Source organism: Papaver somniferum, chromosome 9 (assembly GCF_003573695.1).
Source record: "Papaver somniferum cultivar HN1 chromosome 9, ASM357369v1, whole genome shotgun sequence".
In the NCBI taxonomy this organism is placed as follows: Eukaryota; Viridiplantae; Streptophyta; class Magnoliopsida; order Ranunculales; family Papaveraceae; genus Papaver; species Papaver somniferum.
Window position 1 is genome coordinate 119085290 of NC_039366.1, and position 72089 is coordinate 119157378.

The 72089-nt window shown below is 36.6% G+C and overlaps 4 protein-coding genes and 1 long non-coding RNA gene across 5 annotated transcripts; 4 read left to right on the forward strand and 1 right to left on the reverse strand.

Annotated features, from left to right (window-relative positions):
* Positions 1-1802: 1802 nt before the first annotated feature.
* LOC113312492 lies at positions 1803-3281 on the reverse strand. The gene has a single exon (XM_026561242.1). The coding sequence runs from the start codon at positions 3279-3281 to the stop codon at positions 1803-1805; it is 1479 nt and encodes a 492-aa protein (XP_026417027.1).
* Positions 3282-13972: 10691 nt separating this feature from the next.
* On the forward strand, positions 13973-19027 carry LOC113308733. The gene is made up of 6 exons (XR_003340028.1): positions 13973-14070; positions 14783-15179; positions 15895-16033; positions 17882-17939; positions 18209-18412; positions 18777-19027. It is a non-coding gene; the product is annotated as an uncharacterized LOC113308733 (long non-coding RNA).
* Positions 19028-25377: 6350 nt separating this feature from the next.
* LOC113312493 (F-box protein CPR1-like) lies at positions 25378-26691 on the forward strand. Its single transcript, XM_026561244.1, has one exon. The coding sequence runs from the start codon at positions 25378-25380 to the stop codon at positions 26689-26691; it is 1314 nt and encodes a 437-aa protein (XP_026417029.1).
* Positions 26692-46838: 20147 nt separating this feature from the next.
* Positions 46839-49316, forward strand: LOC113313553 (protein TIC110, chloroplastic-like). Its single transcript, XM_026562341.1, has 8 exons — positions 46839-47165; positions 47241-47412; positions 47598-47662; positions 47797-47891; positions 48117-48244; positions 48348-48448; positions 48753-48969; positions 49168-49316. The coding sequence occupies exons 1-8, from the start codon at positions 47052-47054 to the stop codon at positions 49230-49232; spliced, it is 957 nt and encodes a 318-aa protein (XP_026418126.1). The 5' UTR covers positions 46839-47051; the 3' UTR covers positions 49233-49316.
* Positions 49317-49641: 325 nt separating this feature from the next.
* Positions 49642-53464, forward strand: LOC113313552 (protein TIC110, chloroplastic-like). Its single transcript, XM_026562340.1, has 9 exons — positions 49642-49833; positions 50151-50215; positions 50444-50508; positions 50643-50737; positions 50946-51073; positions 51169-51269; positions 51778-51994; positions 52327-52481; positions 52568-53464. Exons 4-9 carry the CDS (start codon positions 50655-50657, stop codon positions 53207-53209), a joined length of 1326 nt encoding a protein of 441 aa, XP_026418125.1. The 5' UTR covers positions 49642-49833; positions 50151-50215; positions 50444-50508; positions 50643-50654; the 3' UTR covers positions 53210-53464.
* The last annotated feature ends 18625 nt before the right edge of the window (positions 53465-72089 follow it).

Genomic DNA, 72089 nt, shown 5'->3' on the forward strand with positions numbered 1-72089 from the left:
AGTTACATAAGATTTCCTTGCAATTGAACAACTCTCTAACTAGTTCATTTGAGTCATTTGAACTAGTTATGGTGAATAAGAACATGGTTGATATGAAAGTGATCATATGGCTAACCATTTGGTTGACTATTGTTGAACCAACAAATGTACAAGTTTGGGTACGGTTACACAAGCCTAGAAACGTGCATTTCATTTGTGTGTAACAAGCTAGTTTTCGATCTAACAGTTGAAAGATATTAGCTTGAATCTAATCAAGTTTTCATCTAACGGTGAATATTGAATGCTTTGTTACCAAGCTAACATTGATTGCAAACCCTGATTTGAAAGACTATATAAGGGAGAACTCTAGCAACTGGGAAACATAATCCCCACACCTTCCGTGTGATACTAGTTGTATAAGCTAGAGTCGATTCTCCTTTAACCTTAGGTTTTCTTCTTAAACCAGGTTAACGACTTAAAGACTTCATTGGGATTGTGAAGCCAGACCAATACTACTTTCTCGTAGTTGTGTGATCTGATCTTGTTGATTCTATCGTTTTGAGTACAATCGTAACGATTGGCTTGAGATCTTTATCTCCGATAGGCAAGATATAAAAGTAGTCACAAACATCTTCGTCTCATCGTTTGTGATTCCACAATATCTTCTTTCGCCGCGTCGATTAAGATTATTGTGAGGTGATTGATAATACTAGGTTGTTCTTCGGGAATATAAGTATAGTTTATCAATTAGTTCATGTTCACCTTGATTTATCAAAAGACGGAACAAAAACTTGTAGGTTTATCTGTGGGAGATAAATTTATCTATTCTGTAGACTTTTCTGTGTGATACAGATTTATTTATTAAAGTCTTCGACTTTGGGTCGTAGCAACTCTTAGTTGTCTAATAGAATCAAGTGCGTAGTATCCTGCTGGGATCAGAGACGTAAGGAGAAAAATTGTACCTTGAATCAGTGTGATATTGATCGGGGTTCAACTACAGTCCAGACCGAAGTTAGTTTGTAGTAGGCTAGTGTCTGTGGCGGCTTAATACAGTGTGGTGTTCAATCTGGACTAGGTCCCGGGGTTTTTCTGCATTTGCAGTTTCCTCATTAACAAAATTCTGGTGTCTGTGTTATTTCTATTCTGCATTATAACTTTTTATATAATTGCAATATCACAGGTTGTGTGTTTGAATCAATCAATTGGAAATCCGACCTTTGGTTGTTGATTGATCCTTGAACATTGGTCTTTGGTACCGTTCAAGTGATTTCTCTTGTATTCAATTAGACTCGCAGATTTCTATTTGCTTGAGTAAGAATTGAATCGAGAAAGAGAGATATAACTTTTTGATATACTTTATTAAGATTGAGTCTAGTTGATTCTCTTGAAAGTATATTGGATTTTGTCCATACAGATTGCTAAGAGAAATATTGGGTGAGGTTGTTGTACCCACGCTTTTTCACCATATAATGTACAAAGAAATTCCGCGGATATGCATACATATCCATATACTATACAAGGAGATTTAAATGATATAAACGTATTCATTTGCATACATAAATAAAGCCCAAAAATAATTTAAAGTCTGGTATTACATATGCATGTAACATTCGAAATCTTAAAACACAACAGTGAAATACATCCTATGCCTCAACATCAACATCATCATCATCATACATACCCACGTCAGAATCCTCATCATCATCGTCACCGTCAGAATCCTCATCATCATCGTCCTCCTCATCATCATCGTCCTCGTCATCGTCATAATCCTCCTCATCACCAGAATCCTCATCGTCATCTCCATCACGTTCATATTCGTCTCACACATGTCTGTCTCCATATACATGTTCAACTGCATGTTTAAAGTAATCTGGGATTTGATCATTGTAATCTCCAAAATAATCAAATATTCCATCCTCGTTTTGACCAGGAACTACTTCTTCTTCTAAGTCTGTATCATCATAATTTCCTTCTAATGATGGAAGTACCACGTATTCCATATCTGAACCCTTCAAACTAGACAAGTCTGCTGCATGGCTTCCTCTACTAGGACGCGCAACAATGTGCTTGACAAGATCATTTCTTAGTTGTAGGTGCATTTCTAGGTTTTTCAGAGGTGACATAAATACACGACCATTATTCGTAGGTTCCGGAATCGGAACAACTCTGCCCCAATTCGTATCCCGACGTTCATGCTCGATAATCATGTTGTTTTTAATTAGACAACATTTCATAATTAGGTTCATGTCAGATTGTTGCCAATACTTACATGGAGATCCGAAAATTCTGAATTTACCCAGAAGCACTCCAAAAGCACGCTCGACATCCTTTATTTTAGCCATTTGATACTTGTTGAATCTCACATAGTCGGGAATGTCCAATGTCTGAGAGAAAGCTTGTATAATTGTAGTCAACTTTGGATAGATATCATCGGCTAAGAAATAACCCATATTGTAGTGGTGACCATTGATGACATAATTGCATGGAGGTGCTACACCCTTTAGCATGTTATCAAAAAGGGGTGAGTGTGCCAACACATTCAAATCGTTGTTTGATCCAGGCATTCCAAAAAAAACATGCCAAAACCATAAATCGTATGATGCCACCGCCTTTAATACCAAACTACTATGTTTATCTTTACCCCGGTAAGTTCCTTGCCAAGCTACCAGACAATTCTTCCATGACCATTGCATACAATCAACACTACCAAGCATTCCAGGAAAACCTCGTTCCGCATTCTCAACTAGAAACCTCTGAAAATATTCAGGAGTGGGTTCACGCAAATATATTTCTCCAAAAGTCATGCAAATGGTGTGGCAAAATCTTTTTAGATACTTGTATATTGTAGTTGCCCCCGTACGAGTGTAATCATCAACATTATCAGCTGCCGTACTTTTGCATAAACATTTCATCACCGCAACTAATTTCATATGTGGAGAATGCCCCATAGTACCGGTTGTATCTGGACATTGGTGCCATTCTGGATCCACTTCAAGCAATTTTCCTAACAATTTCTCGAATAAGTCTTCCCTCATGCCTAGACGTTGTTTGAATTTTCTTGAGGTATAACCAGTTCCAGGCGTAAAATAATCATTTATCATTTTGGCATCATGCCACACTCGATCACGCGTTATTACATTACGTGTCTGTACCTTCGTAGGTACCGGTTGTCTAATAATACATAATCGTTCATCCAAATATAGTTTTGTAAACATTAACAAAGCTTTCTCTTCTTCATCACTAGAGCTATCCAAATAAATTTCATATTTAACTCTCACATAAGCACGCATTAGACTCATTATGCACCTTTGCAAACAACAAACACAGTACCAATTTGTGTATAGCATACATAAATACAGGTCAATCAATGTTATATATCGATATGGTAGTTTACAAACATTTCATTCAACATAAATCAAGACACACAACAATTAATCATGGATTTTTCACTAAATATATGTTTTAATTACATTATTGAGTTGCATACTACATACGTAACCAACCTAATATCAACAATTTCATCAAAATCAAAATCAAATTAATTTGAAACCCTAACATTAGAATCACTCACCTTAGATGATTTTTTTGATGAAATTCGAAATTGAAAAATGGATTTGTTTTACCTTGGAGTAACGATCAAACCCTTTTAATATAAGCCATCGAATCGCAATGAATCAGTATGAAAATCAAAAGGGGTTTGAAAGTGTTTTGAGAGGATGAAAAATTAGAGACGAAGAAGAAGTGGGATGCCCGAGCTCGCTTCTGAAGACTTAAACCTATGATACGTTGACTTGACCAATACGGCTACTGAGTAGCCGTTTGACACTATTCATACGGCTACTGGGTAGCCGTTTCGTGTAGGGAAGGGATAAGAGGGCACCATAGTGAGGTTGCCTTGCTTGTGTTATCCCTTCCCTACATTTGAGGGATAGGGAAGGGATAGAAGGCACCATAATGCTAGCCCTTAAGATCGTTGTTAAAGGAGTGAGACTTTTAGTTCAATACACATGAACAAAAGAAAAATAAGTATAACGGATATTATGAGTCTTTGCTTATTCTTTGAGACAATTCATCGAACAGTTAAGTTATTGACAACCGAGCTGAACAAAGTACAGAAAGAGGGATACAAATTGATCAAATACTTAACCTAAGAATAATGAAATTTGAGAAAAACAATTCTGGGTTCAGTAGCACAATTCATCAAATACTAAAACCTAAAATTAGTGAGTGTTCATAATAAAAGGAGTAGTATGCTTATAGAGATTGAGCAGTGCAGGCAATACTTGAGCTTTCAACTTGCGCAACTCAAGGGAATACATCAACAACCTAAAAACTCAATACCATCCCTCACTCCAGAATAAAAGTATCACTGGTGTAGCTTACCCTCTCTCCTATTGGTTGGTGAGCGTAACCTCACACTCTCATTGGTTAATTGAGAAACCATTCGTATTCGTCGAATGAAATTTCGTTAGATATGGTGCGTTGATCTGACAATGTGCGGTGTAGATTAAGTGGATTATTGGGACACACGCGACGGACGGCCCTCATTATTTAGAAAAATTGCTATATTAATTTCGTGCATTTATCGTGAAAATCCAGAAAATAAAGAAAACTACTTGTTTATGGGTGAAAACTGTTTCTGCTGATTTTGGTAATTTTGGGTGTGTGGATGAGAAACGAATCTAAACCCTAAATAATGCACTGCACGGGAGTACTTTTGATTCGAGAGATCAATCTGTACAATCCTGGCTTAAACCAAGAAATGGCCGTTCCAGGATTGCTTCGGTCACAAAGTGAATGAGAAGGGTTGGTCTTAGGGAGGGAAGCGAAGAGAGTGTTGAGACCAGAATAGTTGATTCTGAAGGTGTGGTTGTTTATGACTTGTATCTGAAAGTAGAACTGGCTAGCAGAATGGAAAGATACCAGGTGATTTCTAGATACTGTGTTGTTGCCGACCAAAACTTGTTTTTTGGTGAAAATAGGTGAAGCCTATTTATACAAGTCATATTGAAACGTACCTTGGTCTCGTAGGAAGCGGAAACGATTGAGTGGTGGAATAATAGAGTAACGTGTAACCGTCGGTCATTATGCTTCCATGATGAACGGAGTGAATTCGTTTACACCGTTACTTTTTACCACCAGTAATTGTCCTGCTTCATGACACTTTCTTGTAACGGGTGCATTGCACGCCGCACGCTGTAAACCGCCAGACCAATACCCTGATGAGCATCCCCCAGTTTGTGCCATGTTTGATGTCTCGAGTTTTTCGTGGAAAACATGTAGCACTTTGCTACGTGTGGCAAGTCAAATTCAAGGGACTTATCGCAGGAAAATAACATGTAATGCTATTAGGCTCGTTTTGGATAGTATCCTAAAACTTGCCACAGGTTTGTCAGTTCGGTGGCGAACTTCGATGGATGAGATCGCATCTCATGAAGGAGGGTAGATGTTGATTATGGCTACCTTGTGTTGGCGCCTGATAATGGCGCGGTGGCGTTTTGGTGTACGCCAGTGGAAATGTGGCATGGCTGGCATGGCTCGTGCATGCCAGTGGCACGGTGGTGCAAGTGGCGCCTGGCGTATCCATGGCCACTAGATTTAGGCAGCTGGTCGCCTGAAAATTGCCACAAGTCTGTCAGTTCGGTGGCGAACTTGGATGGTTGAGATTGTAATTCAGGAGAGAGGGTGGTCGTTGATTATGGCCACATTCTGTTGGCACCTGTTAATGGAATAATGGCATAGCCGCGCCTATGACGTTGTGGCATGGCCAAAGCTAGGATTTGGCTCTGTGGCCAAAATTAGGGCTTGGTGGCGTGGCCAAGGCTAGGATTTGGCGTCGTGGCCAAAGTTAGGTCTTGGCGACGTGGCCAAGGCTAGGATTTGGCGCCGTGGCCAAAGTTAGGGCTTGGCGACGTGGCCAAGGCTAGGATTTGGCGTCGTGGCCAAGGCTAGGATTTGGCGTCGTGGCCAAAGTTAGGGCTTGCCGGCGTGGACAAGGCTAGGATTTGGCACCATGGCCAAAGTTATGGCTTGACGGGGTGGCCAAGGCTAGGATTTGGCGCTGTGGCCAAAGTTAGGGCTTGGCGGCGTGCCAAGGCTAGGATTTAGCGTCGTGACCAAAGTTAGGGCTTGGCGGCGTGTCCAAGGCTAGGATTTGGCACCGTGGACAAAATTAGGGCTTGGCGGCATGGCCAAGAATAGGATTTGGCGTCGTGGACAAAATTAGGGCTTGGCGGCGTGGCCAAGGCTAGGATTCGGCGTCGTGGACAAAATTAAGGCTTGGCGGCGTGGCCAAGGCTAGGATTTGGCGCCGTGGCCAAAGTTAGGGCTTGGCGACATGGCCAAGGCTAAAGTGGCTTGTGGCATGTTACTGCGACAGAGTGGCATGTTGGCATGCCGATTAATATGTTGTTGTGGCAGGGCGCGTTTGGCTTGCCAGTTAGTATGGTGGCGCGGCAGGGCGCGTTTGGCCTTTAATGTATGGTGGTGAATTTAGAGAGACTTGATTGGTCAAGAAAAGGGGTCGGGCAAACATAAGGCGCGGCCACATCTCTAGTGCTTGTGGCGCATTTTAAAGTGACCTGATTGGTCGGTAGGAAGGAGAGTGGCCGGCCAAGCATGGGAGTGGCTACACTTCTGGTGTGAGTGTGGCGGCTTTAGAGCGACCTGATTGGTCGATGGAAATGGAGCCAGCAAGTATGGGCCCATCCACAACTGATGTGCGTGTGGCGAGTTTAAAGCGACCTGATTGGTCGAGGGAAATAGGGCAGGTTTAGGATGAGGCGTGGCCAATGGCAAGTGGCGCCAGCTGGCCTAAGCCATGGCCACGCCTCCCTTTGCTGCTGCGGCTCCCTGTTTTCTGATTCTGGTCGAGATTTTGCACCTACTAATCCATGACAGATTAATTTCCTAGTTTTACTATGCTTACTTTCGACAAGCAAGGTTTGGTATACTGCGTAAGGCGCAAAAGTAATTGATTGAATTTTATGTGTTGACACAGAGTTCTTTAAGTTCATTGCCAGATAGCAGCATGCTTTCTGATTGAATACTTTATGCAAAGACCTTATCCTTGATATTTGGAAATTCGTGCTACTCTGCTGCGAGTGAACACAAATTGTCATGCCATATCAATATTAAGAGTTCAGCCGGAGAACATAGCATAGAAAGCATTCGAAGAAACTTATATTAAGCGAATATAGGCAAGGCGCCGAAATTTACAGAACATCTGGGATGGTTGCTACATGCGCCAGTCTGGATAAATTTCATCTAAATATATTGAATGGCTCAATAAATATGCCAGTGGAGAGGTTAACACTCATGGCTCCTTTTCCTTACATAGTGACGTCACATCAGATGCAAGGTTTTACAATTTTAACCCTAAGCTAAAAAACCCCATCAACACTACTATATTAATTTCGGACATTTATGATTAAAAAAAAATCAATTCAACATATTTATGGAATAAATAAAATAATTTACATTTTTTGAATTTTTTATAATTTCATGTATTTATTGTAGAAAATCCAGAAAATAAAAAAATACTATATTAATTCCTACATTTATGATTTAAATAAAAAAAATCAATTCAACATATTTATATAATAAAATAATAAGATTTATATTTTTTGAATCTTTTGTATGGAAAAAAATGTAGAAATGACAAAGAAAACTACTATTTTAATTTTGGACATTTATGATTAAAATAAAAAAAATCAATTCAACATATTTATGGAATAAAATAACAAGATTTATATTTTTTAATCTTTTATACGGAAAAAATATAAAAATGACAAAGAAAACTACTATATTAATTTCGGAAATTTATGATTAAAATAAATTCAATTATTTATTTATTTATTTATTTATTATCATAAAAAATCCAGAAAAAAAAGAAAAAACCACTATATTAATTTCGTTCATATATGACTGAAATAAAAAAAATCAATTTAATGTATTTATGAAATAAAATAATAAGATTTATGTTTTTGAATCTTTTATAAGGAAAAAAAATCTAGAAATGTCTATATTAATTTTTATTATTAATAATAAATATCTAGAAAATCCGGACATGTTTATGCGTTAAAAACTGACAAAAAACCAAGCGTATTCATAAATCTGATACAAAAAATAATTTCAAAGATGTTATCCATTTCAATAAGGTAAAAAAATATTTAAATTAATATTAATATGGTCTTAAAAATGGTATGCCTTTGATATACACACGGTTATTTGGGGAACAAAATATCAATACGCGGGTAATTTATTTAGTAATACTACTATCAAGTTGTCGCTACTATTATTAGTTAAAATCTTTTAATTAATACTAATATGTTGTTAATAAATAATGAAAATAATTTGCCTAATTTTCTTCCTTTAATATATTTATTGATATTGTTTATTAATAAAAGTAATTTCTTATCGAATTTAGTTTTGGTGACAGAATATAAATAATTCAAGCGAAAGCCAAACCTCATTGTTTGCACGTTATTCTCTTTTCGGGTTTTTTTCTTCCTTTTTTTCGGTTTCTTACAATCTAGGATTTTGTTGTCTAATCTATTTTTACTGTTTGATTTGCATGTAATCAATAGGTTGCGGTGATGGGAGGTCAATATTAAGCTTTTACTGGTGCTATGTTTCTTACCCATTTTCAATATAGTCCATGATGTTTGTGGGTTTGATCTTTTCAGAAAAATCAAAATATTTAGTTTGGAAAGGTGGTTTAGGAAGTCGGCATCTCATCAAAAGTGTCTGTTTGAAAAGGTGAAATTTAAGTACCAATTTCTATTTAGGTATCAATTCGGTTTCTGATAAAGTTATGGTTTGTTTGTTGATTATCTTTGTGTTTCAAGTGCGAGAGCAATTCCAGAATAATTTCATTAGAATGGGGTAAGTATGATTATTTGCGGGTGCATTTTACACATAATTCGGTCTCAATTCGGTTTAAGTATGTAATTGCATTTTAAGTACCAATTTCTATGTAGGTCTCAATTTGGTTTCTGATAAAGTTATGGTTTTTTTGTTGACTATCTCCGTGTTTCAAGTGCGAGAGCAATTCCAGAATAATTTCATTAGAATGGAGTAAGTATGATTATTAGCTATTTTCTACGGGGTTGAGGAGATGTCTACTAACAATTATGATGAGAGCAGTTAACTGATATGGTGGAGTAATTTTTATTAAAATTTTTGGAGGAAAATGGTGGTGTGTAGTAGTGGGGTTTAGCTTATGAAGATGCGATGTAAGGTTGTTTATTTTGTTTTCTTCATTTTCTGTTTTATTATGATGATTTTGTCAAAATAAAATATGTATAGCCAAAGTAAGTGTTTAATCGTGTTGTTATTATTTTTTTTGTAATGTTGTTCACGGTATGATATTTTGAGTTACACAACTGTTTATTTCATTGAGATTATTTGTTCATAATGGTTACTGCAGTTCACGTGTTCATCATCTAAATATGATAAATTTTGGGAAGGAGGGACACACCTATTCATTATAATGATAGTTGTATTTTTGTGTTGTTGGTATCATTTGCTTAACACAAATTCCAGGTTTTGGCCTATCGCAGGGTGCTGTGCGGGTTAACTAAATGGTGCTTATAATTTGTATTCTGCGAATCAGGTGTGTTATGCCGATGAAGACACCGACAGGACATTCCAAACATGTGGTGTTAGTCAAAATCTCAATTTCGTAAATCCATTTACTTCTATGTTTGGTATATCCCTGTGATTCACATGTCTTTGTGCAAGCACCTACTGGGAAAGGATACTTTGATGTCGGTTTTCTTATGGAGGTGTCTCATTTACCGTCTCAGATACTGGTGTTGTTCCACTTTAGTGTATAGATATTCATCCAGAAGTATGGCAGGCTCTTTGAATCCTACAAGGGAATTGAGGAGTGTCCTGGATGAGCAATCAAGGAATAATGGTTTGGATCATGGTGGAGAAGAAACACAACCAATTTCATCCATCGCTTCTTGATGTAGGGGCAATCCATCAATCCATCACTTCTCTACTTGGGTTCGGCAATATTTTTATTTTTATTAAGAACACCCTATTACTAATTTTTCATCTGGATTTTTTTTGTGAATTGACATTACCTAAGTTTTATATGCACGCTGCAAATGGATTCCTAATAATTTGATACTTTCCGGCATAAATTTGCTTAAATTTACTCCATTAGGTATAAAAAAAAATCTCATGTTAGAGGAGGGAGGATGGAAATGTGAGTAGGTTTAAATTAGATAACTCTCTATTAGAATCAACATAGTTAACCAAAATGTTGGCGACTTTAAACTTTATGTAACTGTTAGCTTAATTTCTTTAAAATTAGTAATTTACACCTATTATATTTATGGAAAGATTTATTTTTGAAGCATTTATGGAACGATGCATACATATTAATGACGTAATCTTTTTCAACAGTTGTAATTATATATGAAAAGAAAATTTTAAATAAGTGTTTATAAAACTCAAATATCTAAAAAACCTTAGGGCAAAAAATCTTTAGAGGTCTACTTATGGTAAAAGAATCCCAAACGGATATCTTAAATATTTAGTATGTTAAAAAAAATCTTTTTCTTATCCTGTATTTTCGAATTAATTAAGGGAAGAAAAATCATTCCATTACTTTGTTATATTTTGTTGCCACACAAAGCAATTTAATTCCATTTCATTTCTCAATTCTCATTGTTTTCTTTGCAGCCGAGTCTCAAAGGTCTATATTAAGGACACTGGCATGGACATTTGTAAAACGATTAATTCTCTTTGTCATCTTAGATATATTCTCTATACATGTATAAGTCTTTTCGATGATGTCGTAGTGAATATATAATTATAAACCAGGATGATACTGGCCCCGTCCATCATTTTCAATTCTATGTAGGGTCAAAAGGATAAATGTTAATATGAAATAGGGAAATATGAATAAGGATGGATGTGAATCCCAAACAACATTGTTAAGTTATTGTCCTAAGAACATTCTACTCTCTCTTGGCTTTCCTTTATAAATTTTTCTGATATTTTTAATGGCATTCTACCAGATTATTGAATTATAGTTTTTTGTGAAACCTATTCTTATTATTCTTTTTCTTTCTCGAACATGATATACGCATGAAATTGCTTTGTTTAATAGACCATGCTGTAACGGTACTTCATTAACTCGACCTACAGTTGATGTAAAAAAAAGGACCCTTTAATTGTTCAATTCCAAGAGAGTTGTATGGTTTGTTTCAAGCCACATGCATAATAAAATTAGTTATATGCATCACTAAAAACCAGCAACCAAATTATTTAATTAACCAATACAATTTAGATTCTCCTTGCCAATAAAGGTACTCTAGTCATTAATTAGTGGACAATCCTTGCGGTTAAAGTAACAATCACGAATATTCAAACAGAGTCTTAGTGGGATGTTAGTTCATTGCTTGATTACAACTTCTTTGACGGGAAGCATTTCATTTGTTTTGTACTATATAGAATTGGAAACTATTTTATGTTATATCGTGTGTTCTTTTGATGTCTCTAATATCATATATTAGTATTTGAGTGTAATTTTTCGTTTAACTATAAGGAGTTGGTGCCTAGGTTGGGTTGACCGCTTGATTCTTAACACAAGTATATGATTTCTGAAGAAAGATATATCAATGCATTTTCTTGATTACATCATCTTCGACGGGAAACATTTTATATTCTTTTCACTATTTAGGGTTGAAAATCTATTTTATATTAATATCGATCGGTGAATTTCCTTGATTACATCATCTTCGACGGGAAGCAATTCATGTATATGCTTTGCAATATTTAGACTTGAAAACCTATTTTATATTAACAATAAATACAATTCTGACCAGTAGGAGTCATAAATAGGAAAAGAAAAAAAATGATGAGAATTCATGGCCAATATAATTCAGATTCCATTTGCCAATAAAAAAACTCCAATTATTAATAGGCGATCCTTACGGTTAAAGCAACAATCACGGGTATTCAAACGGGGTCATAGTAGGATATTAGTGTATTTCCTTGATTACAACTTGTTTGACTAGAAGCACTTCATCTGTTTTGCACTATTTAGAATTTGCAAGCTATTTTTATGTTATATATCGTGTGTTCTTTTAATGTCTCTAATATCATGTATTGATACAACCATATAATGAGTGTGATTTTTCATTTAACTATACAAACTTGGAGCCTGGAAGAGAACTTGAGTTGGATGCTTGATTCCTAATGCAAGCTTATGATTCTTAAGAAAGATATATCAGTGCATTTTCTTGATTACTTCTTTGACGGGAAGCACTCTACATGCTTTGCGATATTTAGGATTAGCAATTTATTTTATATTAAGATCGTGTTATTTTTAGTGTCTCTAATGTCAGATATCAGCATAACTATATAATATGTGTGATTTTTCATTCAACTACAAGAAGTTGGAGACATGAAAAACAATTGAGTTACCCGCTTGATTTTTTACGCAGGTATATGATTTCTGAAGAAAAATATATGTGTGTTTCCTTAATTACATTTTCTTTGACGGGAAGCACTTCATATGCTTTGCGTTATTTAGAGCTGGCAATTTATTTTATATTAATATCATGAATTTTTTAATGTCTCTACTATCACATATCGATGCCTATGTAATGACTAATGACATTTCTTTGATGACGGGAAGCACTTTGTATGCTTTGGACTATTTAGTGTTGGCAATCTGTTTTATATTAATATCGTGTTATTTTTAGTGTCTTAAATGTCAGATATCAACACAACTACATAATATGTGTGATTTTTCATTCAACTACAAGAAGTTGGAGCCTAGAAAAACAGTTGAGTCAGCCGCTTTATTTTTAACGCAAGTATATGATTTTTGAGGAAAAATATATATGTGTGTTTCCTTAATTACATTTTCTTTGACGAGAAACACTTCATATGCTTTGCCCTATTTAGAGTTGACAATCTATTTTATATTAATATCACGGTTTTTAGTGTCTCTACCTTCAGATATCGATGCCTATATAATGGCTAATGAGTGTGATTTTTCATTTAACTATAAGAAGTTGGATCCTGGAAGAGCAGTTGAGGTGGTCCCTTAATTCTTAACACAAATATATAATTTTCGAAGAAAGATATATCAATGCATTTCCTTGATAACATTTTCTTTGACGGGAAGCAATTCATATGTTGTGCACCATTTAGAGTTTTCAATCTATTTTATATTAATATTGTGTTTTTTTTAGTGTTTCCAATATCAGATATTGATATAACTGTATGGAAAGTATGATGTTTCAGTTAACTACCAATAATACCGATACATGTAATGTAATGAACTACTGATTGATTTCAAAGGTCGGTATAATTTTACAAAAGTATTTTATTTAAGAGGATTTCTTAATCTACTGCAGTTGTTAATTGAGATCCCTTCTTGAGCGGGTGCGGGGCTTCGCCCAACTGAGGATCAATTCTGTCGTACCCGGTTCGAAACATGGGTTAAATACTAAAAAAAAATAATTAATTATGTATTTATAGCTTAAAATATTTTAGTTTATTTATAAAATTTATTATTAGTTTATATTGCATGAAATTAGTTTTCAAAACCATGTTCGATCCTCAAATCATAATAATATTATATTTGATTATTATAAATTTTTAACTGTTAATTGTTAATCTGTTGGATAATTCTATAAGCTTATTATAACTCTTATTAGGACGGGTGCGGGGCGAAGCCCCACCTCAATGAACATAAACTGACGACGTAAGAAATTTCAGCATTTCCGGTGCGTAGCACGGGTTTCAAGCTAGTTGTATATATAATTTGAGGCCGAAATACCGGTTCCAGAATGAAAGTAAGGCCAAAAACTTGAATTCTAAAATTCCTGACCTCCAACCAATAGGAATCGAGGATTTACATAGCAAAATAGAATGGGTGGGTAAATGAGTACCAAATCACGTTCACAAATAAAGAACATCTTTTTACACAAAACCCTAACTTTTTATCTTTCCTTCCGCCTCCTTCACATCTTTTTACTCATGTTTCATCATCATCTTCTTTCGCCTCCTTCACCACCACCATCTTCGTCTGACGAGGCAAAGAGAATCAATGAGGTAACAAAACCTATTTCCTACTCTTCGATATGCTTTTTCTTATATGGGTTGATTTTTTTATGTCATCTGTTATCTATCAGTCGAGGTTATTTATGAATCTAAAATTCATTTTTCCACTGCATAATTTTTGTAAATGGTATATACATATGATTTTTTTTTCCTCTCTTTGCTTTGCTAGCTCATAAAAATACGAGTTTGAATACCATTTATTATTTCCCAGTGTATGGAAACAACATAAAAACTATGACTAGCATATAACCTAATGCACCAGTTCACAAAATCAGAAAATAGGGTCGCCACTTCCGAATAGGTGTGGATGAAATCTATTGCTGATTATAATGGTCCCTTATTGATTGAGGTAATCAAAATGAACTATTGATTTACATTGTTGATTTACTCAAAAAGAATACTTGGTCCCTTAACTGATATGAGTTATTGGCTGTCAGTATCGTAAAATTGATTATAATGGTTTGACCAGAAAATAACAGCAGTTAGGACCTTTTAATCAAAATGAAAAATTAGGACTCAAGCTGGCACCTAATCCTGGAATTATTGATTTTGCGGGAGTAGTTTCAATTGCGTATTCCATTTGAAGTATTAGTGTATGATAAATATTCTGATTTTGGAAATGTGGCGATTTCGTACCTTTTTTTTTTTTTAAAAGTTGTTCTTAGGAGGTCGTTGATAGAATTTATGTATTTTAAAATGGTAGGTATCGACGAGTAAATCAAACAGCGTATACTATCCAGGATATTCAGTTATAAACAAGTTGGTGTTAGGGAGAACAGGAAGCTTCGCAAAAAATATCTGGATACTAGGAGAGCAGCAAAGTGGTATTTGTTTCCTGGCAAAGAAATACCATTAGAATCCAGCTCTGATGGTGATAGTTCTGATGACAACCCAAGTGAAGATGATATACCCGAGAGTATAGATGTTGAGCATTCTATAGTCTCACTAACACTTGCATCAAGTATGTATGGCTCTGACAAAACTTTTGCTTGGATGGGGATGGTGGTGATAGTGATGATTTACCAACTACTATTGTTTCAAAATTTTTTTTTTACCAACTACTACTACTTCAAATGATGAGCCTGTGGAGATCCAAAAAGGTATGTTGATTTTACTGTTCTGTTTAAGATTGGGTTTGTTGTTTTATCAGTTAAATAGTAAAAATAACGGAAGCAAATCATGGGTATTGGTGGATGGGTGGTGGTGGAGGGTTTTGCTTGCAAGTTTAGGTTTTTTCACTTTATCAATTGAATTGTCAAAATTGGAATCAAATCATAGGTATGGGTAGTGATGGGTGGTATTAGGTAGTGATGGGTGGTGGTGGTGGTGGTGGTGGTGGATGTTCAGTTTATCAATCGTAACAATCTATGGGTTTGTTGTAATTGATCTTAAATTTTCATATCTAGGAGATGCTCTTGGTCAAGAACATGGTGGTACCTACATAAAACATGAATTTCACTACAAATTAGACTTAATAAATACAAATTGATCCAACAGCATGTTGCATAACACATACCTTTAAAATTGGGGCATCAAGATATCAACCACTTCCAAGGCCGGCTAATAAGCATCAGAATGAGATTTTGTAGGCTTCCTGTGAGTTCTAAGAACACAAAAACAACCTAAAATTCATAACTTGTATGACCAAGAGGAATTAGTAATGGTACAGACGACCTATAGTGCCATCCTAACTCAAATCCACCGGAAGTAGGTTATGTTTTGGTTTGGTACCTTTCTGTTAGTTGTATTAACTTTTTGAACAATTCAGTTTACCTCTTTAGTCAATTCTGCTCACTTTGTAGTCAAATATTGCAGAAGTTCGTAATCGAAGAAGCCCCAAAGCACAGCTTGGCATCCCATAGCACATCCTGCAACTGAATAAGAATCTTCTGGGAGCTGCAAAGAAGCAAAGTGCATTGGGAGATCAACTGAATATTTATTGTTGATCTCCAAGGTTAGTAAACTAAATCATCTAATATTTTCCTTCAATTATGGGACCTTCCGAGCAATAAATATTTAATTTAACTTGCATGTTTAGAAAGTTGATCTTGGATCCAGTTTGGACCTTTTTAAATAAATTAGCTTAAAGAATTTAAGGAGTTGACCATTAGTTAACCAAGAGGGACTTTATAATCCAAGAGATAAATTATAAGACAGAGAACAGATTAATTATTTTTAAGATCATCTAGGAACAATAGAGGATACTGGAAAGGATATAGCTTTGAAAATACAAGTTTGTCTGTGAATGAACTGTAAACATAAATCAAATAAACATGAGTAATTTACAATAGAACTTCAGGATAGATGATGTTAGTTGTTTCGAGATTATCCGTTCCATCTTCCAGTAGTACTGTTATTCTATTTGCAGCTGTGCACCTCGACAAAGCAACATATAGTTGGCCATGGCTGAACACAGGGGTCTGTAAATCAATTCCCACATACTTATTGATTGTCATTGCATAAGCCACTCTTACTGGAAACTGACGCCTTGTCATGTTTACGTTTGATTCTGACACCGATGGTTTAAATGAAATTCTTGGTAGCATCACCTTTTCACCTGCTTTGTCTCCAGTTAAAATTGTTCCCTGGATCACATGTTTATCGCATTTGGTAACCAATAGCCTAGTACCATTGCAAAGTCCCTCTGAAGGGGCAAGATTTCTCATCAAAATAATTGGACAACCAACTTTTAGTTCTAACTTGAATGGAGGCGTCCCTGGTGGGTTTAGATCTTGAAGATTTTCATTAGAATAATCTGGATTTCTTCCGCTTCATCCGGATTTAATTTATCAGCAGCTAAATATGTGAACGTCTTTCCTTCCAAATATTCAGTGCTTCCATGTTAATCTTGTGAACATCATCATTGTGCGCTGAGAGAATGATTCTCTCAGTTAGTTGTTCAGGCGATACCTGTTGAGATGATCCCAAACATGGATACAATTTGGATATTATCTCTTTTATGTTTCCGCATCTTTGCACCGATGATGGCAGTACCACTCTTTCTTCTTGCTTTGTCCCAACCTGCCAAATTTTTTTAGCTGAATATAAATATATTTTTGGCTATACAGTTTGTATGATTATTTACTTGGTATAATTGGAATTTAAAAAATTATTACCTCGAGCAAGAACTCAACGAAATCTATGTTTTCCGGCTGACATTGATCAAGACGCATGTTCTGGTCAAGCGTCAATACCTGCATATTATCCCATAGCGACGATTTTTGTTCACATGCTCCAACAACTTGTGCACGACCTCCATTTGGTACAATTGGCAAAGTTTGCTGGAAGTCTCCTCCCATAACAACTGTAATACCTCCAAAGGGTAAATTGTTCTCAAATATATTTTGGAGTGTCTTATCAACTGATTCTATACAAAATTTATGCTGCATAGGCACTTCGTCTCATATAATCAACTTTGCTTGCTTAAAAAATTTAGCTTCTTCCTTCTGTTTTGAAATTGAATAAACGCTGATTTCATTAATCTCTGGAGGAATGTTAAACGTTGAATGTGCAGTTCGCCCACCTGCTAATAGTAGCGAATCCCTGATGAGGCAACAGTTACTACTATATGTCCATTCAATCTACAGCTTGTTGCTATGGTATTATACAGGAATGTCTTTCCTGATCTTGCCATCTCTATCATTCACAGACTTTGTTATTGCATTGTACGCAGCCCTTTGCTTAGCATTTAGTATTTCAATATTGCGTTGAATTGTAGGTTCTTGAATTGCAAATTGAAGTTGTTTATGTTGGAATATTAATCTGTTGCTGACAATCTTACCCCAGTTTTGTTTTGGTGTAGGCATTGGTGAAAAATCTTCTAGCTTCTTCCCGGATTCACACAGTAATTTATCCACCAGGTACAATCCATAATCCAAAGTTTGTTCGTTTGTTGGATTTTGAATGTTGAACAATCTTTTCATTGTATGAGGAAGATCATGACATATATTCATTCCGAATTTCGCCCACAGAACTTCTGGTTTAGTTGGGTTACATTCTGATAAAATAATCTTAAAAAGCTTTCTCATCTGACTACCTGTTTGGATCACTGCGGCTTCTGTAAGGCACTTTAAATATTCTCCATCATTTTCTAATATCCCAAGTGCTATGCATGCTCTTTTAAATGTAGGATGTTCTTCGTTGTCCACAGTTTTCAAACTCCGAAATGAATCTGCACCTGCTACAACAGTCAGCAATAATCGAAGATAGTACAATTCTCATGCGTTAGGGCTATCAAAATGGATTCTCGCAATGGCAAAGCCTTGTTGCCTGATATATGTAAAGCTGGGAGTACACGGGAGCAACTCCTTCCTTTGGCATCAGAGATCCACTTGTATGTCGCATGATGATATATGTAAACTTATGCTCTGGATTAATAAAGTATTGTTACTCTAGATGGCTCGGTGTTTGGCTCTCCGCATGATTCTTTTCAGCGCCTCTCTTGTTGAGCTAATCGAAGCCTTTCCTGTAAATTTATGGTTAAGGGTTTCATAAATTATGATTGTACGGTTATGGTTTTGTTGTTCACCCTTGTTTTGTTGATCATCGCTGATTGAATCCTCAATTATCTGCCTAGAATTCTTCTTATGAAAACCATTCTAATACAAAGACTGATATAAAATTTAGAGTATTCAACTCCAGTATGTATGAGTATTCACTTACATGATAATAACTTGGTTTTGATATTTGATATACAGGTTGAAGAAGAGATTGCGGGAGCTTTCTACCAATAGTTCCAGATGGAGTGCGTGGTGGCCTGAAATCAAGAGAGATTAGAAAACGTACCAATAACATACATGTCTACTAGACCAAACTGAAATATTGTAAAATCTAATGTCTGTAGCGGGAGTGGAGAAAACTAATGAAAACCTGTTTTGTTATCTCAACATCAATGAAACTCTGTAGCGGGAGTGGAGAAAACTAATGAAAACCTGTTTTGTTATCTCAACATCAATGAAACTCAATGTTTTTTATCAATCGTGAAAAGGATAGTAGGTTATAGGATTCTGTTTATTAGGAAACAGTTTCAACTTCAATGCAACTCAATCGTATAATTTGTATTTAATAATTGCAAAAAGGTTAACTGCAATCTGCTCGTAACCTGGGAGCTTATATGAGTTGGGAGATTAAAGGTTTTGATGCAGTTTCCTTATCTGCAACGGTTCCCTATTTACGAGAAAAGTAATAAAAAAATATTTAAAATTTCTTTTTTAAACATGGGGAAGGATCCGTTAACATGGTTATAATGACATAATCCGTTGACATGATTATCATTTTTTCTACCAAACCCAACCATCAATGAATTTAAAGCTAATATTTTGGCAACATGTTCCTCGTATAAAACTTTACATTCCTACTAAAAATGAGAGAATTCCGAAATACGAAATTTCACCATCCATAAATTTTAATTTCAACCGTTAATCTTCAACGGCTGATATTCAAAAGAATGCGAAATTGGGGATAAAAAAAACAATTGGGGGATATAAGAAAATGACAAAAACTGGATCCAGATATCAATTCGTGGTCACCCCTTATCTAAGTATTTTACGTATTACCTAATCTACTCCTCACTAATCAGGATTAGTGATTAATAATAATTAGTAAAATCATAAGATTTTTGATAAATGATTACTGTGTGTTTTATTTGAATTTGGGTGAGTGAGGTGAGAGTAGAAGGAGGGAAAAATATTTTTGAGTGGAAATTTTTTTGTGAAAATGGAAGATGATTGTGAGGAGAGAATTGCAGCTGCTGAATCTTTAGCTCAACTACAACAAGGAGCATATCTTGAATCTTCAGCTAACGACAACAACTCTCAATTGCAACTCTTTGTTGAGCCAACACCCTTGAATGATAATTTTGACGAGTATGGAGAGTTTTTCGAAGAAGCTACACAAGAAAGTAAACTTGCACAACATGCAAGCATCCCCAATACACAGGTAAAGCTGCTAGGAGGTTCAAAAATTGATTTTTTTTCTTTAAACCCGCCATTCTTTCAACTGTAAAACCTTGGTGCCGGCATGGAAATGGTATGAATACCATGCCGGCAGACTCATTACCGACATAGTATTCATACTACGACCATGCCGGTAGAGCGATATCCCCCATTTTGAATATTGATCCGGCATAGTATTCTACCAAAAAAACTATGCCGGTACGCAGTTAACTTTTTTACCTACCAAGGAATATACTACGGAATAATCAACCGGCATGGTTTCATTGATAGGTTACCATACCGGAACTGCATGAAAAACATACAGGAAACATTTTCATTTAAAACCAAATACCGGCATGGGAAATTAATAAACATCAACGCCGGAACTCCGTACCGGCGTGGTACCATCAATATCGAGAATGCCGGCAGCGCAACCGGCATTGTTAAGTTTCAAATTTACAATGCCGGTACCTACCAAAAAACATACAGGAATAAATGTTTTCCAAAGCTAAATACCGGCATTACATATGAATTATTTTTAATGCCGGAAGCGTGTACCGGCTTGGGACAATAAATTACGAGAATGTCGGCACCTTTGCTTCCGGCGTTGCTGTCTAATGAATCTTTTATGCCGGAATATGTTTCAAATTTGGTCTTCAGTTTTGGTTAAGTTCGACTATGCCGGAACATTGGTCGAGCATGCAGGTACGGGTTTCCATCATAGTGTTTTAATTTCGTTTGGAACTAATTTTCATTCGATTTTTAGGTGGTGACATATATTGGTCCAACAAATGCAAAGCCGCTTCATCGGCATACGTCGGAATACTATAAAATACCTCCGGTATGTGACCAAACAATACTTTTGACCTAGTATCTTGAACTTTACTAATGGATTGCTAGTAATGAACCTTCTAATGAACGTGGAATTGATCTTATGTAGGGAATAATAGATTGAAATGAAGCAATCTCTTGGTATGTGACATATAATGGATTGCTAGGGAATATTATTGTTTGGTATGTGACCAAACAATAATAGACGGCTTTTAAGAACATGTGTGTGCTGGTGAGGAATACCGAAGGTTCAAATAGGCGTTTTGAGATGGCTTGCGAGAGAAGTGGGAAATACAAGGAGAAGAATAGCCACAAGAGAAAGGATTATGTATATCCAAGAAAACTAATAGGGTATACAAGACTCGTACGAGGAAGAATAATTGCCCGTTTAAGCTTGTATTCCGTTTAAATGACATGAACAATTGGGATTGTGAGGTTTTGTGTGGCTGTCATAACCACCGGGATCCGAAAGATTTTGTTGGTCACTCCCTAGTTGCGAAGCTAAAACCTCATGAGTTCGAGGATGTAAAGAGATTGACCAAAGCACTTATCAAACCGAGACAAATTCTCAGAGGCTTCAAGGAAAAGGATGAGTCTAACGTGTCTTCTCTACGTATAATTTATATCGCACAAGAAACTATTAGAAGGGTGGAATGGGAAGGGAGGTCCGTTATGCAAGAATTTGAGAAGATATCTTGGGATTAAAACTACACGCGTATCATTAAAAGAGGGCCGAACGAGAAGCCCCTTAAAATATTCATTTCGCATCCTTTGCTTTCACAATTGGAAAATACATGTTGTGGTGTTCTTTTGATGGATTGTACCTACAAGAAAAACAAATACAATATGTCGTTGTTCAACATCGTGGGGCAAACCTCGGACAAGGTAACATTCAGATTGGCTTGGTGTTTAATGGAAAACGAGAGGGACTATAATTATCATTGGGCATTACGACAATTGAAATTATTCTTCCGGGAAAATCAACTTCCGAGGGTCATCGTAACCGATCAAGATGACGCATTAATGAAAGCAATATGCGACGTCTTCCCGGACGCACAAAATTTCCTATGTACGTATCATATATGTGAAAATGTCAAAAAAAACTTTCCATGCCTTGTTTGAACCCACTAAGGCGGATATTAAGAAGAGAATGATTGTTCAACTAGAGGAAGATGTTCGAAAGAACAAACTATCCCCTGAAGAAGAAGAAGAAGATGAGAGAGGCAAGATAAAGGAGCGAGTGGACAAAGAACATGCGGAAAATCATAAAAAGTGGTTGGAATTTCTAAGAGATTGGGAGAAAGTTTATTGGTCTCTTACCGAGGTTATGTACGAAAAGAGATTGGAGAAGTTTATTGACGATTGGAACGAAGTTTATCCGACTGTCGTACAACGGAGTCCGCTCATGGGAGATTGAAAGATCTCATCCAGTCCAGTCAAGAAAATGTGGTTACGCTCACCGAGGCAATGGAGCAATACTTTAAGGCTGATATCAATAGGATCAAGGAGGCTTTTGAGAAAAGCTCAATAGAAAGGATGACTCAATTTCTTCGTTATGGTAAGTTGCTCCAAGGAATAGAATTCAACGTCTCTCATTGGGCAATAAAACATATGATGAGACAAATGGAATATGAGAAAAATTACGGAAAACCGGGTGATGTGTGTATTTGTCCCGACATGTCTTCATTGGGGCTTCCGTGTCGTCATATGCTTGTGAAGTATGAAGAAGTGATACCTGTTGAGGCTATTGATCCGTTTTGGAAGCAACTATCTTTCGACCCTCCCCCTTCGGAAGCTCCTGGACAATCACCATGGGATACAAAGGATGCCAAGGAATTCTATGAAGCTTACTCACGTGGAAACTCGGCTAGCCGACAAGTATTGTTGAGCCAACTAAGGCTAATTACACACCCATGGATATCACAAAGTGAAGAGCCAAGAAAGGGAGATCCAATAGGTAGACCACAAACTAAAACGTCAAGGAGAAAACAAAGGGTAGAATTGAAAGAAATGACTCAACGTGAAGAAGAACTCGCGGCAAGTAAGAAACGAGATCTAACCGCATGTGAGATTTCGGAACAAAGGTTTGTGGAAGCGCAGGTTCCAAACAAAAGAGGTAGGCCGAGGAAGGAACCGTTATCAAGTCAACAACAAACGAAGGATTCCGTATCCACACCAAAAGACAACTCATCGGAGGTTCCAATGAAGAGGGGTAGGCCGCCAAAGGTATCAACATCAAGTTACAAAGAACAACAAGGTGAGCATTCTGAAGCCATACCCATAGTCGATCTAGCGGAGGTTTCAAGGAAAAGGGGTAGGCCGCCAAAGGTATCAACATCAAGTGACAAAGAACAACAAGGTGAGCATTCCGAAGCCATACCCATAGTCGATCTAGCGGAGGTTCCAAGGAAAAGGGGTAGGCCTCCAAAGGTATCAACATCAAGTGACATAGAACAACAAGGTGAACATTCCGAATCCATACCCATAGTCGATCTAGCGGAGGTTCAAAGGAAAAGAGGTAGGCCTCCAAAGGTATCAACATCAAGTGACATAGAACAACAAGGTGGGAACCTTTAACTTTCACTTTGCCTTTGCCCTTCTTGCCATTGCCCTGTGTTGGTTGTTGACTTGGCCCACCAACTTCGCTTTGGCTTGATAATTGACTTGGAGGAACCACATTATCTTCATTCTCACTTTCCTCTTCATCTTGCTCATCTTGATCATCGTGCTCACGTATTACAACTCGACTACGGTCACCACCACTCTCCCAAATTATCCCTCTTATCTCAGCCCCCAAACGCTTTTTGCAACCTTCATCTTTCCCTCGAGGAGGGAGAGATTGAGGAGTATCAAGTCCGTCTTTCCTTCTTCTCTTAGTGACCGCATCTTTAGTTTTTCTTTTATTAGCTTCCTTGGCTTTTGACCTATATCATAAGCACAAGAAATGAATGTGAGACAACTCACTTTCAGTTTATGTACCGACATTGACTTACTTAAACTAACCACGCCGGTTAAATCTTCCGGCAGTGAACATTCACTATCGAGAATGCTGGTAGTCATATGTAATTCTCCTGGATATCAAAAGACTACTACCGGCACTCTCGAAATAAATCAATTCCATGCCGTAACGTAACTTTGTATCGGCAAACAAATCAACCTAAAAGCTATGCCGGTATAGGTGACAAATTCTTAAGTTTTCCTATATGTTTTAAGTCCACTACCGGCATGTTCGACTTATAACAAAAGAATGTCGGTACCCAAAACCGGCATACAATGCAACCCAAAATCTATGCCGGTATCGGTGACAAATTCATAAACTCTCCTGTATGTTTTTAGTCTACTACAGGCATACACAAGTTATTATTAAAGACTGCCGGTACTAAAAAAGGGCATAGACTTCGACCCAAATTTTATGTCGGTAGGGAAAATTCAGTTTCAGGTGAATCTGGGGTTGGAAACGGCATTGCATTCATCCAAGATTGAATGCTGGAACACAAAACCGGCATTGTATTCATACATATTTCAGTGCCGGTACTCACTGAAACTCAACTGTTTCAGTTAGGGTTCGCGATTCTAACCTAAACCCATTGATATAAATCGATTTAAACACTCATAAAGTAGTTTAAAATCACTTACCTTCTCACAGAATCCATGGTTGCGAGAAGTTGATTGTCCGAATCCGCTGCTTCTTCTTCTTCTTTCTCTTGAGCAATCTTAGCAATTCTTTGTTCGTGTTTTTGTTGACCTATCGATTTTGACGATTGGGCATTTGTTTTCTTTCGTGGAGGCATTGTTTATGATTTGGGTAGGTTAATCGACGAAGAAATTTTTGAATCGACGATTAATCGACGAAGAACGGATGAAGAACGATGAAGAAAAAAAATATTCAAAACCTAACCCTAAGAGTGCCGGTACTGTTTTTAGAGAATGGGGGATATATGAATTTGGTTTTTGATTTTAAGTTTTAGTAGAAAGGATATAATGGTCTTTTCATAATGTTTTTTAATTAATCAAAGCGTATTTTAGTATTTTCATACCAAAAAATCACCCCTTAGCACACACCATGGGTTGGGGGAAGTAATCAATATCCCCCAATTACATTTTTTATCCCCCAATTGCGCGTTCATTCAAAATGGTAGATGGTGGTCTTACACATCTCGGAATGTTCTCATTTTTGGTGGGAGTGTAGAGATTTATAAGAAGAACATATCATCAAAAAATTATCCTCAAATTCATTGCCGTTGGGTTTGGTAGAAAAAATGGCACTAAAATGTCAAGATTATATCAGTATAACCATGTCAACGGATCCTTCTCCATTAAACATATATAGAAGTTCTGATTTGCTCGACAATCATACCCTTTCCTTTTTATAGAAGTTCTGATTTGCTCGACAATCACGTAGATGTTTGTCCCACATCGCAAGTCACAAGCTCAAGCTATCGAGCTATCTCTATAAATAAACACTTCCTCTTGCTTCCGATTTCAAGCAAAGCCTTTTGTCCTTGACGCTTAAATAGTATCACAATACCAAAAGATGTCGAGTATTCCAGAAGACATCTTCCATGACATCCTTTTAAGATTACCTACGAAGTCGTTACTTGTTTGTAAGTGTGTTTGCAAGAATTGGTTTGAACTCATCTCCAATCCTAGTTTTATTCATACACACCTTAATCTTGTTACCCAAAGAAACAACTTTAGTGTAACGATTAATCTTTATGGCAAAACTAGATTCACATACGCAGTGCACTCCATAGGTTACGAATCATTATTATACTCGAGTGAAAGTGATCAAGATGATGCTGACGACATGTTGTTTAAAGGTGGTTATATTTTTTCATCCACCCCTAGAACCTTTCTTGACTTGTTGTGTTCTTGTAATGGTTTGGTTTGTTTAGATTTTTGGACTAATGATAATCGAGGAAAAAAGAAAGATAAACGAAGGATTTGCATTTGGAACCCAGCCACAAGAGAATACAAGAAACTGCCCAAAGCACCAACTAATCGAACTAGTCGAGGTTTCGTTGATTTTCTTGGATGTGCTTTGGGTTACGATTATAAGATTAATGATTACAAGTTTGTAACTTTAGTAGAATTGGATCACCGGACTTATCAAATCCTAGTCTACACGTTAGGATCAAACTTGTGGAAAAAAATTCAGAATATCTCGTGTACGAGAATTGAGCAACAGTCTGGGGTGTTATCCAACGGAGCTTTTCATTGGTTAGGTACCCGAAACGAAGATCGCTGCTCCAGTTTTGTAATCTCTTTTAATATCAGCAACAACAGATCCGATGAGATACAACTCCCTAAGGAAGCTTTGGATGAAGGTTGCTGTGTTTCTATAGGGGTGTTGGAAGAGTGCCTTTGTGCAGTTGTTCATTATTTGATTGACGAGAAACGTGTACGTCGAGGTCAAGTTATACTATGGGTAATGCTAGAGTATGGAGTTCGTGAATCTTGGACTAAACGTTATGTCATCGACCATGAGAGGATTCTGAAGAACTGTTATAATTTGAGGCTCATGTGGTATTTTAAGAATGGTGAGATTCTTTTTGCGCTTTCTTGTGATGAGATTAATCTAGTTATATACGACCCGAAGCATGGAAGTGTTAGAGAACCAAATCTTCATGGTTTGCGCATAACTGATGGTGCAAGTTACTTTGAAACCTTAGTTTCACTAAAATCTGGTATGTACTTCGCGGGAAATGAACTAATGGAGTTATCAATAGAAGATGAAGGAGATGAAGAGGAATCTGATCAATTCAAGAAGAAGAACAAATTGAGGAATGCTTCGGTGACTGAGGCTAAGAAGAGAAAGAGGCGAGTATCTCATCAGTACTTGTTATAACGCAAGAAAGTTAGAATGCATTAGTTATATACTAGTTTGCGTTTCGTTTCTGGCAGGTCGTACATTTGGTTCTATATTTCCTTCTTAGAACCTTTGTATGCATGCATCACGTAAAGGAAGTGACAATTTGTGCGACGTATCTTGGCTACAACAATGCACCTTAATAATTTTTAGTTTAACTTTTTTGTGGTGCAATATTAATTACAGAAACGGAGAAAGATAAAGGAATTCAACATTCTCTAAGACTAATACACATTCCCAAACGATGCACTTCAAGGTGGTTCTAGACGTGCACTTCCGGAAGAGTGTAATCTGCATTCTACCTTGGCTCCTAGAGTATAGTAATTGAGAGTTGCACTGCTTAATTTGTAGTGAGTCTTTTTCTTTCTTTGCTATTTGCATCTCGTTTTTCATCTCAACTGTGCAGACAAATTCGGATGGCGAAACAATATTTTCACACGCTATGCATCTTTCAAATAATTTTTGTTATTGGGAAAACTGAATTGTGTAGGGCTTTTCTTCTTAGATATAGCCCAAGTTTTTATTGACTTTGGTCAAGTTATCTAGTACAATTTTAAGCTAGGTTGGTAAGTTGGGAAATCGGTGACTCATCTTTGTGGTTTTTTTTTAGAAATGGATAATAATTAGGTAATGTCGTGTCTAGTATGCTTAATATTCAATTTAGTATGCTTAATTTGATTTAGTATTACTCCAGTCCAGTTCATGTTTTGTTGCATTAGCAACGCTAACGATTTTGATGAACCACACTGGTTAAATATTTCTTCCACTTAGGTTACTGATATTGACAACTGCACGAAAAGGTCTAAGGAACGTTCTTGGTCAACGTCATCGGCATCGTCATCCATTTTAGGAGCTGTTAATTGTTTCTGGGAATCAATATCCCCTGATTCAATCCCTTCGTACAAATTGGAATGATCTGTTCTTACTCAAGGAAAAGATGGAGTTAAACCCCAAGAGCCCGCCTAGATTATTTGGACATCACAATATTGGAGATCTTTAGAGTTAGAGTTGATAAAAGTTTGGAAAAAAATTGATTGTAAAGTTTTCGAAAAGATAGGAATTTTAACTCTAGGGTTTTATCTTTGTCAAGAGGAAGAGAGAATTTTTTTAAGCTTCATCGTTTTCCTTAAATCGTTTATTTTTGAGTCGACTCAATAAAACCATACAAACTCAGTGAACACATTTTGGGTTATGAAATAGGTTATCGAAGAGAAGCCTTGTGTGTAGGAGCATGGTTTTTAAAACCGTACTTGCGCGTCATAAATTCTAAAATCGCCTAGAATAGTAAGTATGAAGCGGTCGTGCACACATGATATGAGCCTAGCCAATATTCCACGCTCAAGCTTTTTGATTGTTAATTACTTTATTTCAATCATATGATGACACTTGCACGACAAAAATATCATATACACCCATACTTCTTATATGAGGACATTTACAAACAAAAATATCATATACACCCGTACCTCTTCTAAGGCAACTTATATTTCGCCATGAATCGAACTTATATTCCTCCATGAATCATCCTTTCACACTTCAATACATGATTTGATTCGCGAAAATGGAAAACAAGTCACGCTATGTTTCACGCTTAAAGAACCTAAAGGAAAGATGAATTTGATTGACTATGGTATACATCATTTGACTTATGGGTCACTAAACGGGAAAGAGTTAAATTTTTAAATTTGTCTATCCCTTTTTTCTTTTATCAGAATTTTTCTATCCCCTATCTTCTTTTTTTTTTAATGAAGTGGAAATATATTGAACATGAAATTATACGGCACGATGTTTCCTCCCTTTGCAATTCCTTTTAAAACTTTTCTTTTTAAAAGAGCATGATGGGAGTTCATTTCTACAGAATAGCTTTTATTTACACAATTTCACTTTCCTAACTTATCCGTTTCAGCATTGTAGTCCCTATGTACGTATTTGATATCAACCAAAACGTTATGCTCCAATATAGAAAGCACATCATTAAGAATCATGTTTGTCCTCCGATCACAACTAGACGACTTTTTGTTCAAAAAACTAACGACATCTTTGCAATATGATCTGATTTTGATATTTGTTTGATTCAGCTCCCTTGCCCTCTTGATGGGTATTGATTCTGCTGCTTCTGAGATTGTTGTGCTACCTGCGAAAACTCGAATATTGGCAATTTCATTTTTTAGCCAATATGTTAGACCGACGTCATACGAGCCATCTGATTCCTCAAAAGCTGCATCAACATAAAAAAACATTGTCCCTATACTCAAGGAACTCCTTAGAATAAGATGATTTTCTATTTGTGTGCAACTGTTGTTGTAAATCATTTTTACCGATAGACAACTCCCAATAATTAATAAATTCTTTGATCAAGTTAATACATTCAATTGGATTTGGTCTAGCTTTCTGAAAATTCAGAGAATTTCTATGATTCTATACTTGCCAGCAAATTATACTAAACATTTTTTTTATTCAAAACAAGGGATTTTATTTATATAAGGAAGAGATTACATCAATATCTTGATCCACCCATTTCTGAATGTCCTAGGAAAAATCACTCTGGAAAAAAAAAGTTGGTCTGCAATGTTGAAGCTCTCTTAGCAATTTTATCAGCCACTTTACTAATCTCTCTCTTAACTAAGACACACTTCCAACTAATAATCTTACTTAATAAAAACTCGATATTTAAAACCAAAGCTTGATTCATTCAAAGAACATAATAGGTTTGTTCATTTATGCATTTTATTAAAGTCTCACAATTTGATTCAAAGATAACATGATTAAAATTCTTTGAGACTGCTAGAGTAATAGCTGCCAACATAGCCTTACATTCCAGCTCCTCAGCTTCAACTCCTAACTCCATTCTTACATTGAAGCACTTTCCTTGCACCCCAATGCAGCTACATGTACAATTTCTCACAATTAGTCATATTCCACTTGTAATGAATGTGGCTTAAAAAAGCATCAAAATATATTTTCATATAATCATTATCGGGAGGTTTCCATCTTAGCACATACACAACCCCATTACTAGAAGGATGAAGATTAGTTCCAGGAGAAACAAGTTTATTAATGTAATCTAATGACATTGTCCTATTTGAATTAATTTTTAGAAAACTCTTAGAACATTTGTCCTTCCAAATAGTCCAAACTGAAACCATTAGCAATTTATTAATCTATTGTCTAGTAATTCCTACACCAAAAGTAATATTATTTCCTGCAGACAACCAAGAGAGAATCCAACTCCTAAATGAACCATGATGTATCATAATACTACTAACATTGATATTTAAAACTAACCAAACTGATCTAATATAAGCACACTCAAGGAATAGGTGATTATTGGATTCCACGGGATGGTTACCCAAACTCCAATACAATTCAATATCATTTTTATATCTAGCTAGTTTATCTCTTATTGGGACTATATCTTTTAAGCACTTCCAAACAAATAATTTTACTTTATGTGGAAGCTTAACTTTCCACAATGTTTTCCATACCTACGAAGAAACAATATTAGTATCTACATAAGTATTAAATGAACTAGTCAATGAAAAAGGGGGGGGGTCTAACAATCACACCCAATATTCGGCAATCTGTATGGACTAACTCCAATATAATTCCAAGAGAATCAACTAGACAGTCAGACTCAATCAAGGAAAGATATCCAAGAGTTATATCTCTTTCTCAAATCAATCAGCAAATCAACAGGATGGCGTGAACTGATTGGTATGAGAATAACTTGGACGGTATCAAAAACCAATGTCCAAGTGTCAATCAATTTCTATCCAACAACCAAAGGTTGGATTTACCAATTGATTGAACTACGCACAACTTGTGATATTTCAATTATATAGAAAATATAATGCGGAAAAGAAATAACACAGACACCAAAAACTTTGTTAACGAGAAAACCGCGAATGCAGAAAAACTCCGGGATCCAGTCCAGTTTTGAATACCACACTGTATTAAGCCGCTACATAAACTAGCCTCATACAAGTTAGCTTCGGACTTGAATGTAGTTGAGCTCTAACCAAGTCTCACACCGATTAAGGTACAGTCGTGTTCCTTATGCCTCTGAATCATAGCAGGACTCTACGCACTTGATTCCCTTAGCTGATCTCACCTACAACTAAGAGTTGCTACGACCCAAAGTCGAAGACTTACAAACAAATATGTTTCCCACAAATAAGTCTATTCTGATAGATTAATTTGTATCCCAAAGAAATACCTATGAAGTTTTGTTCCGTCTTTTGATAAATCAAGGTGAACAAGAACCAATTGATAATCATGTCTTATATTCCCGAAGAACAACCTGGAAATATCAATCACCTCACAATAGCTTAACCATATGTAGTAAAAAAATTATTGTGAAATCACAAAGAATGAGACGAAGAGATTTGTGATTACTTTTTATATCTTACCTATCAGAGATAAATCTCGAGCAAATCTTAGAGAAGATAGTACTCAATACAATAGAACAAGTAAGATCAGAACACGCAACTACATAGAAAATAGTTGGGTTTGGCTTCACGAATCCCGAATGAAGTCTTCAAGTCGTTAACCTATAATGGTTTTGGGAAAACCTAGGTTAAAGGAGAATCAACTATAGTCGCAAGTAGGACACAGGAAAGTGTCGGGACTAGGTTTTCCAGTTGCTAGAGTTTTTCCTTATATAGTCTTTCAAATCAGGGTTTGCTTTCAATCAAAGCTCAGATAGCTTAGTAACAAAGCATTCAATATTCACCGTTAGATGAAAACTTGATTTAAGATTCAAGCTAAGTTTTCTTAAAACCAAAGCAATATCTCTCCATCATTAGATGGTCTTAGCTTGTTAAACACAAATGAAATATACCTTTATTCAGATATGGGTAACCGTACCTAAACGTGTATATTGAGTTAGATCAACAATAGTTAACCGAAGTTAGCCATATGAACACTTTTGTCTTAACCACATTCATCTAACACTTCTAGATCAAATATGTCGATAAATCAATCATGAAAGATAATCAAATGAATCTAACTGTCTTACTCATAGAGTTGTTCAAATGTATGTATCTCATAGAAGTATATATGAACCAATTGAAACAAAATCATATTGATTCGTAATCGTACAAAGTACTTATAATGAAATCAATTCATGAACATTAAACCGCGGTTTGCAAATATTGCATTTAATTTATTAATGTATTTGTTCATGAGTATGAAAATATACTTAACCGATTTTAGAACTTTAACCGCTAATTTTGCAAACTGGTACGCAAACTATAGTTCTGGACTTTGGTCTTGTCCAGCAGTTAGCAAACCGGTATGCATACTGCTATCCCAGACCTTAACTTAGGTAGAACCGTTTGCATACTGGTATGCAAACTTGGTTCCCGACCTTTAACAGTTAAAACCGTTGGCATACTGGTATGTAAACTAGGTTTTCGGACCTGAATCATACCAAAAAAGTTTGCATACTGGTATGCATACTGTGTTGTATCCAAACAAAGGTTAATTGTCCTAAACTCCCATTTCAATCATTGAAACATCCTTAGAAGACGACAATGGCTGTCTCACACATACCATTAGCTTATAAGTAATTTTCAAGTGATCGAATGATCGATAAGAAACATTCTGAGTCGACATCAAATGAATGTCTCACACAAATCATGTAAGATGTTTAAAGGAAATTTTCACATGATCATCTTTTGACTTATTATTTAGTTTCCAACTAACTCATCAAAAATAATGATGAACGTAGCTACAGAAAAAAGCTTTCAACTCGTATTTCGAGAAATAGATAAGCGACATAAACTCGGATCGAAATATCAAATGTGTATAGTACAAAAGTTTATATATCTATACGACTTAGTCTCATTATGATATATAATAGATTAGTCCTCTGAGTGATAGATAAGTTTTAGTCTCCACATACCTTTTGTTGATGAAGTTCCTCCAAGATCTCTTCAGTAGATCTTCGTCTTCAATCAATGAACGCCGTGAAGTCTAAAGCTCAACTAAACATTTCATCCTAATCCGAGACATTGCTATAAGTAGACTAGAAATCAAGACTTATAGTTTGATCACCTAAACTTGACAAACAATCTTGAGATAGCAACGCTTGCGAGTTCAACCGAGCAATGCTCTAACATGTGTAAGATATTTTGCAACATTTTTTTAAAGGAAGTACATATATGAACTTGTTTCACAATCAAAAGGAAATCATGATTGGTCAGGTTCTTTATTGAATATCTTTTGAATGACCAATATAAGATGACAAGGTATAACCTATCTTAACTTGTTGAGATTTGAGGCATAATCGGTCATAGCCTATACTGTGTAGCATGTTGTAATCGGTAACAAGCTACTTTATGAAGCATGGTGTAACCAGTCACAAGCTACATTTGGAAGTTAGTTGTAACTGATCACAAGCTACCATTTGGAAGCAAGGTGTAACTGATCACAATCTAATTTGGGAAGTTAGTTGTAATCAGTCACAAGTTTCTCTGGGAACCAAGGTGTAACCGATCACAAGCTAACTCGGGAATTAAAGTGTAACAGATCACAAGCTACCTCCGGGAAGTAAGGTGTAACCGGTCACAACCTAGTTTGGGAAGCATGGTATAACCTATCACAACTTACATTGTGAAGTTGGTAGAACCGATCCCAAGGAGTAAAACCGAGTTTCCAATATTCACATATCTCTTTATGTTTTGTCTGAAGCTTGGAATTAGGGTTTGCTGAGAAATTATAGATATCGACATTATTTGAACATGTACATAACTCTTATCATTAATTGTTCAAAGATATTCCTTGATACTCGTGATCCCAAGTCCAAAAAATTGAAAAACATTTAATTATGAGTTTCAAAATATATGCTTTAATTACCAGCAATGATAACATATCCTCTGGAAAATATTATTAATTAATGTGCTAGCTAGACTAATAATAGAACTTTTCTAAGAGAATTTTAGGAAATATGGTTTGGTAATTAATTGGAAATAGGAAAGACGAAATTAGGTACTTTAATGTGAATATCTTGAGAATATTTTTCGGATTTTGGAATTTCCTTGTTGTCCAAACAACCTTAGTCTATAAATACATGAGTTTGCATTTCTTGCAACCTATTCTAAGAGCCAGGTAAACTTCATTCTTGTTTTGTCTGGTAGAGCGGTCTATCCAGAGAGGAAAGTGCCCCAATTAGGCGAAATCTCTTGCGACCGCTCGTTTAAAGACTTTTGTGGGATCAAGTAGTTCTACGAGTACCGCTGGTGGGAAATTATATTGTTAGAGCATAGCTCGGTTGAACCCACCAAGCGTTAGTATGTCAAGTTTGGTTGTCATATTTAGTGAATCAAAACTCATCTAAGAGTCACTTGATTATGTAACTAGAGACAACTTCGTATAAGTTAGACTATAGAGTCTAGGATTATGAGACATACAAGTATTACTCGAAGACCTGAAGAATGTGAAGAAGTAACAAGCTACAACGACGAAATCATCCTTCCTCTTGAGGTTAATAATATTGACTTGAACTGTTTCATTCTTAACGTATCTTTGTCGTGCTATATTGAAAACATAATTGCGAAGCTGTGAATGATTATATTCTAGTAGTGAGACATGATCACTTGATCATAGTATTAAGGAATTAGGATACAAAGTATAACACTTATCTTTTGAACTTCGTATATATGGCATCGACATAATCGTATGAATGCTATTGTGATTATGTGTATGGGTAAAGGTGACAATTTCATCCTGGGAAACAATATTTACATTTTTTTAAAGGAAGTAAATTCATAAACTTGTTTTATGAATAGAAAGGAAAATCGCTAGGCTTATTTGTATCGTTATTCCCTAGGAAACAATATGTGTGAGTTAGTAGAACCGATCATAACTTGTTACGTATCTTGGTATAACTAATCACACTGCCTGACTTATGAATTGGTATGACTTTTATTCCCACCAACGGTACTCGTAGATCTTCTTGATCCCACAGAAGTCTCTAGAGCGGTCGTAAGAGATTTCCCTAATTAGGGTACTTTCCTCTCCGGATAGACGGCTCCACCAGAAACAACAAAAATATGAAGTTTGTCTGGCTCTTAGGATAGTTTTCTAGAAATGCAAACTTGGATATTTATAGACCAAGGATGTTTGGACACCAAGGAATTTCCAAAACCGAATATTTTCAAGATATGCAAGAAATGCCCGAATCGGTTTTCATAATTCCTGGAAATGCTCTGTCCAATATTTTCCGAAATCTCTCAATAGAAAATATCCAATTAGTAAATGCACATTACCAATTTTTATTTTCTAGAGATATGCATTTAATTGCTGGTAATTAAAGCATATAAAACTAACAACCTTAATTAAAGGATTCTTAATTTATTTCGGACCGGGATCTCCTTGAGTTATTAAGGAATATCTTTGAACAATAAAATATAAGAGTTATTATTCGTGTTCAAAGTATGTTGACATATTTTGTTTGTAAATCCTCTTTCATATTTACAATTTTGGAATTGATTATACCACACTTCCAAACAAGTTTAGAACCGGTTCATCTGTATTCCAAGACAACTATGTGATTGATCAAATATCAAATTAATATCACGGGTTCACGGTTCTACCAAACACAAGGATTGGTTCTACTTCGATATGGTTTACTTGTGATCGAACACACTAGTTACCAGGACCGGTTACATCAGCTACCAGGATTCGGTTACGTCAATTACCAAGACCAGTTACCATATTCTCATGGTATTACTTGTGGTTGGTTACACATGTCATTAGGATCGGTTACACCAATTACCAGAATCGGTTACACCAATTACTAAGACCGTTTATACCAATTACAAGGATCGATTATACAATTATTTTTTGTGATCGGTCACACCAATTACTAGGATCGGTCACACCAATTACAAATATCGATCATACCATCTCAAGTGATTACTTAAGATCAATTATACTAATTAAGTCATACCAAATCATAAGTCAGGCACAGTGATTAGTTATACCAAGATACATAACAAGTTTTGAGCGGTTCTACTAACTCACAAATATTGGTAATCCAAAGATATGCAATAAATAACAATACTGTTAGAGCATAGCTCGGCTGAACTCACCAAGTGTTGGTATGTCAAGTTTTGTTGTCATATTTTAGTGAACCAAAAACTCATTTAAAGAGTCGCTTGATTATGTACTAGAGTCAACTTCGCATAGGTTAGCTTCAAAGTATTAGGATATGAGACATTACAAGTACAACGAAGACTTGAAGAAGTGAAGAAGTAAGGAGCTACAACGATGACATCATCCTTTCACTTGAGGTTAGTAATATTTGACTTAAATTGTTTCATTCCCTAACGTATCTTTCAAGTCGTGCATATTGAAAACATAACCGCGAAGTATGAATGATTACACTCTAGTTAGACGTAGTATTAAGGAATACAATACGAAGTTTATTGCTTAACAGTTAAACTTTGTATATAAGACATCGACATAATCGTTTGAATGCTACTATGATTATGTATAGGTATTAGGTGAACATTTCATCCTAGGAAACAATGTTTTACATTCGTTTAAAGGAAGTAAATTCATGAACTTGTTTTATGAATCGAAAGGGAAATCGCTAGGCTTATTGGTATTTTTATTCATTGCATATCTTTTGAACTACCAATATGTGTGATTAGTATAACCTCTCATGACTTTTTTATGTTCTTGGTAAAACTATTCACAAGGCCTGACTTTTGTATTGTTAAGACTTTTATTAGTGAAACCAATTTTAAGTAATCACCTGATATGGTATGATCAATTTAGTGCTATTGGTATGACCAACTCTAGGAAAAAGGGAACCGATCCTATGAAGAGGTGAAACCGATCACAAAGGGGAATCGATCATTGTAAGAGGTGCAACACGTTTTTAGCAGATGGGGGAACCGATCCTATGAACATGTGCAACACGTTTTTAGTGATGGGGGAACCGATCCTATGGACATGTGCAGCAAATACAAGTAGTTACCATAAGTATGTGGGGAACCGATCCTAGTACCTAGTCAACCGAATTTTTGGAAATCTAGTGTGGCTATGCACAATACTCACATGGAGGTAGAACCGAAATTTGTTTTGGTAGAACCGTTAAACCCATGATTGGTGATTGAGTGTTCTTAATCAATCACATAGTTCTTGAAAGCCAGATGAACCAGTTCTAAACTTGTTTGGAAGTGTGGCAAATCGGTTTCAAGGTTGTAAGTATAAAAAGGACTTACAAAGTAAGAATGTCGACATACTTTGAACACGTACAGTAATGTTTATCTTTTATTGTTCAAAGTTATTCCTTAATAGCTATAGGAAGAAAATCCCAGGATCGAAATATAAATAAGTTAAGAATCTTACTAAGGTTGTTAATTTTATTTTAGGAAAATGAGAATTAGTAATGTGCATTTACTAGTTGAGATTTTCCAAAGAGATTTTCGGTCATTATTTTGGACAGAGCAATTCCAGGAATTATGGAAACCAAATTTGGAATATATTGAATATCTTTGAGAATCGGTTTTGGAAATTCCTTGGTGTCCAAACTTCCTTGTCTATGAATACTTGAAGTTTTCATTTCTAGAAAACTAATCCTTTGTGACATAAAACTTCCTCGGTTGTGTTTTTACTGGTGTAGCCGCCTATTCGGAGAGGAGAGTAACCTAATTAGGCGAAATCTTTTACAACCGCTCAGTTTAAAGTCTTCTTTGGGATTGAGAAGCTCTACGAGTACCGTTGGTGGGAACTAGATAATTGCGGTTTATCTTGTGTTTTCGATTGATTTGATTGACTAACGGTGGCTGAACTTTGATTGCACCTAGTTTGTTTATGCTTGAGAATCTTCTCTTCTGATATAAGATTCACTCAAACTAGATCGAAGTTTCGACAGAGATCTTTAGACTGTTGTTAGTGCTAAAGACGATCTTGTGATAATCCATTGTTAACAGACTCCGTTATGTGCGTGATTGATCACAAGAGATTCAAGTTGTTGTGTGAAGGTGTTTATTGAAGATCTAAGAAGATTTGAATACAAAGAAGATATCCAAGATTTCTGATTTGGGGTTCATAATCTTTGGTGTGCACAATACTTGTTTCGGTATAAGAGGATCCAACTATAATTGGTTCATACTTGTGGTAGATTGGATTGATTAGTTGTGTAGATCGACATCAATACAATTCTTTGTGATTAAAAGTATTGATTGCAAAATCTTAACAATTACTTCGGTAGTTGAGAATAAGATAGATCTAAGAACCTGACGAAGGAGTTTATGTTAAGATAAACAGAAGAGCCTTTATCCGACTCACATCACTTGGTTGAATAGAGTTGATACCAAACAAATTTGTTGTTCCTTCACTGTTTGGACTACGAACCAAAGGAATTGTTCCAAGTACGTGACCTATTCATAAGTTGGAGGCGTGGGAATACAGACGAAACTAGGTGAACTATAGGTTTAGTTGCTTGGTCTCAACTATACGAAGTTAGGTTTAATTTTGTGTATCGGCTTAATCCTGAGAGCATTCAATTATGGACAAGGTCCCGGGGTTTTTCTGCATTTGCGGTTTCCTCGTTAACGAAATATTGCTGTGTCTTTTACTTTATATTTCCGCATTATAATTGTTTTATTATAATTAAAGTAAATTACACAAACGTTAATTCATATTTACTTGATAAGAAATCCTATTGTGTTTGGTTAAATCCGAACCTTTTTATCAAGTAAATATACTTCGTTGTTGTATTGTCTCGATCTCGTATCCATAGACGATCGCATGAAGTGTGAACCGATTAGTTGCATTGTCTCGACTCAGTCCATAGACAATCACTTAAAAAGTTCAAACAATTTAACCTCAATGTTAGAAGCAAGTAGAAATCATCGTGATACACGAGGATTGGTCTATAAGGGAATAAATGCTTCAAATATTAGCAAAGAGGTAAAATTTGTTAAAGCTAAAAATTACTCTAAACTAGAGACTTCCACTGATGACAAAGATGCTCATATTTCTTGTAAAGAAGAAAATTATGTCAAGCCTAAGAATAGTGTTCAACAAGCAGTAATCAAAGAAGGTACTTCTGCTAATGTCAAGAAAGCAACAACGTTGAACAAGGATAAGAAGAAGAAGACTAAAACTCATCGAGCTCCAATGCAAGAGGTTCCACAAAAAGGTAACATTAAAACTCATACTTCATATATTTATACTAAGCATTGTTATTATTGTGGTAATAAAGGACATGTGCAATGGGGATGCAAAGTTCGTAAGATGAAAGATGCACTTTCTATTGTATCAAACGAATTGGCTAAGTTTTCTCCTCATAAGAACTCAGATCGGTATTGTCCTAAGTTTAGGCAAAAGAATTATTATAATGATAGTTCAAATTTTGCATATCACTCGACAAAGTCACTTCATAAAAGACCAAATTATAGAAAGAGAGATGACTTTTTAAATGCAAAAACAAGATATGATGTTCCAAATTGGATAAAGGGTGTTTCGTAAAATATTCAAAAAGACAATGATCCTAATGATATGAAGGAGAAATGCTCCTGCAAAACCCAACTCTAAATGGGTCCCTAAGTCCTCCATAGCCAAGAAGAGACCAAAAGTTAGTCACAAGAATGACTCTCAGCTGTTAATTGTTGGTGACAATAATTACAAGAGTCTTCTTGAAAGACTAAAGAAAGACATCATGTCTGAAATCTCTTGTACTAGTAAAAGCTGTGATAATGACACTCTTCATCACAGGTCAAAGAAGAAAAACAAGATATGGAACAAGAGAAAACAAACCAAGCAAGAGGTCAAGAATGATGATTCGGTCTTAGTCACTCGTGAAGAACAAGACAAGGATCAACTCAACACAACCTAGTTGTGTTAGAATGGGCATGCTCACCTTAGTGATCAATCTTTTTAAAGGTGAGGAAGCACATGAAAAACTGAGCATATGATCTCTCGGTTATTATATGACTAATTAACATCTTTAGGAGATTTCTTTTCTTCTACACTCATACTTTCTCTATCTATATTTGAGGTTTTGATAGAAACGGTAATTTTGAGTTTATGATGTTGATATCTACTGATCATATATGTATAGCTCTTGTTTTTACGGTTAACACGAGCAGAAAATCACTGAATTCGGACATCATATGCAAAAGTTATGTCAAAAACAGTTTAGTGTTGTGATGCGTCACAAGTAACTCTTGGGGTACCGATCCTAATGATAGGTGCAATTGGGGGAACCGATCCTAGTGAGAGGTCCCCATACGAAGAAGTGTAAAACTGTTTTGCCCATAACTTCTTCGTCCGAACTCGGAATGACCTCATTCTTTTTGCGTTGGTTTCGCAATTTAATTCCCTACAAGATAGAGGTAATTGAAATACTTGATTTCATGTTGAATATTTTATGGTGTATTGCAAATTGGTTTATGGGATGTTTGATCTCGGTTATACTACCTTGATATTCGATTTCATAATGTTGTGAACCCTTATGGTTTGGGTGACTTTTTGATTTAGCAGGATTAAGTTCTAGCCCATGTTGGTAGGATTTATCAAAGGATCATGAGGGTTTCTGGTAGAAACAATATGTGAAAAGTCACAATATGTTGAATCAGTTTTGGTTTAGCATAAAAGCATATGTGTTTTGACGGTTTCCAACTTTTGCTTGCAATTGTTAAAACCGTTTTTCAACCTTTCTCTAGTAAAGGTTGGTTGTTGTTATTCTTTTGTTTTGCATAAGGATGACAACATAATGATATTTCGATATCAATTCTCCCTGGAAGAAGATGCAAACATATTGGAGAAGTGGTGCGAAATTTGAGGTAACAATGCTGTTAGTTAATTGTTTTCCTGTTTAAGAAAAGCCTGATTTTATTTCATATATATTTTGTTTTTGCTTAACAAAATTTCGGTGCAATTGATGTTTTATTCCATGATGAGTGTATGGATGTGTGTGTGATTCAATTGGTTTCGGTTAAGAAAAACTATTGTTATCTTGCTTTATTGTGTGGTATCAATTGTTTAGGCTTACAAAATTTCGGTGCAATTGCGGTATTTTAATGCTTTCCGGTTGAGGTGAATAATTATGCAAGTTGGTTTATTTTGGTTTGTATGAATTAGTTATGGCTTAACGAAAGAAAAAGTTTACGGGATGAGTTGTTTAGTCCAATTCGATTCCGGATAAGAGAAACTAAGTTTATCTTAGTTAGACTTATCAAAGTGAAGGTTTCGGTAATTCAAGTCTAATCGAATGCCTTAACAAGAAATGCTAGTTAACTATCCTAGTACTTGTCTTGTTTAAGATTGAAAGGTCTGAGTTATATGGATAATTAAACCTGATGAGAAAAATAAAGTTATCTTTATTTTGGTCTTATCGAATGAAGCGATTGTATTTGTACAATCGGTTTAGCAAAGGGACTAAGTTGCTTAGTTGATTTTTGGTTTGCTAAACTAAATTGGGAAAATCGCTTCGGGCAATTTTTTCCTTGATAACATATCAAAACAAATTACTTTGTAGTTTCGGTTTTGATATTGGTTATCAAAAATGGGGCGTGGAACCCTCGTGCTTAACTCTATAGGTTTGCAAGTCTATTTTGAGATTTGTAAGATTCTTTTCGTGTTGTCCTTTATTTTTTTTCGTTTCTTTGTCATTTTGTAAAAAAGGGGGAGAAATATATGGAGTAAACAAGTGATACTGGTATTAAATTTATATTGATTGGTATCACTAGGAAAAGAACAATTGTGCTTAAACGTTTATCTAACGAAAGAGTGAAATCATAGACTAAGGGGGAGTAGCATATCATATTAATCGGTATAACAAAGACGTGCGGATTGATGAAATCTACCTATCTCACCTTTATGGGGAGTATTAGCTTTGTTATTATAATGTCAACAATGACATTTAAAGGATTGAATGAATGCAGGTTATTGTGCTGTTGAATTCGGGAATCAAGCGTATGTGTAATGAATTCTTGTAATTTTTTTATCCATATGATTGTAAGAGTTTTGTCACTAAAATTGACAAAGGGGGAGATTGTTAGAGCATAGCTCGGTTGAACCCACCAAGCGTTGGTATGTCAAGTTTGGTTGTCATATTTTAGTGAATCAAAACTCATTTTAAGAGTCGCTTGATTATGTACTAGAGTCAACTTCGTATAGGTTAGCTTGAAAGTATTAGGATATGAGATATTACAAGTATTGCGAAGACTTGAAGAAGTGAAGAAGTAAGAAGCTACAATGACAACATCATCCTTCCACTTGAGGTTAGTGATATTTGAATTGAACTGTTTCATTCCCTAACGTATCTTTCAGGTCGTGCATATTGAAAACAAAACTGCGAAGCATGAACATTCTAGATAGACATAGTATTAAGGAATACAATATGAAGTTTATTGCTTAACCATTAAATTTTGTAGCTGAGACAACGACATAATCGTTTAAATGCTATTGTGATTATGTATGGGTATGAGCTGAGGATTTCATCCTAGGAAACAATGTTTTACATGTGTTTTAAGGAAGTAAGTTCATAAACTTATTTATGAATCGAAAAGGAAATCGTAAGGCGTTATTGGGATTGTTATTCATTGCATATCTTGTGAACATCCAATATGTGTGATTTAGTATAACCGCTCACGACTTGTTTGTGTTCTTGGTAAAACTATTCACAAAGGCCTGACTTATGTATTGGTATGACTTTTATTAGTGAAACCGATCTTAAGTAATCACCTGAGATGGTATTATCGATCTTGTGATTTGTTGAACCGAATCTGGGTAAAGGGGAACCGATCCTATGAAGAGGTGCAACACATCACAAAGGGGAATCGATCCTTGTATGAGGTGCAACAAGGTTTATAGCAGAAAGGGGAACCGATCCTATGGACATGTGCAACACGTTTTTAGGCAAAGGGGAACCGATCCTATGGACATGTGCAACACATATAAGTTAGATACCATATATATGTGGGGAACCGATCCTAGTACCTAGTCAACCAAATTTTGAAAAGCTAGTGTGACTATGCAAAATACTCACATGGAGGTAGAACCGAAACTTGTTTTGGTAGAACCGTTAAACCCAGGATTTGTGATTGAGTGTTTCTTAATCAATCACATAGTTCTTAAAAGTCAGATGAACCAATTCTAAACTTGTTTGGAAGTGTGGCACATCGGTTTCAAGGTTGTAAGTATAAAAGAGGACTTACAAAGTAAGGATGTCGACATACTTTGAACACGTACAATAATGTTTATCTTTTATTGTTCAAGGTTATTCATTAATAGCTACAGGAAGAAAATCCCAGGATCGAAATATAAATAAGTTAAGAATCTTTTAACTAAGGTTGTTAATTTTATTTTAGGAAAATGAGAATTAGTAATGTGCATTTACTAGTTGAGATTTTCCAAAGAGATTTTCGGTCATTATTCTGGATAGAGCATTTCCAGGAATTATGAAAACCGAATTTGGAATATATTGAATATCTTTGAGAATATTTTCGGTTTTGGAAATTCCTTGGTGTCCAAACTTCCTCGTCTATAAATACTTGAAGTTTGCATTTCTAGCAAACTAATCCTTCGTTACAACAAACTTCCTCGGTTATGTTGTTACTGGTGTAGCTTCCTATTCAGATAGGAGAGTAACCTAATTACACGAAATCTCTTATGGCCGCTCAGTTTAAAGTCTTCTTTGGGATTGAGAAGCTCTACGAGTACCGTTGGTGGGAAACTAGATAATTGCGGTTTATCTTATGTTTTCGATTGATTTAATTGACTAACGGTGGTTGAACTTTGATTGCACTTAGTTTGTTTATGCTTGAGAATCTTCTCTTCTGATATAAGATTCACTCAAACTAGATCGAAGTTTCGACAGAGATCTTTAGACTGTTGTTAGTGCTAAATACGATCTTGTGATAATCCATTGTTAACAGACTCGTTCTGTGCGTGATTGATCACAAGAGATTCAAGTTGTTGTGTGCAGGTGTTTATTTAAAATCTAAGAAGATTTGAAGACAAAGAAGATATTGAAGATTTCTGATTTGGGGTTCATAATCTTTGGTGTTCACAATACTTGTTTCGATATAAGAGGATCCAATTTGAAGACAAAGAAGATATTGAAGATTTCTGATTTGGGGTTCATAATCTTTGGTGTTCACAATACTTGTTTCGATATAAGAGGATCCAACTATAATCGGTTTATCCTTGTGGTAGATTGGATTGATTAGTTGTGTAGATCGACATCAATACAATTCTTTGTGATTAAAAGTATTGATTGAAAAATCTTAACAATTACTTCGGTATTTGAGAATAAGATAGATCTAAGAACCTGACGAAGAAGTTTATGTTAAGATAAACAGAAGAGCCTTTGTCCGACTCACATCACTTGGTTGAATAGAGTTGATACCAAACAAATTTGTTGTTCCTTTAATGTTTGGAATACGAACTAAAGGAATTGTTCCAAGTACGTGACTTATTTATAAGTTGGAGGCGTGGGAATACAGACGGAACTAGGTGAACTATAGGTTTAGTTGCTTTGTCTCAACTATACGAAGTTAGGTTTGATTTTGTGTAGCGGATTAATCTTGAGAGTATTCAATTCTGGACAAGGTCCCGGGGTTTTTCTGCATTTGCTGTTTCCTCGTTAACAAAATCTTACTGTGTCATTTACTTTATATTTCCGCATTATAATTGTTTTATTATAATTAAAGTAAATTACACAAACGTTAATTCATATTTACTTGATAAGCAATCCTATTGTGTTTGGTTAAGTCCGAACCTTTTTATCAAGTAAACATACTTCGTTGTTCTATTGGCTCGATCTCGTATCCATAGACGATCACACGAAGTGTGAACCGATTAGTTGCATTGTCTCGACCCAATCCATAGACAATCACTTTCGGAAAAAGGACTTATAGGTAGGAAAAGTTTTAGCTTGAGGTATATTTGGGTACCCTCGCCTTTTCAGATTAAATGGTAAGATAGTGAGTAAAATAGAATGATTCAGTCTTTACATACCTGATACAAAAGTTCTTCAAATGTCTTCGTCGATCTTTAGTCTTCGAGGGTGATCTCTGATACTCAACTACGAAATTCTAACATAGTCTGAGACTTGACTTAATAGACTAGAAATCAAGATATAGTTTTGATCACCTAACAAATTGCGACAATCTGGTCAGAGCTATCCTAGCAATATAGAGGCACTGTCAAAGATGTTATTTTTTTATTTAAATCATTTAAAGATTTGGAATATCAAGTAGTTGTTTAGATAATATAAAAAAATAGTCGTAGAAGTTATAATTCCTTGTAATGTCTTGAATATCCATCAGAATTTACCTCCGTTTAAAATTTGTTCGGGCCACATACAATAAAATTTAGTTTTTATGTGGCCCATCTTTAACAAAGTTCATTTTTTGCACAAAATAAAATTCAAGTTTTTTACAAGAAGAAAAAAAAGGTAGGAATTAAGATTTACATGTGACTCACATGTGTGCTTTTATATTTTGTGTTCTCAAGACGTATAAATATCTCTCAGCTGGGTTTGTCGGGAGAGATCAAGTTTTTTAGTTTTTCTTATTTCCATCTTCTAGTTTTAGATCTGAAAATTGTTTTTAGTTCTTCTTCATTTTAAGATCTTAAACAAGATTATCGGGTATCTGACCTCACAAGGTTCTACACACTTGATTCCCTTAGATGGCGCCTATACAACCAAAGAGTTTCTTCAGGCGAAGTGAAGACTTTTGATACCAATCTGCCTCTAAAAGATAAGCCTATTTGATTTCCGTTTAGATCAAAGATCAAGGTGTGGAGACCTGTTTGCAATAGAAAAAGCTAGCAAACCTCACAAATCCGGAACTTACGACTCCCGAAGAGTATCCTAGGTTCTCAATCGCTTCTCAAGAACAATCTTCGAAAGATCAACAAAGATCAGTCTTTAGATATCTATCTTGAGGAACCACAGAGTCTGAGATGAAGAGAACTTTGCGATTAATATCTATCTTGCCTGAAAGAGATTACGAAAACCTCGATAACAAAAATGCAAGATCAGAGTTCACAAACTATGAAGGTAATGATAGTCGGACCTGACTTCAAGGATCTCCAAAGTGAAGTTTATTAGTCGTAGACCTAATAATATCCCACAGAGAAAACCTAGGTCAATTGAGGACGACTCTAGAATCAACTAGGATACAAAGGGATTGATTTTCCCAGCTGAAAGAGCATCTCTATTTATAGTTTTCAAAGACCTGGGGTTGTTTAGAATTCAAACTAAGATAACTTGAGAATCAAGCAAACACTTTAGGTCTTCAAAATACAATAGAAAAATATACACATAGGTTGGACTACTGAACCGTGTATAATAACAGTTCGGTTTGGAAAATTAGCTAAAAAACTGAAAGCTATTTAATGTTCATTTAAACGCCTAAGTATTTAATCATGATACACGCACATAAATGTTTAATTGATCAATGAAGGAGTCTTAAGAGGAATTATGACTTAGAGCGACTGCAATGGTACGACTAAACTCAAAGATCAAAGACAAAAAAAAAAGACTAAATATGAGTTTAATCTGTACTGTGACGTTATGGGGAAAAGACCAAATTTGGTCGCGCGTAAAATTAATCACCGCACGAAAACGGGCATAAATTTGGTGTACGCTTGAATGGGGCGTAAAATTGGTTTACGCCCGAAATTTGAATGGGGCGGATGGTTTGGTGTCCGCCTGATGAGTAAGTGAACGGGCGGATGGTTGGGTGTCCGCCTGATGAATTTCATTTTGAATGGGGCGGATGGTTTGGTGTCCGCCTGACGAAATGTGAACGGACGGATGATTGGGTGTCCGCCTGATGAATTTCATTTTGAATGGGGCGGATGGTTTGGTGCCCGCCTGATGAGTAAGTGAACGGACGGATGGTTGGGTGTCCGCCCAGCAACAAGCGTACTTTAAATTTATGCCCGACTATATTAGGATTTGGTATTTGGTCGCGACCAAATATGATCTGGGATTTGATCTTTGGCTGGGATTTAATCTTTACTCCGTCCCACTGCGTTACGATCTCATCCCAAATTTTTGGTTATACTCGCCCACTATGGATGCTCTTAGAGGAATTATGACCCACGGGTGACTCGCTTTATGTTTTGTGTTCTCAAGACATATAAAAACCTCTCAGCTGGTCTGTCGGGAGAGATCAAGTTTTTCTAAGTTTTTTCATATTTCCCTCTTCTAGTTTTAGATCTGAAAATTTGTTTTTAGTTCTTCTTCATTTTAAGATCTAAAACAAGATTAGACCTCGCATCTTTGATCCTCATCTTCTCTGCACACACATAACATCATCCTCATCTTCTCCGTACCCACATACTATCAATTTCCGACAATGTTCTTCAGAAGAAAACCTTCTCAAACCTTCTGCTCTAAATCCTCGCACGTATCTCCTACGAAGAGGAGCATTATCGACAAAGAAAACCAGAAAATCAACTCAACTGCAAAGGTAAAATGAAAATTTCCTTCTCTGATTTAGTTCCTTTACTTTAAGATACTAATTAGGTTTAGGTTTTGATTGTAGGTTTTCGATGGAGATGCTAAAACATCTCAAAATTCCAAAGCTAAAGATGTCGCAGGTGCATCTACATCGGGAGTATCTTCTCACAAGACATTCCCTAAGATCAATCCAAGAAGGTTAATTCAGGAAAGTGCTGAGAGATTGTATTCATCTCAGTTAAAATCAATTGATAGAGGTATTCAATTCCATTTACCAGTGTTTTCATTGAGAGTATAGTGTTATCCCCTACTTAGTGTGCCACCATAATTTCTTGTTGTTCGTATTTCAACAAGGATCAATTTGTATCTACATATAATTCTATCTGACTGGTTGCTGCATTGGAACTTTCGGTTGTAATAAAAGGTCTAATATATTTTGTAGATGTTGATAAAGACCAATTGATTGGACTGAGAGAATCACAGCTCCAGTATCTACTTTCTGATGAGGTAATCCTCTATTCTGTTTTCTTTTGCTGGTATTCCCAGTTCCATTAGGTCATGTTCTGTGCAATTTTCATTACTGTGTCATGAAGTGCCGATTATATCAATCTATTCCTACGCTAAAATGTGTTTCCTTGCAGTTGGCGGCATACATGTTTAGAGAGCATACTCGCAAACTAGTGGAGGAAAATATTTCATCAGCGTTGGATGTTATAGAGTCAAGAACAGGACCTATGTATGTTCACTATTACTTGTCTAACAAACTACTTTACACACTTTCATATGTCATGCAATTTTCATATGTCCTTACGTGGTACTATACCACAAATTCCTTTGTTATGTTTACGTCAAGCATGTTTGTATTAGTAATTAAGAAGAAGATACATCATTGCATGACCAAAGTTATCTGCATCGTAGGTCGTTATTTAGATCTTTTGTCTGATTAAATCTGGATTGGCAGCATGGGAGCAACACAAGTTGTTCAAGAGCTCGAGAAGATTATTGCATTCGACAACAAGCTTACATTATTAAGTAACCACCCAGAACCTGCTCGATTTGCCCTTGGTGTGGGACCTGTTTCTTTGTTAGGTACGTACACACATTCACCGAAAATTTCGAACAATGTTCTTCACATGGTATTTGCTTATTTACATTCATGTAACCTGGTGTTGGTGCTCTTCTATGGATTTAGGGGGTGACTACGAGGGTGACAAAAGAATAAATGACTTAAAGCTTGTATACAAATCATATGTTGCTGAATCTTACTCGAGTGGTATCATAGAGAAAAGCAAGGTATTAAATTTTTTGACTTGTTATTCATCATGATCGTATGATGATAATATAAATGTAGGACTTTCGTTCTTTTGGATACATATCTAATTTCATATAGAGAGTTAATATATGATTATAATTTTGGACCTTATTTTGGAGGCACAAAGATGTCTAATACTTGAAAAGTGGATTAGCAAGCACTTGAAAGAATCCGTTCATTACCATTCCTAGTATTGACACTGTTTGGTTATTTCATGCTTCTATGAAATTGTTAAGTCATAGTACTGAAAGGGAAGCTATCAACTTCTCGTTGTGTTTCTTGTAGCGCGTGTCTATGAACCATTTGAAGAACATCTTTGGTTTAGGCAAACTAGAAGCTGAATCCATTGAGCTAGAAGTTACGTCAGGATTGTATCGCCTTAGGCTCGCTGAGGCAGTTGCTAGTGGTGCACTAGATGCTGCGGATAGCAAAGCGGCGTTCCTTGTAAATCTCTGCCAACAGTTGAATTTCAATCCAGATAAAGCCGTTGAAGTCCACACAGGTATTAACTATTAACTGTAGTTTAGTCCCATTATGTCTTGTGCATTTGGTTAGCTATCAACAGTGGTGGCAGTTATATCTTCAAGATTCTCGTGTTCGGTTCTTCTCCTTTCTGTTCATTACTGAATAATATGATGAGCAGATTACTTCTTTTGTTTGTGGTATATATTGACAATACTGTAATTTTAATATGGCTTAGGGGTGTGCTCTTTTGGAGACAAATATAAGTTAACTCCAATCACTTTGCTAGGAGGGATCTGCTGATTAAGGAAATGTTGCATCATATGATTGTGATTGTCACCTCTCTTTGACCGTGAAAGAATTTTTGGTTCACTTGTGGTTTTGTATCTTCAGAAATGTACCGGGATAAGCTTCAGCAGTCTCTAGCTGACGGAGAGTTGAATGAGGCGGATGTTGCTGCTTTGTCACGATTACGGGTTCTGCTCTGCGTTCCTCAGAAACCGCAGAGGAAGCACATGCTGATATCTGTGGCAGTTTGTTTGAAAAGGTGATTGTAATGATGTTCTTTCTAGTGCAAGTAGTGATAAAGTCTTTGTTTTCTTGTGGATTATATATATATATATATATATATATAAACTATAGCCACTAGCGTTTTTGGTAGTTATAACTTATATGGTTGACAGGGCTAATTTTTATAGCTTTTTTCAGGTAGTGAAGGAGGCTATATCAGCTGGTGTTGGTGGAGATGATCCTGATGTCAAAGATAACGTTAGGAAACTAGCACATGGACTGCGTCTAACAAATGAGGCTGCCTCAGGAGCTTCGACGTCAAGGCCCTTTGGTAATTGGAGAATCGCCAATGCTCAGCGATCGTATTCCTCCAAGTTGAAATCTATTGTTAGAGGTAGGAAATAGCATTTCTCCAAAGCTTTTATATAAAGTCTTGTTAGATACAGATCCTACCATGTGAATAAGCACTATTGGTCAATCAGATGTTATGCTAGAAAGTATCCAGATACCGTTGATATGTTTTTGTGGTTTAATAGAAATCTAAATATCATAATAACTGTTGTGGCCTACTTAGTGTATTGTGGGACCACGTTAAGTGCCACGATAAGTCCTTGTTCTTAGTATTTCGATTTGCATCATCAAATAATTCTATTTTATGCTTTGCTGCATTGGAACTTTTGACTGTAGTAAAAGGTCTAACTTATTTTGTAGATGTTGATAAAGAAGAGCTGATTAAACTCAGAAAAGCACAACTGCAGTATCGGCTTTCTGATGAGGTAATCCTCTATTCTGTTTTCTTTTGGCTGGTTTTCCCAGTTCCATTAGGTCCTGTTCTGCAGAATTTCATTACTGTTGTGGCCTACTTAGTGTATTGTGGGACCACGTTAAGTGCCACGATAAGTCCTTGTTCTTAGTATTTCGATTTGCATCATCAAATAATTCTATTTTATGCTTTGCTGCATTGGAACTTTTGACTTTAGTAAAAGGTCTAACTTATTTTGTAGATGTTGATAAAGAAGAGCTGATTAAACTCAGAAAAGCACAACTGCAGTATCGGCTTTCTGATGAGGTAATCCTCTATTCTGTTTTCTTTTGGCTGGTTTTCCCAGTTCCATTAGGTCCTGTTCTGCAGAATTTCATTACTGTGTGATGAAGAGCCGATTATATAAATCTATTCATGTGCTAAAATGTGCTTCCTTACAGCTGGCGGCAGACATGTTTAGAGTGCACACTCGCAAACTGGTTGAGGAGAATATTTCGGTAGCATTGGATGCCATCAAGTCAAGAGCAGGACCTGTGTATGTTCACTATTACTTGTTTGACAAACTATATTGTATACTTCCATATGTCATGCAGTTTTAATGCCATTGTTATTTTTACTTCAAGAGTTCAAGTATGTGTATTAGTAATTAAGAAAAGGATACATTTTTAGATCATTGCATGACCGAAGTTATCTGCATCTTAGGTCGTCATTTAGATCTTGTCTGATTAAATCTGGATTGGCAGGATGGGAGCAACACTAGTTGTTGAAGAGCTTGAGAAGATTCTTGCATTTAATAACAAGCCTACGTTATTAAGCAACCACACAGAAGCTGCTCGCTTTGCCCTTGGTGTGGGACCTGTTTCTTTGTTAGGTACACATCCATTAAAATTTTGCACCAATGTTATTTATGTGGTTTGCTTATGTACGTCCATGTAACCTGGTGTTGGTGCTCTTTTATGGATTTAGGCGGTGATTACGAGAGTGACAGAAAAAGGAATGACTTAAAGCTTGTATACGGTTCATATGTTGCTGAATCTTACTTGAATGGTCTAATGAAAGAAAGCCAGGTATTAAGCTTTTTGACTTGGATTTCATCATCATCGTATGATGATAATTGTAGGACTGTAGTTCTCTTCGTTTAATTGGATTATAATACTTATCTAATTTGATTACAGAGTCAATATATGAATTATTATTATTATTATTGAAAGCAACGAAAGAGTCATTACATGGCTGTAGTAGGCAACCGAGTATAGCAACGAAAAGTTGATTAGTAAGGACATGTGAAGAATCTGTTTATTACCATTCCTAGTATAGACACTGTTTGGTTATTTCATGCTTCTGTAAAATGAAGTCATAGCACAGAAAGAGAAGCTATCAGCTTGAAATTAGTAAACAACTTATTCTTTCGAGGTAGGGGTATATTTTTGTGTAGACATGCTTATGCTCTTACAAAGAAAATGGTATACAAATTTTTTATGGTGATCAGGTCTGGTGGACTTTGAATAAACTCTAATTCTATGCCAGACCTTGCCTGTGTACTGTGGAGTCACTTCCTCTTTGTGTTTCTTGTAGCTCATGTCATTGAACCATTTGAAGAACATCTTTGGGTTAAGCAAAACAGAGGCTGATTCCATTAAGCTGGAAGTTACTACAGAATTCTATCACCTTACTCTTTTTCAGGCAGTTGCCAGTGGTGCACTAGATGCTGCGGATAGCAAAGCAGCATTCCTTCAAAATCTTCGCGAAGATTTGTATTTCAATCCAGATAAGGCCACCGAAGTCCACAAAGGTATTAATTGTATTTATGTCCCATCGTGTCTTGTTCATTTGGTTAGCAATCAACAGCGGTAGCAGTTATAGAATCAAGATCGTCTCTTATTCAGTATTCCTCCTTTCTGTTCAATGTTGGATGATATGATGAATGCAAATCTTCTTTTGTTTGTGTTTTATATTGTCAATTAGTGTAAGGGTGTGCTCTTTTAAACACAAATGCTGCGCAAGGATCTGCTAATGAAGGAAATGTTGCATCATATATGATTATAATTGTCACCTCTCTTGACTGTGAAAGGATTTTCGGACTGATATATCCGCACTGGTTTACTTATGGTATTTTATTTTCAGAAATTTACCGGCAAAAGCTTCAGCAGTCTGTTGCTGATGGAGAGTTGGAAGAGGCCCATGTTGCTGCTTTGCTACGATTACGGGTTCTGCTCTGCATTCCTCAGAAAACTGTTGAAGAAGCTCATGCTGAAATCTGTGGCAGTTTGTTTAAAAAGGTGATTTTAATGATTTTTCATCGTAGTTCAAGTTCTTTGTAAAGTCCTCTTTTCTTCTAGGACTAATTCTTGTAGTTTTTTTCCAGGTTGCAAAGGAGGCGAGCTCAGCAAGTGTTGATGGAGATGATCTGGAGGACAGTGTGTTTGATATTGATATTGCTGGTGGTGGTGTGGAAGATTACATGGATGATGGTATAGAGGAAGAGGAAGACCATGGTTATCCTGATGATAGTAGCGATAATGATGATGGCGATGATACTAGTGACGATGACAGTAACGATGAGGATTACAGTCATGGTGGTGATACAGAATTTCCGTTGGTGCTTCATGTCGATGTTGGAAAAGGTCAGGTATTTGAAATTCGATGTCCCTTCTGCTACCAACTAAAAGTCAATGTGAATCCCTTCGCGAAAGTAGATGGAATATTTCCAATTGATTATGGTGACATATTAGTTCGTTGCTGCAACAAATTTGGTGTAGAATTCCACTTTAGGGATGGTGGTTGCAGTAGGTCAGTAGTCGACCGAAGGGATAGAAGGATACATTTTGATGTGAAGTACCGTCTCAATACCCTAAATGCCTTTAGTATGACCTGTCCTCTTTGTGAAACAGTACATCGTCCTCAGACTCTGCACGATGAGTTAGTTACCGTTAAAGTATCTTGCTGCAGAGCAAGCTTTACTTTGACAGATACTGACCAGCTCCAAACCTCAGACTCTGCACGATGAGTTAGTTACTGTTGAATTATCTTGCTGCAGAGCAAGATTTACTTTTATAGATACCGAGCAGCTCCAAAATATGGATCTTTTTTCAGACTCTGATTTGGAGTGAGAGTTTGTAAAAATTGGGACATTGGTATTTTATGTTTGTAAGCGCATTAGCATAATTCTTCAGCACCCTGGTTTTATGTTTGTAAGTTTAATAAACCTTTGGTTGCTTCGAATTATAGATTTAGTAAAAATTCATTTTCAACTGTTTAATCATCCAGATAAATGCAGGGACACCGATTTAGTATGGATGAACAAATTGATAATTTTGCCAATACAAGGCAATATATAATCTCGAGGTCTATTTCGGCTACCGAGCTTTTCTCCAGTCCAAATCTCTCTTTAGTGCTGGTACAGGTTCAAATGATTCAGGGTTCAAATGATTCGGTCTCAACTGTTTCACTCCACTTGTTTCAATACTCAATCAGAAGTAGCCGAGCAAAAAAAAAAAAAAAAAAAAAAATTCCTCTAGACGCATTTGTAGATTCAATTATCTGGAAATATAGACTTCAATTACCGGTAAGAATAAAAATCTACCTCAAAGTTACTTTTTTTTTACCCCTCTTCTGCACTAAAACAAATTGGTGAACTTGTTGTACGCAGACATTGTATAAACTTGGTGCTAGAAAGTTCAAAATTCAAAACGTTCCACGTTCCACCTATTGGTTGCGTCCCGTTTGATAGAGCATTGAACTAGCTATGGAACGGGGATTCTTGTGTGGGACCCATTATTAATGCAGCCATGTTATTCAACACGAGATTGAAGGCATTGGTGTTGGAGCTGAACTCGAATCTTGTCGGATCGAAGTTTCTTTACGCGGATATATACTACATTGCTTGGGATCTCATCAATAATTATCAGTCTTATGGTACGCAAAATTATTGCATTACATGGTATACGGTTTATTGGCTGTGTTAAGATGTTTTTTTGTTTTTTTTGTTGGTGATCCATGGAAATTTCATAACTCTACACCTTTGTTGATTTCGATTAATTTACATTTGTTGATTTAATGAACTGCAACACATAATAAGTTTTGCTTTAAATAAATCACTCATAATTTCTTCGTTATAATTCGGAATCGAGTGATTCTTAGCTCGTTGAATTCGTATACTCATTCACTACAACGAAGAACCTTTCCAGTGACAAAGGCCATTCTCACTAAATTCTTAGGCTCAAATATCCTTGTATATTTACTGTCATATAAATTGTTCCATAGAGTGAGCACTTATTTCGACAGATTAGAAAGGTAGAATTGAACAAGAATTCCAAATGAAATCATTCACCAGGAGGATATACGCATGTCCATGGGTAGAGCAATTGGAAGACCAATTCGTGTGGATTCAACTACATTAAAGAAAAAGATTGGTTATTATGCTAGTATTTTAGTGGAAATTGATTTGGCAAATGCTATCCCTAATAAGGTTTGGGTGGAGTCAAAATATTGCAAGTTTGGACAAGCTGTTAGAACCTCGAAATTTCCCAAGCTTTGCAACCACTGCAAAATAATAGGGCATCTGGTTACAGAATGTAGGTTGAAAAGGAAGGAATATGTACAAGGGGAGAAGACTCAAATTATTCAGACACAACAATGGAGATATAATCCTAAAAAAGTTACAGTGCAGAATTCTGGTAGGTTCGATATCTGTTTTTCTCCTAGTGGTAGCAAGAATTTGGTTCACTCACAGATTTGTGAAGATTTTTTTGAGTGAAGGTGAAGAAGTGGATGCTATCATTGCACCCATAATTCCTAGTGTTTCTCTTCTTTAAGGAAGGATAATGGTTTTACTGGTATTTTAGATTTTCCTAAAGAATTTCCTTTACCGTCTGTTGAAAAACTTATTGATGTGGGGACAAGTATTCCATCATTACCTACAATTGTGAGTGTGGCTCCAATATTATCAAATGGTGCATCAGATGAGTTGATAACTGCTGAAGTTTCATCTAATATTAATTCTGAAGTAGCAAACATGGAGGGTGGGAAAGAAGTGGCTGGTAAAAATCCTAAGGCTAGGAAGGTTGGTAATCCTCCAGTAGATGGTGGCACTGTTAATAAGAATATTACCGCTCCAAGTAAGTTTCAAGCCTTAATTGAGGTAGTTGAAAACAGGATTAAGTGTTTTCTAAAGTTGTAGGTAAACCTGTTAAAGGAAAAAATGTTAAAGGTATACCTAATGTAACAACAAGAAAACAACCACTAATTCAGTTAAATCAAATACTGGTGCGGGAAGTTCTAATGTTTCTCATATCACTCAATCTCAATGAGAGTGGTATTTTGGAATGTCCGAGGTTTGAAAAGAGTTCAAGCCAGAGACAAACTAAGAAATTTAGTTAATAATTTTAGTCCATCTTTACTTTGGGTAGCTAAACCCAAAATCAGAGTATTTAGTGATGGTATTAAGAGTCTGAAACTCCATGGTATGTGTCAGATGATTATTCACAACTCTAGTGATAGTGTTAAAGGAAATATATGGTTGTTATGGCATTCTTCTTTATCAAGACATGTGGTAGTGTCATCTACAAGACAAGTTGTTACAGTAAAAGTTGGAGATGTATTAGTGACAGATGTTCATGCTGCATGTGTTACTGTTGACAGAAGAGACTTGTGCGAGGCGTTGATGGAAATTAGTGAAATGAATCTTCCTTGGTTGATCATAGGATATTTTAATGTAGTATTAAGTTGTGAAGAAAAAGTGGGAGGTAGAAGACCTCTGAGAGTATCAATGCAAGACTTTAGGGACTGTATAGAGTCTTGTAATTTATTACAACCTACAAGAACTGGAATTAAATACTCTTGGTGTAATTATAGGGTTGGAAGGAAGAGAATTCTGTGTGATCTTGATAAGACATTCTATAATATAAAATGGTTGGAGAGGTATGAGGGTTGGTGCTATAAGGTGGGAGTTAGGAGTACTTCATATCATGGTTCCCTGTTTGGTGCAGTCGTGAATTCTTTCTAAACCAGTGAATGCCCCTTTCAGGTATCAATCTATTTGGACTTCTCGTCTTGACTTTTTGGACCTGATCAAATAATCATGGAGAGAAGACATTGCAGGGAACCAAACTTTTCCCCTTTAAAATAAATTAAAAAGACTCAAGCAAATTATCAAGAAGTGGAATTGAGAAGTATTTGGTGACTTAAGATTAAAAATGAAGACCACGGAAGAGGATGTATTGTTTGCCTCATTGTTATCTGATGTTGATCCTAAAAATATTGTATTACTTAATAACTTGGTAACACCTAAAAATATAATGAATTAATGAGAGGAAAATCTAGAGTGAAGTGGGTAAAGGAGGGTGGTGCTAATACAACTTTCTTTCATACAAGTATATAAATAACACAATCAGAAAATAATATTTCTGAGTTAGAAAGTGCTGATGGTAACATGGTGACTGAGCAAAATATAATTGCAGATATCTTGGTGGATCATTACAAAAAGAAATTAAGGAAGATGTATATGGATGGATGGATGCGAACAATATTCCAGGGCCTGATGGTTCTCCAAGAAGGTTTTATAGGTTTGCATGGGAGGTTGTGGGAGTGGAGTTAGTAGAGGCTATACAATATTGTTGGAGACATAAATTTATTCTTAAAGGGCTAAATTCCATTTTTTTTTGTTTCTTTTACCTAAGATTCAGGGTGCCAAGAGAGCAGATCAGTTTAAAGCCATAGGTCTGCCAAATTTTAATTTCAAGATCTTCACCAGAATTATTACTACTAGATTAAGTACAATGATTGAGAGATTGATTTCTATGCAGCAATGCACATTTATCAAAGGGGGGATAAATTTTAATTTCAAGATCTTCATCAAAATTATTACTACTAGATTACTACTAGATCAATCCCTTGTTCTTAATTAGATGTCAAACTTATGATTATTTGTATATATATCTTGGTGAGTTAGTGTTTTAGGGTCCGTTCGAAAACTATAATGAAGTTTCAAATTTTCTAAACTACCATTAAAACACGATATCAACCTTGAATTACATTAATTAAGTTGGCTACAAAGCTTATCGCATCCATATCCAACAACTAACACATTATCTACTATTTTCCCTTATATTCATCTAAAATATGATGATATGATCACTGCATCCCCTTCGTCCGACATGTTGTATACAATCACATTACGACACGTAACATATAATTCTTATTTATTCGCAAAGTTGATATTTTAATTTCGTTTCGAAAGATTCGGACCTCGACTTTTTTTTCATCGAAGAAAAGGTTAAATTAAAGGAGAAAAAGAGAAATAAAGATTACAAAGCTAATCATTCTCTCATGAGAGTTTCCCAATTGCTCCAAATGAGGCTAGGAGCAACAAATTTAAAAGAATCTGTCTCACAAGACCATAAGACAACAAGTTGCTTAACAAGATCAATATTATCCGCAATACTTTTCTGGCGACCACCAAAGACTCTCCCGTTTCGTTCCTTCCATAATATCCAACAAATAGTATAGTGAATAATTTTCCATACCTCCTTCCCCCTTCCTTTTAGCATATTGGTATACCAAGCTTCAAACAGTTGTACCAAAGTTCTTGGCATCGGCCATGCAATCTTAAAAGCCTTGATAAAATAATCCCATATCGCAAAAGAATACGGACAATGTAGAAACATATGATCATAAGTTTCTTTTTCATCGTTGCAAAAAACATATAAATCACTTTGAATGCTTATACCAAGATGAACTAACATGTCTCTAGTAGGGAGAGAATCATGAAAAATTTCCCAAAGAATGAAGCTTACTGGAATATAGCTCTTCCATAAATGAGAATCGAAATTACAGGGGATAGTTACCTGTCAAAATCTCGTAGCACTTCGTAGCACTAAAATTCTCCATAACATTCACTTCATCCTCAACTTCCACTAACTCCCCAACGGGGAAGTCACGTCTAAGAAATTCCCACTCTAACCTCTCATTTGCATTCAAAGCCCTCTTGAAATCACAATTCCATCTATTGTTCACAATCATATCTGCTATTGACGCATCATTCGCCTTGGCCTCCTTGGAAATAACCGGAAATAAATCTTGAAGTCTCCCTCTATCTAGAAATTTATCATTCCAAAAACTCATCCCTTTTCCATTCCCCACTGTAAACTGCGCCATTTGTTGAACAATTGGAACCATATTCACTACGTTCTTCCAAAAACTCCTGCATTGAGACTTGCTATCAACATCTGGCATTAAAAAATTCGGACATCTCTTGAACTTCTGGTTCACTATTTTCCCCCACAAGTTGGTTTTGTTCTTTGAGAATCTCTAAATCCATTTTATTAACAGAGATTGATTAGTATTTATCAGAATCTTCACTCCCAAACCACCATTTTCTTTAGGCATGCAAATTTTAGACCAACCAACCCAAACTAGCTTCCTCCTACCTTCCACAACTCCTCACCAAAAACTGCGCATAATCCGCACCGTCCTCTTTTCCACACTAACCGGAAGATGAAATAACGACAAGTAATAAATTGGTAGACTAGCAAGACAACATTTTATAAGAATAAGTCTACCTGCTTTATTCAATTTCCTTTTTTTCCACGTCGCCAATTTCTGCTCTATCCTTGTCAAAACGTACTCCCAGTCAGAGGTGTTTCGCCAATGTTCCCCTATTGGCATACCAAGGTAAGTGAAAGGAAGCTTCTCTGTCTTACAACCAAGCTCCTTAGAGAGAGTATCAATCACTCTATCCGCACCACACTGATCATTGTGCTTTTATCTAAATTTTCAGTTTTAGCCCATTAATTGTTTCGGAAACCGCTAATATGATAAGAAGTCTTCAAACTTCTTCCACAGTTGCGTCAACAAAAATAAGAGTATCATCCGCAAACTGTAAGTGAGAAATTATTGAGCCATGTTCCATTACCTGAAACCCAGAAAGTTTTCCTCTCTCCATTGCATCGTTTATCAGTTTAGAAAGCACCTCTACCACCAGTAGAAAAATATAAGGCGATAATGAATCTCCTTGCCTTAACGCCTTGTTGGGTTTAAACTTCTCTGTAGAGCTGCCATTCACTAAAACTGATAAATGATACAAAGTAACACACCATCGAATCCAAGTAATCCATTTGTTGCTAAAATCATGCTTCTGAAGAATAGTAAATAGACAATGCCAATTAATATTATCGAAAGCCTTCTCCATATCGATCTTCCTAAGTATACCAGGTTTCTTGTCTTTCAATCTACTGTCTACACATTCATTATCGATTAAGACTCCATCAAGGATTTGTTTTTCATGAATAAACGCCCCTTGAAAGTATGAAATAAGAACCGGCATAAATTTCTTCAACCTTACTGCGAGCAATTTGGACAAAATCTTGTAAACACTACCTATGAGACTTAGCAGTCTAAAGTCTTTAGGCGTACAAGAGTTCTCTTTCTTCGGAATTAAAGTAATGAAGGAATAGTTGAATCTCCAATCGAGAGATCCATACCGGTTAAAGTCTTTAAAAAAACTCATAAGATCATCTTTTATAACTCCCCAACATTTCTTGAAAATCCAGTCGTAAACCCATCTGGTCCTGGCGCCTTGTTACTACCCATTTTCTTAATCACGTCCCAAACCTCCTCTTCCATGAACTCACGCTCAATCCAGAATTTATCCTCCTCGTTAATTTTAGGAAAATTAAGATTCCCCGTACATGAACTCACCTCTTCTCCTTGGGTAAAAAGGTTAATGTAGAAACTTCTTAATTCTTCCTTAATAATAATTGGATCAAAACCGTCTGAACCTCCTACTTGCAGCTTCGCAATGGTGTTGCGCTTCTTCCTTGCACTTGCAATACTATGAAAATAACTTGTGTTAGAATCTCCCCACCGAATATCATTCTGCTTTGCCCTTGAATGCCATTTCCTAGCCTCCATTGAATCAATATCCCGCAGCTTAATTTTGCATTGAGTTCTCTCCTCGAGTTGTTGATGATGTAAAGCACCGACTTCCTATAAAATATTCATGTCATGTATTCTTTCCGTAAGAGAAGCTTTTTCCCTAAAAACATTACCGAACTCCTGTAATCTCCATGGCTTGATAAGATGTTTCAAGTTTTGGATTTTTAGAAAAAATTTAGTGCTCGCACTACCATTATAATCCATAGCCCCCCACCACTGCTCAACCTTCCTCATGAAATCGTTGTGTTCTACCCATAGCCTATCTAGTTTGAAATATGACTTTGAGGGCATAATCGGCTCTGTTATCACCAGAATAGGATTATGGTCCGAAATTGTTCTCGTCAACACCACCTGAAGAACATTATGATGCTATTGAAGTGGAAGGATTCATTAGATTTCCTCGTAAAAGTTTATGGAATCCAAGAATTCCACAAAAGGTGTTATTCTTTACTTGGAATTTATGTTACAATGCAGCTCCAACTCTTGATTCTCTGCATAACTCCATTGGGATGAATGGGTGTATCATGTGCAAAAAAGCAGCTGAGTCTAAGTCACACTTATTCTTACATTGTGAAGAAGCAAGAAAGCTCTGGAATTTTTTCTTCACAAGCTTTAAGCTTGTTTGGGTTTCAGAGAAGATGTCAAGGCAACCATGTGAGAATGGAATAGAAAGAAAGATAAGTCATGGAGACACAAACTTTGGAGCATGATTCCTTTTGACATTTGGTGGGTAATTTGGAATGAAAGGAATGGCAGATTATTTCAAGAAAAATACAAGCAATCTTACCAGCTTTTGAATGAAGTAAAATGCCTGTTATACAACTGGTCTTTAGGTGCAAAAACTTTTGAGAACATATCTATAAACGGTTTGTTATACAACTGGAATGGAGTGATGGGCATATCTTAGTTCTGTTTTGGGCAATTTGTGTTAATGCTCTTTGATCTTAGCTTAAGGCTAATTTTTCTTTCTTCTTTTGTGGTGTTCTAAGTTGCTGTGTAACATCTTTGTAACACTCTGTCATGGTTTCCACTTCTTTGTGGTAACTATGCTTTTCTCTTTAATATATTTAGCTCTTTTTGAGTAAAAAAAAAAAACATTAGGAAATGCTTCCTCAAAATCGTGACTAAATAGGAAATGATCCATCCTACATATAGAAGAGGATTAGCCTGATTATTAGACCATGTAAAAGAGACCTATCAACGGCTGGACCTCAACTTCAGTAGCATGGAAAAGACTGATGGGATTTATCTATTTAAGGATCGAGCTCCCATGGTCAGATAGTCTTCTTTTGATTAAAACGAAGCTTACCGACTGGATAATATCGTGAGTCACCATCAAAGTAATCACTACTTGGTACTTTTTACTTTTTCCGATTGGCATCTACTCATTACTTAAATGATGATGGATGCAATTATCAGTACGGAGGAAGTTCTACAAGACGGAAATCCGTCCCGCACTTCTGTACGGGGTGGAGTGCTGGGCAACAACAACCCCACACACTCTAAGGTTACATGTGGCGGAATGAGGATGCTACGATGGTCTTACGGGCTGACAAGACATGATAAGATCTGAAATGACTTTATTCAAGGGAAGCTTGGGGTAGCATCGATGAATAGGATACTCATGCAACACCGGATGCGTTGGTTCGAGCATCTCCAATGGAGACCACCTGAGGCCCCGGTACGAGTAGGACGCATCGGACGATCCGAAGGGAGAATGAAGAAACGAGGACGACTGAAATTAACCTGAGATGAACTGATTAAACGGGATTTGAAGGACCGAGGCTTGGAGAGAGAGTTGGCGCTCGACAGAACACCATGGAAGGCAGCGATCCACGTGAAATAGGTATGTACTTGAGGTGCGTGGCTAGACCCTTCTCTACCTTTTGATTTTTTGTTTGAAGCTTTCTCTCTTAGTAGGACTGTGCAAACCGCGAACCAGTAAACCGCCTTGGCAGAATTGTGAAGGGGGCATCCCTCAGTAGCTCTGCAGCTCGCAGGATCGTGAAGGGGAATCTCCCCGTACCCCTGCAACCGGGACATTGAGTACGTGGACCCATCACCTAAATGGTCGCGAATGCGTAATCCCATGGAAATGATGGATCACTACACCCTCTGTGCCGAAACCGAACAAGACACGGAAGTTGTCAAGGATTTTTCCCTACCCTCGGATGGGTTGCGTCTCGGCGTGCTGGCAACCGGTGTAAAAACTTCGCGGCATATATGGAGAGACCTATCGTTACGCGATACAATCTGTGCTCGACCTGGTACTTGCTACTCGACAAGAACTTTGGTTTTGGTTTTGGATGCAGGTATCAGTAGAAAAAAGTAGTCAGTTGATAATTACTAGTGTTTATAGATATCCGGTATATTTTGTCCCACATGCAAGATTCATGGGTTCCAACTTTAAACGACCAAATCTCCTTAATCCCTACATCTTGGCCAAAGAATAATAGTCCTCTACCATTTTGTTAAATGAAAGGCCCCCCCGTACTACAGAAGAGTAGGTATTCGCTAAAAATAGTGATTTTCTTTTACTTCTCAATCAAAAACTTTATCACATACCGGGCCATCAACATCAAATACTAAAAATGAATTCTGCGTCAACAATCCCAAAATAAGCCCTATCATGCACTTAGTCTGAGACAGAAGCTAAGAAACATCACTTGTAGAGGTGCAAATTGGGTTGTGCCAGCATGAGCACAGCCCAGCACAACACGTTATAATTTGAGCACAGGTCAGCAGGTGACTTAGCCCAGCATGGCACATCATATTAGTTAAATGAGACGTGCTGGGTTTGACTAATTGACACAGTAGCCCAGCACAGCACGCGGCACGGATTAGCACGTGGCACGACACAGCACAACACGTTAAGAAAGCACGTCATAATATGTATAAAATACTACAAAACATGGCGCAACACATCACATTTTGTGTATATTTCACAAAAGCCTTTATTCTAGCTAATTGTTGACATTTTATCCCCGTTATTTTGACTTATTTTCATAATAACACATATAATACCTAAATATTTATAAAATATTTATATTGCAAAATATAAAATGAATGTGCCTGGCACAACAAAGCACGACACAACACGTTTATTTTTCTGGCACAACCTATCCCAGCACGCCTTCTAGCACGGCACAACACTGCACATCATAATCTCTGGCACAACACAGCACGGCACATAGCACGCTAAGCACGTGATTTTGTGGGTTGTACTGTACTAGGCCGACACGTTTTATACCTCTAACCAGTTGGATAATTCAAAAGTAAACGTCCAAGCTTTTCTTTGGAAAAAGAAAACCGAGGAGCTTAAGGGTCTTGACGTCGTCTTGGGTATATGTGATAATTTCTTTGTAACTTTGGATGCCTTTGAGACTCTTTTGTATTGGGTCTTTCAACTGAGTTTTGTGCGTGTTTGGATACAAATTTGTTTCTGATTTCTGCTTCTCTAGAAGTTGAAATCAGAAGCAAAAATTGTTTTGCTTCACAAAAAATCAACTTTTCGACTTTTAGAAGTCGTTTTGAAATCTGACAGCCAAACTAATTTCTGATTTTTTGACTTCTTGAAGTCGAAAAGCTACTTCTGATGTGCCATCCAAACAGCTTATAATCTTTGAGTTTTTTTGCTTATCTTCAACAAGTCTTTAATATATTACCGATCAAGAAAACAAATAAGTCAATGTTATTCACATGTTGACAAATATAACTAACACCATCTAAAAAAGAGAAGTTATTAATCGATGACTTTGAATCAAGTAAACTTCAGTATATTTCATTCTTTCTTTGAGTAGAAGTCCATTCAATAACTTCAGTATATTGTAAGCAAAAAAAAAACCTGGCTTGATTGGGGTATACCCAGATTAATTGGGGTATACCCAATAAGACAAAATCTGGTCATTATGAAGTAAAACCAAGCCACTCCTTAACCTTGTATTTTCTAAATGGCTAATATGCCCTTGTTTAATTAATACTAAAAATTCTGATTAGGTTAATTAATTGAATTTAGATTGATTGAATAGATTAAAACTTAGGAATTGAAGTTATGAAATTTTGTTTTTGATTGAACTTTTGTGGGATGATTTTTGAGATTTTTTTTTATGAGAATATCTCTTGCAACGAAAATGAAGTACACAACCGAAACACTTCTAAAAGGTGATTGCAAATCTGTTCCATGAAATCATACTTAAAATCAAAGAAAAAATCCACACTTTCAGTTCTGAAAGTTTGAAAGGTCGGCAAGGTCGACTAATGAAGATCATGCCGACTATACTAGGCTAACAAGGTCGACGAATGAAGAAAGTGCCGACCTAGTATGGCCGGCAAGGTATACGAATGAAGAAGATGTCGGCTGTAATATTTTTTGGCACACAGGAGACTGTTATAAATGTGTAGGTAGTCGGCATGGTATTGATTTATTACCTTGCCGGCTTTTTTTAGTCGACATTTATTAACTTTCTTACCTTGCCGGTTAGAATTTAGCCGACACTGTAGTAATCTTATAACCTTGCCGACTTTGGTTATCCCAAAAAAAAATATGAATTCTAATAGATGCAATTCACTTTATTCACGCAATTTTGGTTACTACATTGATTGAAACATAAAATACAACTCCTTGTCGACGGAAAAACAAATGCACTTAGCATGTGCATCAAGCCTTTGAACCCGAGGCGATCCTAGTGGACGAGTTATAGTCTCGTGAGGGTTTACATAGAGTTCTACCCCAGAAAACCTATACAAAAACTTCTAAAGCCATCGATATTCCTCCTCCGAAGATGATACAACATCCAAGTAGTCTGGGTTATCCTCCGGGATTCTTTCTGCCAAGAAGTGATAGCTTGCATCGAATGCGAATGCTTCCCCCTTTTCCTCCAAGTAGCAAGCTTTCACGACTTCATGCTACAAAAACACAAAAACAAACTTACATTTGTTAATGGTGTTTCATTGGAAGATAAAACAACATGGATCACGTAAAATAAACCACAAAATTACTTACAAATTGTGTAATGGACAAGGTGAAGGGGCGAGTGTTAAAAATCCGAGGTTGGAGAGCTAAAAAAGAAAGTATCGCGTTTTCGATGACTAGGTGCCTCTCATGGACTTGTTGAACACTTCTTGCATTAAGATTCCCAAAATCTTGGATAAATTTGTTGTGTACCCTAACCCAAAAGGTTGTGGAATCCACCCTTTCGGAGGATTGACGTCTAAGTTGTTTTTCTGCATACCAAGCTTTGGTGATTGCCAAATCTTCATTAGAATCAAATGAAGCCTATATGTATGTAGAGAGCTATTGAGTGAGTTAGATGGAGTGTATGATGATATGAGCTTTGGAGAGTATATGCAAATAGTTGTGTGTTGTTTTGTGGAGATAAGTAGTGTATTTATAGGATGGTGCCCAAATTTGGCCGTTATAGCGTATAAGTACAAGTCAATCAATGCAATTGTACTTGCAAAATTTTGAATCCGCCGGCACGGTTTTTATTTCCCCAGTATGCCGACTAAGTTCGGCCGGCAGGTCAAAATTTTGTTACAATGCCGACCTTATGATGATTTTAGGCATCAGGAGATCATTTTCTTCTTTGTAACCGCCGAAAATGTATTTGGTCATTAGCATGCCGGCTGTAATAAGGCCGGCAGGGTAGGAAATTTATAACCATGCCGACCATTGATGATTTTAGGCATCAGGAGAAGGTATTTGCTGCAACACATAGCCGACATGGTGTATAATATAATACCCTTCCGTCTTTATAGCAGCCGACTAGGTTTTGATCTGATTACCCTGCCGATCCTGATATGAAAATAATGTCTGGTGTCAGGGACGACAGTCTGACAGTTCAAAACCTTGCCGGCCCTGGTGTGGTCGGCACTGTAACTTAAAAAAAGCATGCTAGAATATGTACTGAAACTTTACATAGCTAAACAAACCATTCATTCAACAACTAGAAATCCAACACTTGTTGTCCAAAATACGGAAACATGTCCCATAAACCTTAAGAAAAAACATTTGTCCAACCATTAACCAGAAATAAACTAGAGACTGCATTTATTCACCACCACGACCACGGCCACAACCACGACCCCGACCCCGTTTACGAACACTACCACTACTACTACCTTCACGACCACGACCACGACCACGACCACTACGAGCCGTCTTTTTGTCAGCATTCATCTTGGCTTGTGCTTTCCTCCTGGGTTTTTCTTCCCTCTTTACTTCAGCATCATCTTGCTTGAACAATTCATGGGCATCCTCATTGTCAATATTGCAAGCATAGTCAATGTGCTTGCTTTGCTCTTCAATCGACAAAGTCTCTCCTCTGTCCTTCGCGCAACACAACACCTTTACAAAGGTATTCAACTTCTCCTTCTATTTTCAATTAAACAACAAACAATTAATAGAATGATTCGATAATGTAATCTTAAAACAGTAAGAGCAACTCTAAAATACTTACAAAGAACTTAAGACTTATTGTTGGGTATTTCGATGCCATCTTCTTCTTACGAGCCAAATCTTCAGCAGTCGGTTCCCTAATCACAGTAGGACGAGCCCAACCCAAGTACCACGTCATGTATTTCTCACTAGCTTCATGACCGGTGGTCACCTCGTCCAAAAGACTCACATCGATTTTACGGGTACCTCTTCTTTCGTTCCAATGTTCTTGAGTTGGTGCTGGAGCGTAAGAGACGTTAATAGTTTTTTGGGACGTGGTGCATTCAACCCTGTTCACAGTAAAGAACGACTTTTCTTCATCGAAATGAGGTTCTTCTTGGACGTAACCTAATTGTCGCATTACCCGATGTGGATCGTACATTGAATATCCACCATCCGTAGTCATTAAGGGTCCATAGTATAATGCAACTTCATCTCTCCTTTGGATTAAACCTTGAGTTCTAGCATCTTGATACAGATCAAATATCACCTCCTCCGCAGTCAATTTGTCGATGGCGATTCAGAGTTTGATAAGATTTTGCGGCATGTCCTCATCCTGACCACCCTTAAAACTGTACCTTTACCCTCTTGGCTTATCAACCGCAACATTCACATCCACTTTGATGTAGGAGTTTCCTTTGAACAAGGAAGGGAAGTGCTCATATATCCAAACCTATGCAAAAAAAAGGTTTAGTAAGAATCTTATCTTACGAGAATTTTGCAAATATAAATGATTTAGACAATAAAATTACCTGGAAGAGACATGTGTTTCCGTTAACTTGCGCAGTGAGTGCCCTAGAACACTTTGTCAACTCATTGTTCAAGAAGGCGACCACCACAGTACCCCAAGAATACTCATGAACCTTATATAAGGGATCCAATAGTTGCATATAACTGACGTCGACCAAGTTTCCGGAACTGTCGGGGAAGATACATTTGCCCAGGACGTATAGCAAATAACTTGACGCGGTAGCATTGATTCGCACCGGGTTCACCCTTCCTTCCTTATCAAATATTTTCTTGGTGTCAAATAATGTGTCCCTCAACTTCTTCAGATTAAACTTCTTGCTTAGACGACCATCCTTCTTCTCAAGTATAGACTCCGTCTCAATCTGATTCCAATCGAACAATTTCTGGCTCAATTTGTAAATATCCTTGAGTGAAAAATCATCATTAAAGCCCTCACTGACTGCTTTTACCGCAACCTCGAGGCCTAGAATTTGATGAGCATCATTGGGAGTTATCGACATCTCACCGAATGAGAATAACATTGTATCAGTCTCTCCGTAGAACCTCTCACAGAATGCAGATACAATAACTCTATCATGCTCAATATTCGAACTCTCCACCGCAGGCCAAAACCCGGAGTTCTTGACAATCACTTTCACCTCCTCACATTCATTTCTCAAGATTCCATGTCTTAGTCACTGAACATGAAGCTTGGCGCACCATGAGACGGACGACATGCTTGTGATCCTAAATACCAAAAAAACAAAATGAAAAGACATACAAACACTTGACGCAAATTTAAGATAGATACACACTTGAATAAAAAACAAAGACGGATTGAGATTACTTACGATAATATTACGGATCGTACATGCCCATGAGTCTTTGTATCCAAAAAGAACATTTCCACCATCTCTTGGGGTCCCCCTTGGAAGCTTACCTTTTTTCAGTGTAAGCATCAAGTGAGGGGGAGGCATGTGGGAATTAGCTGGTTTAGTGATCACCCTCTTCTTCTTTCCGGTTTCACTTGAAGTTGAAGCTTCGGTTTGTTGAAAAATAGCTAGAGTTTGTTCTCCATCTACATTTCCTTCTTCTTCTTCTTCCGCTGCCTCTTCAACAATTTCATCTTCGATATCCTTATCTTTATCTTTATCTCCATTACCATCATCATCATCATCATCATCATCATCATCATCACCTCCTCCAACATTAGGCATTTCTTGATCACCATCATCACCATCATTGTTACCTCCTCCAGCAGCCGGAGTGCTTTCATCAACATCATCATCATCACCTCTTCTACCAGATGGAATTGATTGGTCTTCATTTGGAGTCTCGTCTGAATCACTGGGTTCCGATGGTGGTTCAGAATCATTCGGCACACGGATCAAAAGCGTTCCCGGCACAACGTATGCCCCTCGATGTCTTGAAGGAGGACTAAGAGCTTTCAGAGCTTTCTTGTTTTCCTTTTGCAACCTGAAAAAGAACAATTAAGAAAATAAAATTATAAGTCGGAACCTTCTTACAAGTGCCTATATACACTATCAGAGGCCTGTTCAGCACTCCTACTGAAAAAGATTGACAAGTTATGATTGATTGAAGGAGTAGACCTATGACCTTTTCTTACGAGAACTTAGCTTGCCTGATCTAGACTTATTCACCCGGTCATCCACGGTTCCCTAGCCAGGCGATATCAGAGAGAGTAGATCGTACTTACTTAAAAGAAAAGCATTGCAAAAGGGAGACTTGATATAGACTCTAATGCTCATTCCTTCTTAGAACCTCCCGGTATGAAAACAGATGCACGTGCGTTAGCGCCACGGATTTTTGCGCTAGGAGCATTTGCTGATGAACATTCAAGGTAGGGCCTAATCACAGATTATAGCATCCTTAGGGATGGGGCAGATCTGAAGTCTTTGTTCTTAGGCTCTTATTCATCTGGTTTTTGTGAGGTGCTATTGTCCTTCCTAGAATTTACCTCAGACTTCTTAAGTGCAGGGGTTGAGCAATTATCATTATCATTCCAATTGTCCGACGGGGACTTCTTAGCAACCTTCCTAGATGCTCTCATAGCCTCCTTTTTAGCTTTCTTAGCCTCTGTCTTGGTTTTGTATATATTAGAGGATTGATTATCTTCTGTAGTTGACTGAATTAAAGATTCTGTATTAATTGGGATTATTCTCTAGTTTAGATTGACTATCTTCTGTAGTTCACTGAATTAAAGATTCTGTATTAATTGGGATATTCTCTAGTTTAGATTGACTATCTTCTGTAGTTGACTGAATTAAAGATTCTGTATTAATAGAGTTATTCTCTAGTTCAGATTTGACAATGATGTTTGTATCTTTATCACCTAATTCGACAACGTTTCTAGGTTTAGTGCCTACCCAATAACCGTCTTCATTAAAGAGATTTATTCTTTTATAACTTTTAGGAAGACTAAGGCTTGGAGGTCGTCCTTCTAGAGAGAGCAAGAAAGAACAATTTCTTCAAGCAATTCGTTGCCGAGCAGTTCCTGAGGTTGCTGTCTCCTCAGCAGTTGAGTTTAATTATTCCTTCTGGGCCACTCCTTCCATCTTTGAACTTTAGGAAATGAATCTGCAGAAGCTCGACTTGGGACTCATTCACTCAAATCATAAGAGAAGAAAACTGCAATCGTACGCCTCTGGTCCCACCATTTTCAAGGAAACTCTCCAGGTAAAGGAAGGAATCATAGACAAAAGCAAAGATTGATCCTGGTTCAGAAAAGAGACAAAGCGATATGCTTAACACATGTGTGTCGAACGTTGTTTTCGGGCCTAATTCGGTTCAAGGTAGGAAATTCTAAGCCATATGGAGGGTTTGGAGGTCAGTCACTCACACTGATTGAAGAGAATATGGGAACGCGGAGAGGGAATGTTCTAACTTTGCCTTTGCTAGTGGAAGTATGTAATGTTCTAACTTTGCCTTTGCTAGTGGAAGTATGTAAACCTAGGGCAATCGCATGATGAACCAAGAAGTCTCCAGCCAGGTCCTAGTAAACAACCTTGTGGGACACATGAGTTTGTAAACAACCTTCTCACCGATCTGAAGACTTCTAGGAGAAGATAGCTCGACTTGACGGAAAGAGAATTCACTTATCTTGAGTGTCCGTGTACCAATTTATCTGCTTTTAGGAGGTTGGGAAGTCTTTACGGCTTATACACATAATTTAATGTACTTACCATATGTCTTTTAATCGCCCTTATTTGGATGTGGATTCACAGCCCACTATGGAATCCTCGCCCAAGCTAGGTTCCTTCTACTTGTAATGGTATGACCAGTGCTACTAACTAAAAGAACTATGTTTGCGCATCTCCCTCTTTCTGAGTGCTATGTTGGAATTAAATCTATAACTGTCTTAGTATACTATTTACCTATCCTAAGAAGTTAGCCAAGAAACTTACCGAACTTCATTTGAATTGCCAACATGGGAAGGAATTGAGACTACTACTACAAGCTTCTGGACTCGACCAGGTCTTGCTTAGGGTTCTAAGCTCTTTCATAGCTATTTCTTTGATCAGACCATCTCAAATAAGAAGTGAAATGTAAACGCTAAGTTGGACGTTTATGTGTTAAATATATATGTATATGACCTTGATGTTCAAACAAGACTAGATCGCTTCCAATCGGGAATTCAATCAAAAAAAGCTGGATCGGCTGAGCTCCTTGTTAAACAATTATGATCTTACTCGATATAGCTCCGTGCTTAAAAGCTTAGGTGGGGGGTCTTACTAGCTCACTTCACACTATTACAGAACTTGGAAGAAAAAGGAATCCAGTTAAAGAACTTGACAGAAACAAGCTAAGTTCCAAGGTCGGTGGCTTCCGTTGACCGAGGCAAGCATCTCTTCCAACAAGCTATGCTAGGGCAGGCGGCCTGGTAGAAAGGGATGTCATATTAATTTGTCGTTTCAATAGTAGATTCGGTCCCATCTTTCCGCGGGAAAAGAGCTACTAGTGATGTCGCTTGTATTCCCCGTATCACTTACCAATAGCCACTACGAAGAATCTAGAATTCTCGGTCCCTCTCTTCTCGACAACTGCTAGAATAAAGAAGTGGCAACCACCTTCCCGGCGAAGCAGAAAACAAAGGCGCGTAACTAGTAAGACTATCTCGGGCGACCTGCGGGCATAGACCTCTAGTTGCCTAGTAGAGTCATTTCATCCCGGATTTTGATCAATAAAGAATTCCTCAACCTCCTAAACTCAAACTCTAGTCCCATTAGCTGATCTGCGACTAAGGAGCCGATATGTGCTGCAGTTACATAAATGAAGAGACAACAGATATGCGACATTCAACCGATATGCGACAGTCCTAGTACATTGTTAGTTGTGGTATAGCTCTTAGTAAGGCGTAGAGCAGTAGCGGTATTCACTTTTCCTGTTACAGAATCGACTCTGAGCGCTGTTCATGGCACGGTTAACGATGTCTTTAGGTGTTAGCCCTGCTTTCGCTGGTATTGAGATCTGGGAATAAGGAGTATCTGGCCTCGTAAGCTAGGTGCCTTTTCGTGAATGCGCTTTCCTGCTAGATGGGATTTCCGTTTGATGAATCACCCTAATTGAAAGACAAGAAATGCCGTCGAAAACACAGCATCTTTTATATGAAAAAAGGTATAAGTTCCATTCAACGAAACAAAGTAGAAGAGTTTTCTCTTACTGGGAACGATTCAATGATAGGTCTGGACCGAGCTGCTATATCTCCTTTTTCTTTCTTGTTGATCTAAGTCTTCATTCAGTAAACTCATAAGAGAATAAAAACTTCAAT

Bases quoted from the DNA above. Each gene is read 5' to 3' on its own strand.
- LOC113312492 (XM_026561242.1), bottom strand. From the start codon at position 3,281: ATGAGTCTAATGCGTGCTTATGTGAGAGTTAAATATGAAATTTATTTG.
- LOC113312493 (XM_026561244.1), top strand. From the start codon at position 25,378: ATGTCGAGTATTCCAGAAGACATCTTCCATGACATCCTTTTAAGATTA.
- LOC113313553 (XM_026562341.1), top strand. From the start codon at position 47,052: ATGTTCTTCAGAAGAAAACCTTCTCAAACCTTCTGCTCTAAATCCTCG. The intron at 47,413-47,597 runs GTATTCAATTCC...TATATTTTGTAG, and splicing joins GTTAAAATCAATTGATAGAG to ATGTTGATAAAGACCAATTG. The intron at 48,449-48,752 runs GTATTAAATTTT...TGTTTCTTGTAG, and splicing joins GTATCATAGAGAAAAGCAAG to CGCGTGTCTATGAACCATTT.
- LOC113313552 (XM_026562340.1), top strand. From the start codon at position 50,655: ATGTTTAGAGTGCACACTCGCAAACTGGTTGAGGAGAATATTTCGGTA. The intron at 51,270-51,777 runs GTATTAAGCTTT...TGTTTCTTGTAG, and splicing joins GTCTAATGAAAGAAAGCCAG to CTCATGTCATTGAACCATTT. The intron at 51,995-52,326 runs GTATTAATTGTA...TTTTATTTTCAG, and splicing joins GGCCACCGAAGTCCACAAAG to AAATTTACCGGCAAAAGCTT.